Source organism: Camellia sinensis, chromosome 4 (assembly GCF_055761805.1).
Source record: "Camellia sinensis isolate YWXY chromosome 4, ASM5576180v1, whole genome shotgun sequence".
Lineage (NCBI taxonomy): Eukaryota > Viridiplantae > Streptophyta > Magnoliopsida > Ericales > Theaceae > Camellia > Camellia sinensis.
Genome location: NC_138964.1, coordinates 195,143,848 through 195,215,554, shown reverse-complemented (window position 1 = coordinate 195,215,554; position 71,707 = coordinate 195,143,848). Strand labels below are relative to the sequence as shown.

The following is a 71,707-nucleotide window of genomic DNA, read 5'->3' as shown; positions in this document are numbered from 1 at the left end:
TAAAAAGTTGTGGAGTTCAACCATTCTTTACTCTGTTTATGAATTAGGTTTACCGGGATACCTGATTATAAAATATAAAAAAAAAAAAGTTTGTGGAATTCTACCATTGTTTACTCTGTTTATGAATTAAGTTTACATGACATTCGCTGGATTTATTCCTTACCTAAAGTTGTATCTGAGCTTCTGATTTCTATTTAAGAGAAGATTGGATCACAGGGTTGTTATGATTCTTGGCCATGTGACGCTTCATCAAATACCTGATAATTATCCAGTTATCTAGACTTTGATTCGACTTGATCTTATGAATTTTGATACTCTGGTTTAATGTCATGTAGCCTAATTTTTTTATAGTTTGTTTAGTTCCTATAGGAGGTAGATCCATCCATGGAGAATGAAAAGGCTCTTGGCACAGATGGAATGGATGGTTTTTTGTCTGATCTAGCTAATGCAATTCCTGGAATTGACGAGGCTATGAGCTTTGCGGAGATGCTCAAGTAAGTAACCATGTTTCATTTGATTTGGTAGCTCTATAAACAGCAAATCTCTCAGGTCCCAATCATTTGTTTCATATTTAGATCTGGATTGAATGGTATATTAACAATGCATATAAGGTGTTTGAAAAAATGCATGTGAGAGATAGAAATTGGTAGCGGTGGCTATTGGGGTGGTGGGTTTTAATTGGTTTTGGAAGGTGCAATTTGGTCAATTAATTTTTTATTTATTGTTTAAAAGTACTAAAATAAACTTTAAAGGATAAATTTTTTATTTTTATTTAAACTTTGACGACATTATTAATTTTTTTGCATTTATCTAATATTGATTAACATAAGATTGTAAGTTTAAAAAAATCATATTGTCCCTTATCAATGTTTGGATTTTTAGGTGTTTGGACATGGAATTGAAGAGTTACGCTTTGAGATTGATACATGTTTAGGAATCTATTATGTTTTTCCTGTGTATAATACAAATATTACAAATAGCCAAATAATTTTTAGAAATAAAGAAATTAGACCAACCTTATCAACCATGACAGTTGACAGTGATCACTTACCAATCCTCCTTTCCTTCTTTAACTCCAATGACACAAACCAAGTCAAAGAAAACAATCTCAAAAGAAAGAAAATAAAATTGTATGGGAAAATTACACATACCTCACTTGACAATTATCCTTTCACATTTTTTCCTTTGTTGTTTTTTGATTGATTTTGAGAGAAACTGTGTTTTACACTGTGTAATATGTTCTTTTGATCAGTTATTACTAGGGTATGCCCGTGCTTGAAGGCACGATGAAAATATTATTGGAATGAAAATGTAATCGAAATGATTTTATGATTTTAAACAAACAATAAAATGTAAGTCCCACAACACAGAAACATATAATAAAAATCAGATGAAATATGCCAGCCAATGCATATAAGGTGTTTGAAAAAATACATGTGAGAGATAGAAATTGGTAGTAGTGGCTACTGGGGGGGTAGGTCTTAATTGGTTCTGGAAAGTGCAATTTGGTCAATTAATTTTGTATTTATTGTTTAAAAGTACTAAAATAAACTTTGAAGGATAAAATTTTTATTTTGATTTAAACTTTGATGACAATATTAATTTTTTTTTTTACATTTATCTAATATTGATTAACATAAGATTGTAAGTGTACTATAATTAAGCTTTTAGCAAAATTTGTTATAATGTTTTACATCAATCGTCTTTTCTTTCTTTCTTTCTTTTTTTTTAATTATAAGCAGAGGTCCATAAAATATCAAAAAATGGTTCTTTCAATTTGGGACACCATGTGACACATCATAAACCAATCACAAATCATCATGCCTTTTGTTGTCCCTTATCACCGAACAAAAAAATCATGGGTTCTACCTTCTCTACTAAGCCATGCAATAACACGTGGTTGTGCCGTTGAGACACAAGACAACTGTTCTAAAATATCCTTAAATTGTTTTGACTATCTTAATGTGTCATTGAAATGATAATCAATGGTTAGACCTAGGATGAAACCTCTTACCTCACAGGCTATATAAAAAAGAAATTGCATAGTAAAAAAAATTACATGTGTGAATGTTTTTATATACAGGAAAACTTAATAGATTTGTATTATACATAGTTTGTTATCCTTACTATTCAAGATTTTAGCATTCCCATGCGTAAATAGTTTGCGTTGCCTCTTAGCTTTTGTCGCCAATAGTTTGTTTGGATTTTATTGAGTGTTAACTATTTTTTGGTTAGTGCTTTGTCACGACCCAAACCCGTCCCTATGGGTTTAGCACTGTAACCGGTCAGTAATCCGTAATTGCCAAAGGCCTTCTTATCAGTAAGACAGTAATACAGAGTACAGGGGCTGGCGGAAGCCAAATCAGTAATAAAAGATGTCCAATGAGCTGTGACAGTCTGTATGCAAAAAGACTTTTTAAAACATATTCACATTCAGAACAAAAACAGTATATACATACATCATTTACAGGCATTTAGGTTAGGGACCAAATCCCCACCATAAAAGTACAGTACAAATATCGTTCAGTCTATACATAACAGAGACAGATAGGGTGAATCTGAGACACCCCAAAAGCAACCTTAGCTTGAACAGATCTGGAACCTCGAAGTGAGGCACAAATGTTGGTTGACAAAATAAGGGCTTAGCTTGACACTTCTAGCAACGGTCAGGTGCCTGAACACCTACATATATATATGAGCAGTGAGCTAAAGCCCAGTGAATAACATATGCGTAAAGAGGTTAAGAATGAATGTCCTTTCAGTATTGAAAATAGTCATTTATCAGTATATCAGTCATTCAGTTTGTGGCTCATAATTCATTCCATAACAGTCATTCAGAAACGATAATAGTCATATGTGGTACATTCAATAGCAAAACAGTACAGTAGGTCTTAACAGACCGAACAGTCAGTTGATGGCCATCATATCAGTAAACAGTAGTGGTTCCAAACATAGGAACCGATAAAGATCTCTGTGACAGTAGCAGTATAGTACAGTAACAGTAAATTGCTATGGATGCCACGAATACAGTTCACAAATAGGACAAATATTCATTCAGTAAGAAATATCATTTCAGAAAGCGGTACAGTTGCTCATTCAAAAAATATTCATGATTGAACATATCTTTACAACATTGTTACTCACAGAGCACTGGGCTATAAGCAGCTAGAGCATCCTCGGATGCCAACCCTACAGTTACAGAATGAACACACACTAAGCTACACAGTTGGAAAATAATAACTTAATCTCTAATTTGCCTCGGTGTGGTTCTACATCAATATTCTCATTAAGATGCCTTAAACTAGGCCTAAGAATACCTAGGATGGAATGAGAATGCAAAGATGCACTTAAAAACACTTTTAAAAATTTGCTGAAACAGGGGTCCACGCTCGAGCGGACATGCAGAACAAAGGAGCTCCGCTCGAGCGTGGTTTCCCCTGCTCGAGCGGACTGTAAAATCATGCAAAAGTACTGGATGTATGCAATTCACGCTTGACGGACGCTCGATCCCCGCTCGAGTGTGAGACACAAGTCCTCGCTCGAGCGTGAGACACAAGTCCTCACTCGAGCGTGCATTCCCTCGCTCGAGCGGACTCTAAACATGGGCAAAGTACTGGATACACGCATTTTCTGCTCGAGTGTCACTTTCCCCGCTCGAGCGGACTGCATGAACACAGGTTTTACGCTCGAGCGTGGAGTTCCTTGCTCGAGCATGAGTCCAAATTCTGGAAATTCCAGATTGAACCTTCAAGCTCAAAATCAACTTTAAATGTACCAAAATCGATCCTTTTGGGCTAATTTTCTGGAAAACACTTGTAAACTCAGAATATAACATGTTTTGAAGATCAATTTGCAAAATCAAAGTCCAAAGGTAGTTCCATTAAACACCATTTTCAAATAAACTTCAAGAATAAGAGTCAAATGTAACATGCATGAGCTTATATGAATTTAAAGCTTCAAACATAAGATCAAATGAGCCAATCCTTCCAAAAACATGGTGAATTCATGGATTATAACAATAATATGGACATGCATGCAATAATTTCCATGAAAACAACTCTAAAATTCAAGATATGCACATGCATGCATGATTTAAGCCTCAGTTCAAGAATTTAAGCCAATTCTAGACTCAACTCACTAAACTTCTATGAATCATGCAAGATATAACTCAAATGCAAGCTCAAGAAGATGGTTCTCCTACCTTAGACCTTGAATTACAAGTGTAGAAGCTCAAATATGCAAGACTCCTTCAATTTCTCTAAATTTCCAAGCAAAACAAGATGAAATCAAGCTTTTCCTCTCTCTCACTCTCTTTAGTCAGTTTGCTCTAGGAAATAAGGCTGAAGAAATGGTGCTAAACAATGCTAAAGATGAGAGAAGTAGTGGCCTAGCATAACCCACTCAATGGCAATTAGGTAAATAAAGCCAACTTATGTAATTTAGCTTATTTAATCCAATTTAATCATACCAAATCAATTTTCAATTAAATATACCATAAAATCGCATTAATTCTAATTAACACAAAGCATTAATCAATTTCAGATTCGGCCGCCGATAAGGCCTTTAATTTGCAGTTTAAAACACAAAACATGAACAAATCATTTAACGGTCAACAGATAGAAATGCATTTAAACTAATACACTAAATCAATTAGTCAGTTAACATGCTTAATCATAGATTAGCACTAATCAGTGGTGAGGGTTGTCACAGTCTTCCCTCTTTACAAAGAGTTTGGTCCTCCAAACTCGAATTACTTTTATTTTGGAAGAATATTGGATCCAGAGGGAACAGTTCAGGATATCTCTTGATCATATCGTCTTCCCTTTCCCTAGTGGCATACACGCCACCATGGTTTTTCCAGTCAACTTTCACTAACAAAATCTCTTTATTCCTTAACTTCTTGATCCGTCTGTTCACAATCTGAATAGGCCGTTCTTTGTAAGTGTAGTCATCACTTAACACTACACGGGTAGGCTCAATCACATGGAAAGGATCCCAGAGGTAATCCCTCAACATTGAAATATGGAACACGTTATGCATATGCTCCATTTCAGGAGGAAGTGCTACTTGATACGCCACCGGATTAATCTTTTCAATAATCTCATACGGTCCGACATATCTCGGCGCTAGCTTACCCTTGACTCCGAAACGAGTCTGGCCCTTCATTGGTGTCACTTTTACAAAAACATGATAACCTACTTCAGACTCTCTGTCCCGCCTTTGGACATCCGCATAACTTTTCTGTCGGCTTTGTGCGGTTTTCAGTCTCTGTTGGATTAGTTTCACCTTTTCTGTGGTTTCCTGTACAATCTCGGGCCCAAGCAAAGGCCCATCTCCAACTTCTTCCCAACAGATAGGAGATCGATATTTTCTGCCATATAAAGCCTCGAAAGGCGCCATACCAATGCTCGAGTGAAAACTGTTGTTGTAGGCGAATTCAGCCAACGGTAAATGGCTTTCCCAATTTCCTTGGAAATCAAGAACACACATTCTCAGTAAATCCTCCAGGGTCTGGATGGTTCTTTCTGACTGATCATCTGTCTGAGGATGGTATGCACTACTCAATCTCAGTTCAGTACCCAATGCTGTCTGTAAACTTTGCCAAAATCTCGATGTAAACTTTGAGTCCCTATCAGAAACAATGGACACAGGCGCTCTATGTAATCTAACAATCTCATCAATATAGATTACAGTCAATTTGTCCGCATTATAAATTCTTTTGATAGGTAAGAAATGAGCAGATTTAGTCAGTCTATCAACAATAATCCAAATTGAATCTATACCTTTACTGGAGTGAGGTAAACCAACAATGAAATCCATAGTGATATGTTCCCATTTCCACTCCGGTATCGGTAAGGGTTGCAGTAAACCTGCGGGTCGTCGATGTTCGACTTTGACTTGTTGGCAATGAAGACATTTTGACACAAAGTCAGCAATCTCTTTCTTCATTCCTGGTCACTAGAAATTCAGTTTCAAGTCATGGTACATTTTTGTATTTTCTGGATGGATAGACAGTTTTGAATTGTGGCCTTCTTGTAGAATTCTTCTTTTCAGTTCAAAATCACTCGGTACATACAATCTTCCCTGAAATTTCAACATATTATTCTCAAATTTGAAATCTGGCCTCGGTTTAGATTTCCGTTCTTCGATGATCTTCCTCAAGAAGTCATCCTGTTGCTGTTTCTCTTTAATCTCTTCAATCAGTGTCGGTTGAGCAGAAATAGTGGCTATTGTTCCACCTTGTTCACGCAAAACAATCTCAATTTCAAGTCTTTCAAGGTCACATAGCAATTCTTTCTGCCCGGTGAGTAAACAGGTTAAATTTCCAATCGATTTCCGACTCAGTGCATCAGCAATGGTGTTAACTTTTCCTGGATGGTACAAAATTTGCAGGTCATAATCTTTTATCAGTTCTAACCATCTCTGCTGCCTCATGTTCAGTTCTTTCTATGTGAAGAAGTATTTCAAACTCTTGTGGTCTGTATACACCTCACATGTTGCCCCATAAAGGTAGTGACGCCAAATTTTCAGTGCAAACACTACTGCAGCAAGTTCTAAATCATGGGTCGGGTAGTTTTTTTCATGCGGTCTCAGTTGTCAGGAAGCATATGCAATCACTTTATCATTCTGTATTAAAACACATCCCAAACCCTTATAAGAAGCATCACTATATACAGTATAACCATCCGTACCTGAGGGTAAGGTGAGAATCGGTACAGTCACTAGTCGAGTTTTCAACTCTTGAAAAGTTGATTCCTTCTGATCGGTCCAGTCAAATGATATCCCCTTTTGAGTCAGCTGTGTCAGTGGTAGGGCAATTTTAGAGAAATCTTCGACAAACCTTCTGTAATACCCGGCTAGGCCTAGAAAACTTTGGACTTCGGTAACATTTGTCGGTCTAGGCCAGTTCACTACTGCTTCAATTTTCTGTGGGTCAACTGTAATACCATCTTTACTGATCACATGTCCCAAAAACATAACATTGTCAAGCCAAAATTCACATTTAGTCAGTTTAGAATACAGTTTCTGTTCTCTTAGGGTCTATAGGGCAATTCTCAAATGGTGTTCATGTTCCTCCGTGCTTTTGGAATAAATTAAAATGTCATCTATGAATACAACAATAAATTCATCGAGGTATGGTTTGAAAATTCTGTTCATAAGGTCCATAAATGCAGCATGTGCATTGGTAACTCCGAAAGGCATAACAAGAAATTCGTAATGTCCGTACCTCGTTTAAAAGACAGTCTTTACGATGTCCCCTATCTTGACTTTCAACTGGTGATATCCAGATCTAAGATCAAATTTGGAGAACACTTGGGCACCCTGTAACTGGTCAAACAAATCATCAATGCGAGGCAATGGATATTTATTTTTCACTGTTACCTTATTCAGTTCACGGTAGTCAATGTAGAGTCTTAGTGAGCCGTCTTTCTTTTTCACAAATAAGACTGGCGCGCCCCACGGTGAAGTACTGGGCCTGATGAACTTTTTATCTAACAGTTCCTGCAGCTGAACTTTTAACTCTTTCAATTCGGTAGGTGCCATTCTGTACGGAGCTTTAGATACAGGCTGTATACTCGGAATCATATCAATGGTGAACTCAATCTCCCTATCAATCAAATCCCTTGGCAGATCATCTGGAAAAACATCCGGGAATTCTCTGACTATAGGAATACTATCCACATTAGTTTTATCATCAGTAGGTATAGTCAATACAGAACATAGATACCTTTTACACCCATTTCTAATTAGTTTGAAAGCTTTCATGGATGAAATCAGATACGGGGGAGGTACTACTCTAACTCCGTTAAACACAAATTCAGGCAGTCCGGCTAGACGAAAAGCAACTTGTTTTGTTACACAGTCTATGGTAGCATAATATTTTGTTAACCAATCCATTCCCAATATCACATCAAAGTGATCAATATTCAAAGGCAGTAAATCAATATACAAATGAACATCTCCAACAATAATTTCACATGCAGGGTACATATAAGCACAAGTCATGGATCCCCCAACAGGTGAAGATACAACTAACAGATAGTTCATGGGTTCCAATGGTCTATTCAATTTTCGCGAAAAAGCATGCGATACATATGAATGTGTAGACCCTGAATCAATCAAAACATACACATTTTGAGCACAAATTGACAGTATACCTGACACAACGGTCTCGTTATTCTGTACGTCTCCCGGTAGAAGTGCGAACACTCGGCCTTGCCTCATAGGCTATTTTCCAGTTTCTTTGGGGTTGGGTTTCGGTGGAGCAGTTGATGCTGCGGCGCTTGGTGCAGCTTTACTATTAATGTGAGGAGCAGAAGGGTAATCTTTGACCATGTGGCCCACCTTGCCATACCTATAACAAGCACCTGAAATTTTATAGCAAACCCTTTTATGTTTCTTACCACATTCAGAACAGGGCGGTATAGAACCACTTCCCTGACTAGAACTGGTTGTTGACCCTGTATTTTGCTTTTTGTTCGATGAATTATTTCTGCCTTTCTTAAACTTGAAGCCTCGCCTCTTATCACGCCACTCGGTTCCCGGTGTTTCAGTCTGTTTCAGTGCCTCGATGTTCGACTCAGCCATTATTGCTCGGTCAAGAACATCCACATACTTAAGTAGTTTCAAAACATTAATTCTGTCAAGTATTTCCACATTAAGGCCACCTTCAAACTTCCTGGCCTTCTTGTAGTCAGTGTCCACCATGTGTGGTGCATATCGGACAAGTTCAGTAAACTTTGATTCATACTCTGCTACCGACATGATGCCTTGTTTCAGTTGTTCAAATTCAGTCACCTTTCGGTCCTTGACACACTATGGAAAGTATTTCTCAAAGAAGGCTCCCTTAAACTGAGCCCAAGTTATAACAGTGTCGGTGTCACGGACAAGCATCCACCACCTTCTAGCCTCTTCTTGCAAGGTGAAGGTAGCCAGTAGCACTTTGAGTGCTTTAGAACACGGAAAGACTTCAAACAATTTCTCGGTCTCTAGGACCCATGCTTCGGCCTTTAAGGGTTCAAGGCCTCCTTGAAAGGATGGCGGTTTCATCTTGCTAAACTTCTGTGTCAGAGCTATTATATTATCATTAATATTCTGTTCCGGTTGAACTGGAGGAGGTGGGGGCTGTTGGTTCTGTTGTTGTAGCCTCAAGGCCTCCGTCAACATTTCAACTGTTCTTTCTAGCCTTGCCATTCTGGCCTCAGATGATTCAGTTTCATCAGTAGTTCTTGCGTTATCCATTTCACTATAGGCAATTATGACAATAATAAACATAGGCAGTTGCATACTTAAACACATTAACACGTATATTCATGTCATGGCCACACATACTTATCAATGCTCATGCAATGCCCTATTCACTTTTCTAGGACATCCTATAGCTCATTTGGACACGTGTGTGCAGTATTACTCGTGGTTCAATATCGCTCTAATACCACTCTGTCATGATCCAAACCCGCCCCTATGGGTTTGGCACTGTAACCGGCCAGTAATCCGTGATTACCAAAGGCCTGCTTATCAGTAAGACAGTAATACAGAGTACAGGGGCTGGCGAAAGCCAAATCCGTAATAAAAGATGTCTAATGAGCTATGACAGTCTGTATGCAAAAAAACTTTTTAAAACATATTCACATTCAGAACAAAAACAGTATATACATACATCATTTACAGGCATTTAGGTTAGGGACCAAATCCCCACCATAAAAGTACAGTACAAATATCGTTCAGTCTATACATAACAGAGACAGATAGGGTGAATCTGAGACATCCCAAAAGTAGCCTTAGCTTGAACAGATCTGGAACCTCGAAGTGAGGTACAAAGGTTGGCTTGACAAAACAAGGGCTTAGCCTGACGCTTCTAGCAAAGGTCTGGTGCCTGAACACCTACATATATATATGAGCAGTGAGCTAAAGCCCAATGAATAACATATGCGTAAAGAGGTTAAGAATGAATGTCCTTTCAGTATTGAAAATAGTCATTTATCAGTATATCAGTCATTCAGTTTGTGGCTCATAATTCATGCCATAACAGTCATTCAAAAACTATAATAGTCATATGTGGTACATCCAATAGCAAAACAGTACAGTAGGTCTTAACAGACCGAACAGTCAGTTGATGGTCATCATATCAGTAAACAGTAGTGGTTCCAAACATGGGAACCGACAGAGATCTCTGTGACAGTAGCAGTATAGTACAGTAACAGTAAATTGCTATGGATGTCACGAATACAGTTCACAAATAGGACAAATATTCATTCAGTAAGAAATATCATTTCAGAAAGCGGTACAGTTGCTCATTCAGAAAATATTCATGATTGAACATATTTTTACAACATTGTTACTCACAGAGCACTGGGCTATAAGCAGCTAGAGCGTCCTCGGATGCCAACCCTACAGTTACAGAATGAACACACACTAAGCTACACAGTTGGGAAATAATAACTTAATCCCTAATTTGCCTCGGTGTGGTTCTACATCAATATCCTCATTAAGATGCTTTAAACTAGGCTTAAGAATACCTAGGATGGAATGAGGATGCAAAGATGCACTTAAAAACATTTTTCAAAATTTGTTGAAACAGGGGTCCACGCTCGAGCGTGGCTTTCTACGCTCGAGCGGACATGCAGAACAAAGGAGCTCCGCTCGAGCGTGGTTTCCCCCGCTCGAGCGGACTATAAAATCATGCAAAAGTACTAAATGCATGGAATTCACGCTCGACGGTCGCTCGATCCCCGCTCCAGCGTGAGACACAAGTCCTCTCTCGAGCGTGCATTCCCTCGCTCGAGCGGATTGTAAACATGGGCAAAGTACTGGATACACACATTTCCCGCTCGAGCGTCACTTTCCCGGTCGAGTAGACTGCATGAACATAGGTTTTACGCTCGAGCGTGGAGTTCCTCGCTTGAGCGTGAGTCCAAATTCTGGAAATTCCAGATTGAACCTTTAAGCTCAAAATCAACTTTAAATGTACCAAAATTGATTCTTTTGGACTAATTTTCTGGAAAACACTTGTAAACTCATAATATAACATGTTTTGAAGATCAATTTACAAAATGAAAGCCCAAAGGTAGTTCCATTAAACACCATTTTCAAATAAACTTCAAGAACAAGACTCAAATGTAACATGCATGAGCTTATATGAATTTAAAGCTTCAAACACAAGATAAAATGTGCCAATCCTTCCAAAAACATGGTGAATTCATGGATTATAACAATAATATGGACATGCATGCAATAATTTCCATGAAAACAACTCTAAACTTCAAGATATGTACATGAATGCATGATTTAAGCCTCAATTCAACAATTTAAGCCAATTCTAGACTCAACTCACTAAACTTCTACGAATCATGCAAGATATAACTCAAATGCAAGCTCAAGAAGATGGTTTTCCTACGTTAGACCTTGAATTACAAGTGTAGAAGCTCAAATATGCGAGACTCCTTCAATTTCTCTAAATTTCCAAGCAAAACAAGATGAAATCAAGCTTTTCCTCTCTCTCATTCTCTCTAGTCGGTTTGCTCTAGGAAATATGGCTGAAGAAATGGTGCTAAACAATGCTAAAGGTGAGAGAAGTGGTGGCCTAGCATAACCCACTCAATGGCAATTAGGTAAATAAAGCCAACTTATGTAATTTAGTTTATTTAATCCAATTTAATCATACCAAATCAATTTTCAATTAAATATACCATAAAATCACATTAATTCTAATTAACACAAAGCATTAATCAATTTCAGATTCGGCCGCCGATAAGGCCTTCAATTTGCAGTTTAAAACACAAAACATGAACAGATAGAAATGCATTTAAACTAATACACTAAATCAATCAGTTCAGAATTTCAGTCAATCAGTCAGTTAACATGCTTAATCATAGATTAGCACTAATCAGTGGTGAGGGTTGTCACATGCTTTGATTGGTTATTGTTTGGATGCAATATAGGACTGCTCTAAATCATAAAACAAGGTGCCTGATTTGTGCAAATTGGTCATCAGGTCATATTAAATTAGAACATATTTAATAGAAGCTGTGTTTGGATTTTTAGGTGTTTGGACAACTGGACTATGGATTTTATCAATTGCATATGACTAAAAACACCCTTGATTCCAAAACAAGGGTGAAATGATTTTTTTTTTTGGTGCTTGAAACTTGGATTTGTAGAGTGATTTGTGGAGGGAAAAAGAAGTGATTGCAAATATGAATGAAAGCTAAGAGTTTTTTTTTGGCCCTTCCCTTCAATAAAAAATTTTCCTTTAAATATTTAGTTTATACTTGAGACTTCAGCTCATTTCCCTCTTTAGTATGTATGGGATTACAAGATATTCTTTTGTTCCTGTGATTACAAGATATCTTTTCCTTTTTTTTTTCCTCTTGTTTTTATGTGAAGGGCTACCTTTTTTTTTTTTCTTTCTTTTTCCTATTTCTTAATCTCGGAGAATGTTAAGAAGTTGAGATATTCAAAATTGAATTTGAAACTCTCACACTCAGATTTTAGTTGGTTTTCCTGAAGGGAAAGCATTAATTGCTATAATTGAGAAGACCCATAGCAGTAATGAACCCATGCTGATCGGCTTTCCAATTGATACATTTGTTAAGCTTACTTATTTTCGTTGTTATTTTTTTTCTCATTTGACAATGCCATTTTCTATTAAAAAGAGAAACCCCTGTGTGATAGTGTTTGTCCACTATCAATACACCATTACAATAGTTCAATTTTGCAAACAAGTGGAGTGAGATCAACCGAGGACGTTAAGCTAGGATAAGTTCTATGGTAATTTCTACTAATACACCATTGTTGAGGGATTTTAATCTCTACTTTGTTCATTCTATTTCATGTGATATTTGTTATCTCTACTTTGTTCGTTGTTATTTATTTATTTGTTATTTCTTCACAATAGGATGGAGTCACTTGCTTGAAGTCAATTTAATTTTTATTTTTTTTAGATTGCTTAGCACTGGCTGGTGTGCATTGTTTACTATTTATTTTAAATTTAGTTTTTTGGTATTGTAGAGTGATGGCTGGTGTGCATTGTTTGTTATATAGATATTTTGAATTCTATTTTTCTGGATTGCAGAGCACTGGCTGGTGTGCTTCATTTGGTGTTTAATAATTTTTTGGTATTGCAAAGCACTGGTTGGTGTGCATTGTTTATTGTTTATTGTTAATTTTAATTTTTAAATGGCTGGTATTATTTGGTAACGAATGAATAATGAAACAAATATATATACCCGTGCCTAGGGGTTGTTATCTTTAATTGAGCTTTGTAGAGTGTGTGGTACCAACCAAATTGCAGAGTGTGGGTTTTAAAAACAATATTTCTTTATATTTCTCAATGTCTTAAGTTTTTTGTATGTTTTTCAATAAATTACATTTGTATTCAACTATATTTTGATCTCAATATTATTTACATCGTGTCATTGCGCACGAGCATACTTTTTTTTTTTGTACTTTACATACCTCTTATTCTTCCCTTTGTATTTTGTTTATGTACCTGCTTTTCTCATCTTTATTGTAACCCTCTCTTTGAAATGAATTTTTTTATTTTATTATTTGATTTGCTACTAAAACTGTTATAAGTTATTTAAGAAGAACAATATTTCTTTATATATTTTTAGTGTCTTTATCAAAAAATCAAAAAATGATACAAACTCTAAAGTAGGTTGTATGTTATAAGTATGTTAGGAGGTTGTTAATTTTGTGTCGATTAATTTTTTTTATGGCAATTATTAAACCTCATTTTGCCTTCTTACAGTTATCTTTTTCAAATTTACATAACTAGAGGGCTCGTTTGTTTTGAAGGATAACTCATGGGATTGGACTATTAATCTGAAGGGATTAATAGTCCGTTGTTTGGTATGGATTTTTTGGTCCGGATTAATAATCCCCTCAGACTATTAATCCGGGATTCATTGGCTTATTGTATCGGGGGGGGGGGGCTGGGACAGAATTCATGGGACAATCTATCCCATGGGATTAGCCAGGTTTATTACATCTTTGACCTTATCTCTTTCTTTTAGCTTTTCCCATTTTGCTTTCACTGCGGGAGCTTCATTTCACTGCAGGAGCAGGAGCTTCATTTCATCTTGAATCTTCGATCTGTTGAACCTTTGCATCCGATCTTCATTCAGGTATGAAACTCATTCTATTTATTTTTTGCTGAGCTTCATTCTATTTATTTTTAGCAACTTCATGCTATTTATTTTCAGCAGATTTTTTCTACATTTTCCGATCTTCTATTTATTCCAGATTTTTTTTTCCAGATCTGTAACCTTTATCTCTGTTGGTTGATTTCTTTGTTTTATTGATTTATGTATCTTTACCTTGGATCTATGGTAAATGGCAAGTATACAAAAGAGAAATCCATTCAGTTTAGATCTGTAACCTTTCATCTTTTTTTTGCTTTGTTTTTTGTTTATACAAAGAAAATCCATGCTCTGTTTTGAAAAATCCATGCTCTGTTTTTTCCCACATTTGATATACAGCAACACCAACCATTCTTTCCTGCAAATTCTACATGCTAAACAGATCCAGCATGAGTCCAAGTATAGTGAGAATTAGTGGGTTGGGATTGGTTAATTCTTTGCACAAATCTAAGCCTGAGTCCAAGTTTAGCTTAAAGAATTTTTTTTTTAATAATAATTTTTGTTATGGCACGGATTGTCCAAATTTAAATATAAAAAAATTTATATTTGATTTTTATTAGGCTCTTTTTTTTTCCCTAATTTTTTATGGTGAGTAAAAAGTTATGCATTTTGTAGTGAGAAAAGTTATGCCATCTTATAATTAATTTTATGAATTTTTGTAATATAATTATGAAAAAATATATCATTTGCATTTTTTTGGGGTGTGTGATTAGGCTATGCTTGGATGTTGGATTTATCAAATAAAAGGGAAATGTTAGAGAAATGAAATTACTTATACAATTTCAAGATCCAAACACTACATTAGTGCACCCAAAAAAAAATGAGATGATGTACAGAAGTAATGATCTCATGGTGGCAAAATACAAATATTGTTAAAAGGACATGGCAAAATGTAATCCATTCTTCCAATTACATATTTCAAATCCACTAGAAAAAGCTCATCTGAATCACAAAAAGAGAGCTAAAACATAATACCCATTTCTCATTTATAAGATACAACAAAAATTAAATAAAAATAACTTTCCTCTTAGAAAATAATTAAGCCTCTAAGCTGTGGCCTGGGGCAACAAAATCAATCTTCTATGTAGTATTTAATTATCAATAGATTCTCTGCAACCAGGCTTTAAAGGTCCATTTTCAGTGTAACAGCTATCATCCTATTATAGTGGTGGCCAAGAAGTTCATTACCTCCCCAATGTAACTGAGAGGGTAATTTTGGTGAAAATTGGGCCGAGCTATGAGATGGACTTTATGGCCCAAAGTACGAAGGACTGGAAAAAAAGGCCGAAAAGTTACTCCGGCCCAAGAGAGATAAAGTTACTCCGGCCCAAGAATTGTAAAGTTACTTCGGTCCGGAAGCAACTTGGAGTTAGGCCGGTCTCAGAGTTAGTCCGGTCATCACGTATTGAGGTTAGAACGGTCAAAACCTTGCTACTCGGTAGCTCGGTCTAAACATACCATGGTTTGTATATGAAAGAACCGAGATAGGGAGTAGAAAAGAAAGAACCGAACTAAAGATAGTTCGGCCTACTCTGTGGCTCAGCATAGTCAGTATTATTTCGGTCATGTGGTAGTTCGGCCATGGTAAAAACCATCTCACTTGGTTTAAGCAGTGAGGGGGGTGTTGAAGGATAGGCGTTATCTTTCAGGAGTATGAATCCTAGGAGGACTCTGCATGGAGAAGTAGAAGTCCTACTAGGATTGTGCCACACGAAACTTATAAAAGCTCACAAACATCACCTTGGAGGAGGTAACACACAACTTTGCTTTCTGAATACACAGAGCTTTTGTCTATTTGTCAAGCTTACTGACTTAGGCATCGGAGAGGTTTCCGGCACACACCCGCTGGCTAGTTCACGTTTGTGTTTTCAGGTGATAAAGCGACGTCGTACGGAGGAGCACGGACTTGATCAACAGGATTATACGAGAAGGTTTATTTCTTTTCCGTACAATTGGCGCCGTCTATGGAAAGAACAGACAGGACAAAACCTCTTGATTAAGCTCCTCCTCTTCAGAGACAATGGCGCACATTGAAGAATTACCACAGTCCGCCATCGACGGACAAACTCCAGATGGGGGCGCAAGGCGTGAAGGACTACCTTCTATCCCTCCCATGGCAGATTTGGAGCCCCAACAACATAATACCAGGAGGGATACTAGGGGAAGGCGGAATAACAGCCCCCATCGCTCTCGTTCGCAAAGTCTTGACAGGCAAAGACGGAGGATTGATCCTCAAGCTCTAGAAGACCGCGTGAAAGAACAAGATGAATTAATAAAAAAGATGGCGGCGGACATGGAAGCTTTGAAGCGCCAGATGAAGGGAAAAGAAGTGGCGACAGGAGAGGGGCGCAAAAACAAGACGCCCCTTCGCCACTCAAAAAATCGGAGTAGGAATGCCACACCCTCGCAAGGAGAGAGTAGAAGCCTCAGGACAGGCGATACTCAATCCTGGTCTTCCAGAACTCGTCACTCCAGGTCTGAGAGGACGAGATTTGAAAAATCATATATTGAAGGAAGCACGTATTGGCCTTCGCATTCGCACCAAACCAGATCTAGACAGACGAAATTACCCAGATCATCCGACTTACGAACCATGCTCGAAGAGAAAGCACGATGCAAGGAGGATGCCAGGGCGCGGGATCCACACAAAGTTTCTGCGTTACAGCGGTTGGCTCCTCGGACGCATGGAAGCGTCGAGGTTGGAATGCCAATATCGCCTTCTTGAAGCCTTGCTTTTCGGCTCCTTTTGCGCTCTCCTTCAGCTGGGTTATCTCGGTATCTTTCTTCTTTTCGAGCTTCACCAGCTCGCATAGATACTTATCCTTTAGCACAATGGCAGCCTTCTGCTTTTCTGCTTCGGCCGAACTAACCAGTCCGGCCAGTCGGCCGTTCTCAGCCCGTAGCTCGGCCATTTGCTTTCTGGCCTCCTCTAGCTCAGCCGTTTTCGCTTCGACTTCTGCCACGGCTTGCCTTGTTATTTTCCTGAGCTCTAACACTTTCCTGTGAGTGATGTTGTTTTTCTGAATGGTCTGACAAAACAAAGACTTCCCTTGAGCTGAAGTGAAAGTTGGAAAAATTAGACAAAAAAACGGACAGAGCTACTTACCAAGATCATGGATTTTGTTGAAGACCGGATGGCCTTCAGTTCGGTGTTTAGTTGCTTTTGGTGGTGCTCCATATCTTTGGGGAGGCACACACTCTTGGCCAGGTTGAAGGCCAACTGGTGATCCTTGTCAGCAACAACCGAGTCAGAATCTTGGATATCTCGGTTGTTGAAGGTAAGTTTTGGTGCCCAGCTAGTGGTAGTTCGGTCAGAAGGCTCCGGTTGGGGGCTCGGTGGCGGACTCGGTGGAAGGGTAGTCTCGTCTTCATCAACCAAGCGTTGTTCAGTTTCGGTAGTCCGGGCGCGCTTGGTTCGGCGGGATGAGGACAGTTGTTGCGTAGGAAGGGCCACCACCGCTTCTTGGGTTTGACTTGATGGTGGTACTTCGGCCCTGTTGGTCTCAGTCAAGAGGGCCCTGACTCTGTTTCTTTTAGCCATTTCTTCTTCGGCAGTTAGTGGAATTAGTCTGATTTGTGGTAAGGTTGGGTCTGGCTCTGGTGTGTCTTCAAGAAGAAAATCAGTTACTCTGGCTTTTCGGCGACCACTGTATCTGTAGGTCGGCTCGAACTTTAGCAATTTGGCCCAACTACGTTCTGGATACCGTAGTGCGGCGCGCAAAGTAGCTAGGTTTGGGTAGCTATATAAAGAATGAAGGTGGGCAGAATCTGTGAAAGAAGACAACTGTTAGTTCGGCTGAAAGATTGAAAAACCGAAATACAAAAAAGCAAACAAGAAAACCGAAGTAAGTATACCGGGTTCTCCTTTTTTCCAGTTTATACGTCGGCCAGGAATCTGGGCTTGATGATCCTCAAAGTTCCCAGACACCCAGAAAAAGTCATCGTCGTTTAAGTCTTTATCCGGTGTGTATTTTATTATCTTCTCTCGGCGGCGATGTATTCTTAAATAGTAGACCCACCCATCTTCTTTTGAACCAATGGAGTATTGGTGGAAGATTTCGGCCAGGCCAAGGTTTAGACCGGCTTGGCGGTTTAGTTCGGCTATCCCCATTATTATGCGGTATGAATTCGTGGATAGTTGGGTAGGGCATAATCTAGTTTGCCTAAGAAACTCGCAGATTAAAGGTTGGACTGGAAATCGTAGTCCGGTTTCAATAATTGACAAAAGGGTGAAGGGGACAAAGCCTTCATTACCCCAAGGAATAACATCCTTTCCGGCTAAAATCAGGTGAACATCATCAGGTATATGGTAGTCTTTTCTAAATTCGGCTAGGCCGCCCAGAGTGTCTACTAGATACCTATACTTCCCCATTTACTGTATAAATTATTAATAAATTAGTTCGGTCGGAAGAGTGTGCTCGGTAGCTCGGTTGAGCACGCAGAAGAATGCCTGGGCAATCTAAGTCTGCAAAGTGGAAAACAAAGGTATTAAGCACAGATCGCAGACCGTGCTACAAAATCAAAGCAAAGTTAAAAAGTCCTACTTCGGCCTATAGGGATGCTGTATCTCGGTTTAGCAAAGTGCTTGGTAGCTCGGATTGAGCATAAGGTTCACGAGATCGATTTTCGTATGAGGCTGGTTATCTCGGTTTGATCTATGGGTTTAGTTACTTCGGTTGAGCCTCTAGGAGCAGCTTTCTGAGTTTGGTTTAGAAACTAAGAAAGCTGGCTTAGCCCCAAAGGCTTAGCCCGGTTGAATGCCGAGGTTCCTAGTTTACTGAGTTCAAAACTTCGTTCGGTGAGCTTATCTCGGCTAAAGTGAATCAGGATTTGGTAACTTACTGAAACTACTGTTTTTTCTACGAATTCTAGTTCGGTTATTGTCTGAATTGATCTACATATATAGCACAAACAGTCTCCTAGTTCGGTTTGGACAAGATTCTGGATCAAAAGCTAGTTTTCTACAGGATATATCATATACTCATACGTTCTACTATTAAAGTTCTTTCCAGTAAAGTACAGGGCAAAGCAAATGGGAAGAATATGTTTTGCAAAAACACACGAAACAAACTACATGGAAGTAAATAAAAGCAAAGAAAGATAGATAGATTCCAGTTGCTTACCAAACAAAGACGTAGAAACACTGAAGATGGAAAAATGGCAGCAAAGTCACAGTCTCTTCAAATGCAACGGAAGAACAACAAGAAGACAGGGTGGAGAGAGAAGAGATGTAATAGTAGAGTGGTTAATCCAAAGTATAGAGGGTGTTTTATGTAAAAGAAGGGACGAAAGAGAAAAAGCGGGAACTGTTCAAATTTTTCGTAGTACGAGGGCGGCGTGACAGCTGCCTCCAGCCTATCAGAGCCTGCCATGTGTCATTGGATAGGGAAGCGTTACAGTCGCTGTGGTTGAAGAGACGTTTTGACCGGACAAACAGAGCTCGGAGAGAAATAAGCTCGGCCGGAAGGCTAAAGAGTTTTTAGCTCGGCTGGATAGGCTAAAGGGTTTTTTTTTTTTTTTAGCTCGGCTGGAAAGGCTTAGAAATTTCAGCTCGGCTGGTAGACAGGTAATCCCAATCATGCTGTGCAGATGGAATTAAGGGGCAATTGAAAGGGTAATTTTGGTGAAAATTGGGCCGAGCTATGAGATGGACTTTATGGCCCAAAGTACGAAGGACTGGAAAAAAAGGCCGAAAAGTTACTCCGGCCCAAGAGAGATAAAGTTACTCCGGCCCAAGAATTGTAAAGTTACTTTGGTCCGGAAGCAACTTGGGGTTAGGCTGGTCTCAGAGTTAGTCCGGTCATGACGTATTGAGGTTAGAACGGTCAAAACCTTGCTACTCGGTAGCTCGGTCTAAACATACCATGGTTTGTACATGAAAGAACCGAGATAGGGAGTAAAAAAGAAAGAACTGAACTAAGGATAGTTCGGCCTACTCTGTGGCTCAGCATAGTCAGTATTATTTCGGTCATGTGGTAGTTCGGCCATGGTAAAAACCATCTCACTTGGTTTAAGCAGTGAGGGGGGTGTTGAAGGATAGGCGTTATCTTTCAGGAGTATGAATCCTAGGAGGACTCTGCATGGAGAAGTAGAAGTCCTACTAGGATTGTGCCACACGAAACTTATAAAAGCTCACAAACATCACCTTGGAGGAGGTAACACACAACTTTGCTTTCTGAATACACAGAGCTTTTGTCTATTTGTCAAGCTTACTGACTTAGGCATCGGAGAGGTTTCCGGCACACACCCGCTGGCTAGTTCACGTTTGTGTTTTCAGGTGATAAAGCGACGTCGTACGGAGGAGCACGGACTTGATCAACAGGATTATACAAGAAGGTTTATTTCTTTCCCGTACAGTAACCACACAGGCTGCATCAAACCACGAAAAGACCAATAATCTAAAACATTAATTTTGTTTATTTTCCAATAAAATAATCTATTTATTTTCAGCAGCTTCATTCTATTTATTTTCCGATCTTCTATTTATTCTCCGATCTATTTAGTAAATTGTTTATGATTTGCCGTTATGTTTTCTCCTTTACTTAATTTATTTGTAATTTTAAATATTTTCTTCTATATAGAGATGGATCAGAATATCAATGATTTTGATGATGAGAGTAACGATAAGCTTGAATTATACATAGTGTTGCAAGCTGTAATGCAAGAACTACATGCCTTATGCGCCGTAGCTTTTGTTGTCATTGAGGTTGTCTTGAAAAGGTATTTATCTGAGTATCGCTATAACCTTATTAGAGAGCCCAATCGATTGCAAAAACAAATGGACTATATTAACCGTTTAGTGAGAGAAAGTGACATAACATGTGTTAAACAACTCCGTATGGATCGGTGTGCTTTTATGACCTTGTGCAATATGGTTCATACGATAGGTGGGTTAGGGCATTCAAAATATGTCACTTTAGAAGAGAAGGTGGCCTTTTTCCTCTTCATCTTGGCACAACACTTGAAAATACGAAATGTTAAGTTCAATTTCTATAGGTCTGGAGAGACTGTTAGTCGGTATTTCAATGATGTCTTAAAGGTTGTGTTGCGTCTGCAAGCTAATTTACTCGTCACACCAAATCCTACAACTGAAGCAAGCACCGATCCAAGGTGGAATTGCTTCCAGGTAATGGATTTGTAAAAATTTGGTAACACTGCATTACTTTTTTTTTAATTTCTTTTATTAAATCTTTTTTACCAAAAATAAAAATCATAACTATTATAATGCCTATTGAATTGGTTTGTTTAGAATTGTCTTGGAGCACTCGATGGCACCTATATTAAAGTTCGTGTACCTGTGGTTCATCAAGCAAGATATAGGACAAGAAAAGGAGAGATTGCTACTAATGTTTTGGGAGTTTGCTCCCAAGACATGAATTTCATATATGTGTTGCCGGGGTGGGAAGGGTCAGCGGCCGACTCTAGGGTTTTGAGAGATGCAATCAATCGACCCAATGGCTTAAGGATCCCAAATGGCAATACAAAAGTACTTAATTTTTCTTAAATTCATGAATAAAAATTTAATCTAATGCATAACATTCCACGCACAGGTTACTATTACCTAGTGGATGCGGGGTATACGAATGGGAAAGGATTCTTAGCATCTTACCGTGGTCAGCGATACCATTTGTCTGTTTGGAGAGAAGGAGCAATGCCAAATAATTACCAAGAATATTTCAACATGAACCATGCATCAGCCAGGAATATCATAGAAAGGTCTTTTGGAATGTTGAAAATGAGATGGGCTATACTTCGCAGTGCATCATACTATCCCATTAGAACCCAAAATCGAATTATCACAGCATGTTGCTTGTTACACAACTTCATTTGACGAGAGATGGTAGTTGACCCTCTAGAGGATGATCCAGACTTAGCGGATGCCTTAGAAAATCAACCCCCAATGGGAGATGATTTTATTGAGATTGTTGAGACATCTAACGAGTGGACTGAGTGGCGGGATACATTTGCAATGCAATTGTACAACAATTGGTTGGCTAATGGAAGGGCTGGACAAAGATAGCTTTGTGTTTCTACTTTGCTTTGTTGTTAAACCATTTAAATTTGTGATGTGTCATTGCTATGTACGTTTATGAATAATTGACATTGTGGATGTTGAATTATATTTGCAATGGTTGGTATTATGATATATATATTTGTGAGTTATTTATATTTTATGGTAATGCATATGAAATGTTCAATTATTACTGTAGGCATGGATAATGAGGTATCCAGTTCTCGAAAGAAAAAGAATGACAAGGTTGATTCATTAAAACAAAGGCGAGTATGGAGCCCACGTGAAGAGGATTGTCTAATTTCAGCCTTGTTGTTCATTGTGAATTATGGAATGAAAGTTGACAATTCTTTCAAGGCATGCTATCTTATGAAATTGGAGAATAAAATAGCAGAGTTGTTACCCGGGATAGATTTACGTGGCTCTCCCCATATCGAATCAAAGATTAAAATATGGAAGAAGCAATACAATTCCGTGTCTGGTATGCTTGCTACTAGTGGGTTTGGATGGAATGATACTGAAAAAAGAATTGACGTAGAGAGTGATAGTGTATGGGAGGCATATGTTCGGGTAAAGTTATCTCCTTTTGTTATTTACGTACTATTTCATATATGTATTTTAACCTTATGTTAAAGATATTAATTGGGATTAGTTGGTCATTGTAGAGGGACAATGATGCAAAACACCTGAGGAACAAAACTTTCCGACATTTCGATGAATGAATTCAAATATTTGGCAAAGATCGAGCTGCAGGAGAGTTTGCTGAAGACCCTGCTGATGCAGTTGAGGCTATGAATGCTGAGGAAGATGTGTTGTTGCATGGTCTTGCAGATAATAACACTTTTCTGGAACAAATGGGATTAAATAGTCAGACTGGTGAAGCAATGGACTATTCAAACTCAGCAACTCAACGGCCTTCTGATAGTTCTACCAAAAAGAAAGACAAGAAAAGACCTAGAGCCAATGATGAAGTAGTTGAAGGGCTGACCATGTTTGCTGACAAGTTGGTGGATGTCTTGGGAACAACCAATGATAAACTAGAATTCATTGGAAAAAGAATGGGGTATTCACATGATCTTGCATCTAAACGGGCATCACTAAACGATGAACTTACGAAGTTGCCAATTACTGTACATGAAAGGTTAGATGCTTGTGAAATTATATCCCATGATGTCCAAAAGCTTGACATGTTCTTCAGCTTGACACATGATGATAGGCTAAGGTGGGTGATGAGGTTGCTAAGTAAGCATGCTCCATAATAAACTTGTTGCATTTCATTGGAGTATTTTCTTTTTGGCCATAATTTGATATGCATGGTAGGGAATGTTTTTTGTTAAGTCTATTATAAACTTGTTGATAGACTTAATTATTGTTTCTTTTGTGTATAAGCACCCGTATTTTGTTAACTATAATTGGGATGCTTTTTATATATTGTTTTTGTGGTTGGCTTTGTATAGTATCTTTTCTTTAGACTTCGGATCATAATAGAAATTATGAAGTGTCCTTATTAGCTCTTTTCCTTTATGGTGTTTATATTGCCACCTGATTGAATACTTGAATAATTGAAATTGTATATATTGCCTTTCTGTGGTTGGCTTTGTTTTGTGTTTCCAGATTTCTGGTTATGACAAAGCAAAAAAATTCTAATAATAACATGACACAGCAATATATATCACAATTTTTTTTATGTAAGGGTGTTTACAAATTGTGTTTTCAGATTTTTTTGCTTTGAGATTATCATTTGATTTTTTATGATAATAAAATTGTGATTTTTTATATCAAGGGTTGTGATATATATTCTTTTTATACAAAAAATCTAGCTACACTAAAAATCTAGCTAGATGTTTAGTTGAACACTTGAAAAAATTGGCATGACAAGGTAGAATTAGGCATGAAGTCAAAAAAATCTGTGACGCATGAAGTCAAGAACTTTGTCATGTTATTATCACAATTGCTACCTTGTCCTGATCTACTAGAATTAGGCATGAAGTCAAAAAAATTTCATATTTGGTGCATTCATGGTATTAATTATACTTAATAAAGTAAAAAAAAAATAAATTAAAAGTCTCAATTACAAATTAAAATAAATTTATGTAATATTTATTAATATTCTATTTATTTAATATTTTATAAGTTCTAGTAAACAAATTAAATAAAATTTATAATTCAGATTTAATATTCTTATTATTTAGTAAATAATTCAAAAGGGCAAATAGTCTTTTGAACATTTATCATTCTCTATAATATCCCAAACAAATATGGGATTCACTAGAATAGTCCAATCTAGACCTCTAATCCCATGACTAAACAAACATAGGATACAAATCCAATCCGACCAAATAGTCCAGGGACAATGTATCCCAGGACTAACAGTCCGATAGATTACAATCCCCCCTTATCCACTCCGTCCAAACAAACGCACCCTTTCAGGTTGAGACACTCTTGACCTTTAACTTCTAATTATGGACAACATTACTATTTTTGGTTACGTAAGTTGTTTTATTTTTAATTTATTTGAAAAAAAAAATACACTTTTCTTATAAGTCTAAGTCAATTTTCTTTTCTTTTCATTATTTTTTATCTAATTTCCTTATAACAAAATGCTATTTTCTTATATTTTACAGATGGATGGAGGCCTACGTCAAACTATAATATCAACTCCTTTTACTCATTTTCTTACATGCATACATTTTTTAATTTTTTTTGCCTATAATTCTTTTGTATTTATAGGTTCAATTTCTTGAAGAAAGAAATGCTAATGTTGTCATCCGTGATGAGCATGACTTTAATGTCATCCGGGTTTGAGAGGTAGGTCCAATTTAATTATATAGAAATTTTTTTTAAATGCTGTATTTTTTAAACTTTCTAAATATATATATTTTTATTGCGCACACTAGTGTTTAGTCATAGACAACTGTATGAGACCCTATCTAGATGCACATCTTTTGTTCGTACAAGTGTCTTCCTTCCCAACAATGAGCTAGATTCTATTACAAACATTGTTTATCCTAAAATTTTGTTATAGTGTTACTTATGGATCAAATCACTTTTGTCAAAAGGTACAATTTATTTATTGACAAATTTGCTTCTATTGATTACAAATTATTATTTTAAATTTTTTTTGCTATATATGTTGACTTTTGTAGGATTGGGTTAAAAAATATATGGACCTCAAAAAGATAAATACAATTAGATTGCTTCAATGGGGATGTAACAAGGTAATTTCAATTTAAATGTGTTTTGATATTTATATTGATTTTTTTCTACTAATAAACTAGCTTTTTTATTTTCATAAATTACTAGATTGTCGTGCATGCTTCTCATTGGGGATATATAGAAGTTGAAACAAATACTTTTTGGAAAGTGATGAGGCGCTCTTAGGAATTCTAAGAAAGAACAAGTTTGAAGATCATATTTATTTTTGTGAAAAGCGTACATATGATAGTTACGATCTAGATTTTGTAAAGTTTCATATCGATGTAAATTTTAGTTTGTAAAGCCTTTTATCTATGTGCAATTTATAACTAAGTTTAGATGTATGTTTTATAATATTCATTTCAACTATTCACTTGGTGTTATAGTCTTTTTTTTTTCTTTTTTTTCCCAAATATGCTCTTGAATTAGCTTAAAAAAACTTCATATTTTTTTCAGTTGAATTTGATTTTTTGCTTCCATGTATATTTTTATCAGGAAGGGTGTTGCTTTTAATATAGGATTGGATTGTGTACGTATTAATCTTTTAAAATAATTGTTATTTGCACAATTTTTTATAACTTTTTTTTGAATTGCAACGTACGGCTGGTGTGCTTAATTTGTCATTTTTTTTTTCTATTGTGGAGTACTGATTGGCCTGCTTAATTTGTTATTTGTCTTTTTTTTGTATTATAGAATATTGGTTAATGTGCTTAATTTGTTATTTGGCATTTTCTTTATATTGTAGAGCTCTGACGGGGGTATTTCGTTTGATTTTTATTATATGTTTGTGTTGTGGGACTTACATTTTATTGTTTGCTTAAAATCATAAAATCATTCCAATTACATTTTTATTCTAATAATATTTTCACTGTGCCTTCAGGCACGGGCATACCCTAGTATATATATATATATAGGCAATGGCTTTGATCCAGTCCAAGATCGGACTGGACCGTGCTGTTGGGCCCGTGGGGGCCCACCACGGATCCCGTTTTGATAATCCGAACTGTTCAATGTGTAGAACTCGTCGAGTACTATATGCCTGTAAAAAATCATGTTGATTGGATATCGATAGCTATGTGAACAAAACAGTTTTTTATCAACCGTTAAGGTGCCATTTGGTAAAAAATCAGTTTTTTATAACTTACGTTTTTAGTTTTCTGTTTATATTTACAAAAATTTTAAAAACTCAAATAAAAACTTGTTTGGTAAATTTTTGATTTATAAATCAGTGGTCTCAGTTTATAAATTTGGCCAAAAAATGTAAACTCAAAAAATGTGTTTCCATTTTGAGTTTTCAGTTTTTTTTTTTTTACTACCCAACACTAGCCACCACCCGCCACCATTTTCCACCACCGTCTTCCGCCACTACCACCCACCACCACCCACCTACCACCCACCACCCACCACCCACCATCCACCTGCCACCCACTCGCCACCACCACCCACCCCTCGCCACTATTACCACCACCACCACCACCCACCACTCGCTATTACCATCCACCGCCCGCCACCACCACTCACCACTCACCTGCCACCACCATTCACCACCCGCCACCACCAGCCATCTGCCACCCGCCCGCCACCACCACCCACCACCCACCGCCACCACCCACTACTCACCCGCCACCCACTTGCCACCACCACCACCACCCACCACCCACCACCCACCTGTCACCACCACCACCACCCACTCGCTACCACCTGCCACTGTTACCCACCTACCCACCACCGCCATCTGCCACCACCAACCGCCATCACCACCACCACTACCCACTCGCTACCATCCACCACCCGCCACAGTCACCCATCCACCCATCATCACTACCCGCTACCTACTCGCCACCACCACCCACCCACCACCACCCGTCATCTTCCACTCAACTGCCACCACTGCCTACCATCCGCCACTGTTACCCGCCACCGTCACCCACTCACTACCACCACCTGCAATCCGCCACCCACCTGCCACCACCACTACCCACCACCCACCACCACCACCACCACCACCACCCACTCGCTACCACCCACCACCCACCACTGTCACCCACCCACCCACCACCACCACCACCACTCGCTCGCCACCACCCACCGTCACCACTTTCCACCACCGTCTTCTGCTGCCACTTGTCATTTCTCACTCTTTTTTATATTTTTAAATTTTTTTAAACATTTTGTCAATTACCAAATGCGTTTGTAGTTTATGTTTTTCTAAAAATAAACAAAAAATAAATAAAAACCAATTTATAGAATTTTTGCAAATATAAACTGAAAACGTAAACGTTACCAAACAGACCCTAATTGTTTCACCGTACATTTTTTTTTTATACAAAATTGATTTGAGCACATAGCTATTGATATCCGATCAACGTGATTTTTTACAGGCATGTAGTACTCGACGAGTTTTATACATTGAACGATTCGGATTATCAAAACAGGCCTAAAAAATGGACCCCATGGACCGAAATGGACGGGTCCAGTCTTGATCTCAACTTGAGACAAGCTGGACCCATATATATATATATATATATGTATATGAGATAGGTGTTATATACAAGTCTCATATCATGTAGGACCCATTTCATAGGCTCCCCATATAGGTATTCGACATGATGTGATCTACATATAGGACCTATTCTATAGGGTCTTTTGGGAAGCAAAAAAAAAGGTCAGTTTTTAACTTTTTATTCATTTTGAGTCATATCACTTTTCACAATTTTTATCCATAAAAAGACAAAGTAAATTAAAAAAAGTAAAAAAAATTAACTTTTTACCAACTTTTCAAAACACCACTATTTATGTATCTCATTCTATGTGGGTGTTTGGGAAGTGAGTTTTTTTGTAGGTTTTTTTAGTTGTAGGATATTATTGGAGAAATTTTTTTTTGTATTTGAGAAGATAGTTGGGTTTTTTTGTGGTTGGATATGATGTTTGTGAGAGAAAAAGTGAAATGATTATGCGGTTTGATGTGATATTTTGTTTGGATTGATTTTTTTTGATTTTGTAAAACATTTGTCTTATAGTGAAAAAAACCAAAAAAAAAAAAACCCAAAAACCTAGTTGTCAAACACCGTTAGTATTTATGTTCTTGGAATAGACTCATCTCATATCTACCCCATATAATATGAGACTTACATGTAGGATCCCTTCTATATATGTGCCACATTTTTATTTAGGGGTGGTGTAAAATGATTTAAATAAGTGTATTTTTTAACTTTTTATGAAATATGGGCTGTGTATGGGTTGAGTTTGTAGTGATGTGGTAGAGAGGTAATGTGACTTAAATAAGATAATATGACTTAAATAGGATAATGACTTTTTGACTTTTTTAAGTTATGACAAATAAGGCGTTAGTGTCTGTGCTCCTATTATTACTCGGATTAGTGTAATTTTATTTTATTTATTTATTTATTATTATTTTTTTAAATTTTAAGACAGAAGGGTTATTAAATGGAGGAGTAACTGATGTGAATAAGAGTACACACATATGATATGCTTCAAGTTTGAACAAAGAGACACGAAGGAGGGAAAAAGCATAACGACGAAGAAGAGCTTTGGCTTAAACCCGAGAGAGAGAGAGAGAGAGAGAGAGAAATGGCCTGGGCGTATTGAATTGAAGTAGCACAACGATGTCTTCGCTGGTCACCTTACAATTGAGTGTGGAAGGGGTTGCCTGTATTGGAATGCAATTATGGTCTCGATTCCAAAGCACCCAGATTATAAGAATCCCTACCTTCAATCACTTTTCCTTACAAAACCATCTGCACACTGGGTTAGAGAGAGAAACACACACACAGATAGTGTGTGTGTGTGAGAGAGAGAGGCAGAGAGTACTGCAATTGAAGGACAAGAGCTCTTTTTGAATTCTTCTCGCTTCAATTCTATTCTTTCTGGTATAATCTCTTATACCCATTTGTTTTTCTTTATTTTGTGTGAAGCTTTCGGATTATAATCTAGTTTGATTGCTTAATTTCATGTTTTAGTGATCCTTTTCAATTCCTTTGATTTTAAAACCCTTTTATTTTAATTGAAAACTTGTATCTATGGTTGTTGTTTATTCAGTGTTTTTTCATATCTGTGATTGTTCATTTTCAATCAATCTATTTAAATCTTCCTTTTTTTGGGTTTCTGTTTTTTTTCTTACTTGTTGATGTTTTTATTTATTTATTTATTTAATATATTTTTTTTAAAGGTGTTCAGATGGCATGAATTGATTAAAACATGAATCGTAGATGATTTCTTTCTATCTCTAATGGAGAAGTAATTTTGAAATGTTACATTTTCTTTTTTTCTCTTAGCATTTTTCTTGATGATCAGCCATTTTCTGTGGCCATTCTTATATCCAAAATCTGTAAAATATTTATTAAAAAAATAAAACCCAGCTTTTGCCCCCCCTCCCATCCCTCTTAATCATTGCAAACTTGTCTCATGTGCAGACTCCTTGTTTGCTTGACTTAAATCTTCTTTAAAATATATATATATATATATAGAGAGAGAGAGAGAGAGAGAGAGAGATTAATTTATGCATGTGTCAATCTTCAAGCCTATTAATTGAAAATCACACATATACACTTAATTTGATGATTTAGTAGGATGCCTTAATCTTCAAGTTTGGAATTCCAAAGATTAATAATACAAACATTTATGTCTTTGTGGCAGACACATATTTTTCTTTTGTCACATCTTTATTTTCTCTCTTTATTAATCAACCATAGGTAACTAATTTTCGAGTAGGTAAACTGAACATCTCACATGTTTAACCAAGTATGCATCAATTCATTACTTTCCATCTTGTTGAGGGCCTGTGCACCTCTGGAGACTAGTCGGGCTTTGATCCGGACACTCAGTGCCAATTAAAAAAAGAAAAAAAAAAAAAGTTGACTGACAGATTTTTAAAATTTGCTGGATTTTTTCTCTGATGATTTATTCGCCTTGCAAGCATAAGGCGCCCACTTCTCATTTAATTTTTATTTTTCTATATTCAAGATTAGATCATTGAAAATAAAGAGGAAGGCCATGACTTCTTAAAACTTCTACTTTTGTTTGTGTGGTTGGGTGAGTGTACATGCTAATGCATCAAATAATGGTTGATCACTCAATGAATAATTTATGATTGTAGACGTGAACCATTACATGCATCAAGGAATCAATTCCCTTATATTCATATGGCTTTGAGTGTGTCCATGTCCAACAGGTGTTGGACACCAATACATAGGTGACCATGAAGAGGTGTCTGTGCTTCATAGTCGAGAAACAGCATGAGAAACCTAGCCTACAAAAAGAAATACTCTCACAACTCGAGAGGTTAGGTCAAAACTTGCAAAACACAAGACTCACAAAGTAAAGACAACCTCTCACAACTTGAGAGGCTAGGGACATAAACACACAAACCCTGCGTCCTTGTTTTGAGATATATGTTTGCTAGAAAGCTTTTGGCGGCTTTTCTTTGGGTTCAATAGAAAAATTTACCCCCACTTTCTCATGGGAAACTTTTAGGCTATAAATTTTCTCTACAAGCTTCCTTTTATTTTCAATCCCTAGATGTGGAAGTAGTGTGCATATTCTCATGAGCTCCAAGAACTCTCAATGGATTACTCACAATTTCCCCCTCACCAACCTCACTTAGCTTTGGCTCGTATAAGGCATGACAATCCTTCCACTCATCAATTCCTAGAAGGAACACTACACAATCATTCTGTACATCGAAGAAACTAAAGATGAACCTATTATCTCATTATTTACTTCCCTTTTGAAATGGCACCTTAAGAGTACTATTATTAACAATAATAATTAGCATGACCTAACTAGCTTTATATTTATCTTATTTGTTGTTTGTTGTGAAGCCTTTCCCTTATTGTTGTCGTTTATGTTATTCTTTTCTTTTTTATGGCTGTCCTTAAATTTGATTAACAAATGTGTAGTGAATGTGTCAATCTTTAAGTTTGTAACAAGAATTATAGATGCTTAGCCATGCATGTATAAATGATTGGCTGTTTGCATTGGCGTGTCCCTGTATTTGTGCATGCATAATGGGTTAAGTGGCTGATTTTTCAGACTAACTAGGTGACCTTGGTGATCTAGTGAGACTATAACAGTCCATTGGCTTCCGTATAATGTTTCATTTAAAACTTTTAATTTGTTTCATGAATCTTTTCCTTGAAGATTCTAGGATTTGTACAATGGTTTTTATGGTAAAATCTTTGGCATCATTTAGGAAAGACAGTTCTCAATATAGATATTAGATGGTTCATGAGCAATTCTAAATCTATGCATGATGATTGGAGAAAAATTTGAAAGTACTTGGGGGAGCTAAAACTTGTTATTGTATTGTAGTTCAACGGATGAATGATTTTTGACAGTCACGGAGTTGTTCTTCATTTCTCATTTTCCTCGTTCCTTTTATTTTTCTAATCATTTCACATGTGTTCCAATATCGAAGTTTGAGTTTTGTAAATGGTGGATGCTCTCACATCTTTTATTGATAGTTAAAAGGCCATGCACATATATTGTTGCTGGTTGTAAAGCCTTTCAAATTAGATGGTTGATACTAGTATTATATTAAAAGTTTTTCCTTTGATCATAACTGCCTCTCTCTCATTCTCTCCCTTTTTTTTCTGTGTAGATCTTGTTTGTTTTATTTATTTATTTTTTAAAGTTAAATGATGCATGCTGTTCATTGTTATTATATTATTGGTAACTAAAAGATTTTTTTGGAAACTCATAGTTGATTAATATACTTGTTATATATTTTAGTATTTAATTGCTATTATTCTTGCACATTGCTAAACATGTTACATGCTGCAGAAGAAAATTACTATAGATCCATTACTAATTCTGGTGGCTTGATTTAAACTTCAGTGGGAACATAAATTAGCCTTTATGGAACGTAAAAGCCACTCCTCCAATTTTTATTATTCCCTGAACCAGTCTTCAAGGTTAGAAGAAAATATGGAAACCTTCAAAAGAAACACTTGCCAGAGAACTAATCCAGGAGCTGAACAAAACATTCAATTCTCAAGCACGTCTTCCTCTTCGAATGTTGGTAGCACTTCATAGTTCTTCCATACTTCTTATTGGATGTCTTCCAGCTCTGGCAATGCTTCATCTATTCCTCCAATTGGAAGTGATGCACTGTGGCAAGAAGACAACTGGAGATATATTGCTAGAAGCATCTGTGCAGAGTGTGCTAGTTCCTAATCCTAAGATGGGTATTATAAGCCAAAATGTAATGGCTTCAAGTGCCTTTCCTGTATACTACAGTTCTCAGAATGGCTTTGCTGGTGCTATCCGTCTACTACTCCTAGGTTTCCTCCAATGAACTTGGTCAAAGAATATGAAGAGGGGCTGTCAAATTTTCTTCAGCCGGCCATTCTAAGCCCTGTAGATTCGATGATGACAGCAGAAGGACATAATGCTGCTGTCCTTTCAATTGTGCCTGCATTGGAGCAATTCAGTGCTAAGAGAGCTCTATTGGTACTTGAAATTTATTTATTCCCTTCCTTATGGATGATGTTCTTACTATGTTGTTTGAACTTTTGTTGATGCATCTCATAAACCACGATTTTCGTTTCAGTTCATGTATTTCTCTTATTGAATCTTTTATGGGATTATTATAGTTAAAGCATTAATCAATTATTTATCAAGAAGTCTACTTAATGAAAATATTTTGTTTTGAAGTCTGTATAGAAATTTATTTGTAGATTGTAAAAAAAAAAATATTAGTAAAAGTCATTTTTGTCCATATCCTGAGTTTCTCACTAAGTCAAGACAATGCTGCAACTCTCTTCTCTCTTTCTGAGTCTTAGCCCCCTCCATTCTTGTTGATCCAATCACTCCATCATATCACTTATTCAAGGAGCTGTATTTACTAAAGCTAGATCTTGACTAAAATTTTCAGACCTTTATAAGTTAGACCCACTGAATTTGGAAGCTCAATAGTATATTGCTTTTCTTTTCTATATTTATAATATATTGCTTTTCCCTTCTAACAATTTTCACCAGCTCTCTAGTCAGAGCTCTAAATATCTTTGTTTTGCCATAAGCAGGCTACCTGGGAAATCCTACAAGAGGTTGATGGCACGGCCTTGCAATATGAGGTTAGATCTTTTGCTAGGTTTATTTTATACTTCGATTATCAGGCTTGTGCTTGCTTTGGGAAATGGATAGAAACTTGATTAAGTTGCCATGTCCATGTATTCCAAATATAAAAATAATATTTTGTGCTATACACTGGAACAACTATTTTCTACAACATTGTTCAATACTATTGTATATCTTGACTAGTAAAGCGTACACAATAATGTTTCTCACACGTTTTGATTTCATTCATGTATAATATATGGCTTGCTTGGATGGTGGTATGCTAGGATGATGTGACTGTTGGCCCAATGTTTTGAGTCTGATATGCATGGAGATATGCATTTCAATGTGGATAACATATCTTATAAGGTAACACTTTAGGAATTGAAGTAAATGATAATCTAGACTTTTTTGGCATTTTTTTCCTCATTATCATTAAAGATTTCCTAAAGGAAGAACCAAGCTAACATTCAAAGGTAGAGAAATTTTGAGCCCTCTAGTCGTTAGGGTCAGTTAACGGGAACAAGGCATGGAAGCAGGTGGCTGGAGACCAGTGGTACGCAAGCATGGAGGTGTAGGGAACACTCATCAAAGGGGGGATTCAGGCATCCATACGATTTTTGTGGATAATTTACCAGAGTCAATGGACCCAAAAGGGTTGCATACTTTGTTCACTCACTTCGGAGTGGTGCAGGACATTTTTATACCACATAAAAGAAGGAAGATGACGCACTCCAGGTTTGGATTCGTGAGATATTATTACTCAATCACAGCAAACATGGCAGTCCAGAAAGTAACTGGATTGTGGTGTGACAGCAGAGCCTTAACAGTGAAAGTTGCAGAGTTTGTTCGTCGTGTTGAAGCACATAAAAGGCCTTTACAGAGTTCAATCCAAAGAAAGGAAATGGGAGGTACGGGAACGGTGTCTTGGAAGCTAAAAGGTAAAGAATCCTTTGCCCAGGTAGTAAGTGGGAAAGGGTCATTCACTAATGCAACTTTAACTGTAAAAGTTTATGAAGTAGGGAATGGATGGTTGCACACCAGTGCCATTGTGCGATTAAAGCCGTTGTACTGTGGGGCAGATTTCAAAATAGAGTTGAGGTCTAGAGGCATGGAGGATATTGAGGTTCGAGAAGGAGGGAGTAGAGACATAGTTCTATCCTTTCCATCGGTGGAAAACATGCGCAAAAAACTCAAGCTAATGGAGGTTTGGGTTAAGGATTGGGCTGAATCGGTTACAGAATGGAAACAGGGGATGTCCATTGCACAAGAAAGAGATGTCTCCCCTAAACGTTTGGAATAACAACACCTTCTATTCAATAGGCAGATTATGGGGGGAAGTGACTGGTCTTGCTGATGATACATCCAATATGGAAAACCTGATTTGCGGCAAGGTTTGAATAGTCACCAAGTGCATGGAATCCATCAATAAAACAATCAATTTGGATTGCAAAGGGGTACTTTATCCGATAAAAGTTTGCGAAGATCAGATTGTTACTGCGAAGGTGGTGAATAAACACTGTATTTGCCATCATCAACATGGTGTTAGTGTCAATCATAGCTCTTATGGGGATGAGGTTACGCAGAGGGTGGAAGCAGAGAGCAAGCAAGAAAATGGTGATGATGCCGTGGAGGCACTAGTAGGCAATGAGGTGGACAATGATGGAGACGTAGCAATAACGTGTAGTGACCCAAGAAATGATGATTGTAATGGCAGGGAAGGGGAGGCTAGCTGTAAGAGCATGTCTGTGGTGGCTCAAACTGTTCGCGGCATGGAGAAAGCAATTTCTGGGGGCACATGTGGGAGTAGGGAGGTAGCTCTGGTGATGAGCTCAATCAACGTTCAAAATGGGGTGAATAGGCCTGTTGATGGTGATTTTAGTAACCCAGGCCTCTTAAAAAGTCTAAGTGGATCTGATTTATTAAGGCTTGGGCTTAACATTGAGGTTGTTTTGACTAAAGCCCATGAACTAAATGATGTGGAAACCCAAACCCACAAACCACCTGGAACTAAAACAGTGGAGGCCCAAACTGACTTAGAAGACTCTATTCAACCTTGTAGTGTTGAAGAACCAATAGCCCGAAATGGAAGAGACGTCAGAAGCGAGATTTTGGGTTCTTCTGCAGAATCAATTCAGAAGAGGGTAGCCATCTATAGGGTGCAAAATCATGATCTCCCTAACAATTATCATAAGAAAAAAGGTAGTCTCCAAAGGGACAAATCAATGGTGGGAACCTCTCTAAATTTGAAGAAAGGCGCAGTGTTTCGATCGGTGGTAGCAGCCCTCTCACTCTCAGTGGCATCTGAAGCAAACAGTAGGAGATTATTACTCACTAAGGCTGAAGCATCACTCCAAATTGGGCGTACTCTTGGTGTGAACTGTGAAGGGAATGACGATATTGTCCTCAACAAACTAATAGATTTGGAAGTCAATGACAAAGAAAAAATGAGGATTAGGGGTGGGGATGCTTGTTAAGCAGCTGCCCCGGGGGTTTTAGGAGTTGAAAAATGTTCTTTTTATGAAGCTTATCTCTTGGAATGTAAGAGGGTTAGGAAGGCCTGGGAAAATGAGGAAGATTAAACAAGTGTTCTGTGAAAGAAGGGTTGATATGGTTCTACTACAAGAAACTAAGATATCCACAATTGATGAAAAATTTGTTAGATCAATCTGGGGCAGAGATCAAATGGATTTCATGGCAGTTGATTCAGCAGGAGCTGCTGGTGGCTTATTATGCATCTGGAACCCAGAAGTATTTCAACTGGTTGATTGCTGCAGCAACAGGAACTTCATAATTTTATCAGGTACTCTCTATAACAGTTTTGAGTGTGTGATTTTAAATATTTATGGGCTGAATGATATGGGGAGGAGAAAGACGGTGTGGGATAGCTTGGTTCAATTAAAGTTGGTATACGATAAACCTTGGTGCTTGGGAGGGGACTTAAATGAGATCATGAGTATATCAGAAAAGAAAGGGAGTTCTAGGCGAGATAAAGGTATGAGGGAGTTTAATGAGTTAATTGATAATCTTGAAGTGGCCGATTTACCAATGAGGGGAATAAAATTTACTTGGTGCAATTCTCAGGAGGGGGAGAAGTGGAGCCGAATTGACAGGTATTTGCTTAATCCAGAATGGCTACAAATGTTTAATTTTAAGCTTTGGGGGCTGCCCTGGAAGCTCTTAGATCACTGTCCTATTTTGTTGATGGAGGATGAGAGAGATTGGGGTCCAACTCCTTTTCGATTTCTAAATGCTTGGACCCTACATCCAAAGTTCAGATCTTTTGTGGAAAATACGCGGTTAGAAGCCAATGTGGTGGGATGGGCTGGTTTCAAATGTCTTCAGAAGCTCAAAATACTAAAACTGGCTTTGAAACAGTGGGCTAAAGAAGTCTTTGGTGATGTGGAGCATAAACTTAAACAAGTTGAAGAGGAGATTCATGCACTTGATTTAAGTGCTGAAGAAAGACCATTATCAATGGCAGAGCAAGCTAGCAAAAGAGAGGCTAAAGGTGTAGCTTGGAAACTAAGTAAAATGGTGGAATGGACATGGATACAAAAATTCAGAATGAAGTGGTCAACACAAGGGGATAGGAACACAATTTTTTTTCACATTATGGCCAGCTCTAGAAGAATCAGAAACTCTCTGTGCTCAATAGCAGTCAATGGAATTGTTAAGGAGGATCTTGTGGAGGTGAGGGCTGCAGTTCAACAGCATTTTATTAACCAATTTACTGAACCATGGTGCAATAGACCAAGGCTATCTGGGTCTTTCGTATCCATTGGGGATAGAGAAGCTGTTGAGCTCTTGGAAGCTGAGTTTTTGGAAAATGAGATTGTAGCTGCAGTTAAGAGTTGTGAAGGTAACAAAGCACCTGGACCTGATGGGTTTAATCTTATGATGTTTAAAAGTGTTGGAAGGTGATCAAGGTAGATGTGTTGCAATTCATGCAAGAATTCCATCAAAATGCAAAACTGGTCAAATGTATAAATAGTTCTTTTGTTGCTTTGATTGCGAAGAATGAGAACCCCTCTGGTTTGAATGATTACCGACCTATTAGTCTCGTTGGCTCTTCGTATAAAATATTGGCAAAAGTATTAGCTAATAGAATCAAAACTGTGATGCTTAAAATTATTAGTGTTGCACAATCAACATTCATTAGGGGCAGAAACATCTTAGATGGGGTGTTGATAGCCAATGAGATTGTGGATGGCTGGAAGAAGAATCGAAAGAGTGGCATTGTCCTAAAGTTGGACTTTGAAAGAGCTTATGATTCAATCAATTGGAATTTCTTATTTACTATGCTTTCAAATTTTGGTTTTGGGGTTAAATGGATTAGTTGGATGAGGGAGTGTGTCTCAACAGCCAGAGTTTCCATTTTGGTAAATGGTTCTCCAACCTTAGAATTTAGCTCGCAAAGGGGTCTTAGGCAAGGTGACCCTCTAGTCCCCTTCATTTTTAACATTGTGGCTGAGGGCCTGAATATCCTGCTGGAAAGAGCAAAACAGTTGGGGTTGATCAAAGGGGCAACTGTTGGTTCAGGTGCCTTTAGGATCTCTCACCTGCAATTCGCGGACGACACAATTCTATTATGTGAAGCTCATTGGGGGGAGGTCAATAACTTAAAGAGGATTTTGAGATGGTTTGAAGTGTTGTCCGGACTAAAAATTAACTACCACAAGAGTGTCGTGTGTGGTGTTGGGTTAACAGTTGAAGCATCCAAGGAGTTTGCTGATAAGTTCAATTGTCTTCACCAAAGTTTGCCCCTAAAGTACTTAGGACTCCCTCTAGGTGCAAACCCAAGGAGAAAGAGGACTTGGCAGCCAGTGTTAGCCAAATGCAAACAAAGACTTTCCTCTTGGAAGAGAAGATTCCTCTCCTTTGCTGGTAGGGTGACTTTGGTTAAATCTGTGTTGTCTAGCTTACCTATTTATTATTTATCTCTGTTCAAAATGCCAGCAGGGGTTGCTAAGGAATTTGTGTCTATTCAATCCAATTTTCTTTGGGGTGGGGATGGGTTTAGGAGGAAAATATATTTGGTCAAATGGAAGGAGATTTCTAAAGCAAATAGCAGGGGGGTCTAGGGGTTAAAAGGATTAGACTCATGAATGAGTGCCTCTTATTGAAATGGTGGTGGAGGTTTGGGGCTGAACCTAATGCTCTGTGGAAACATGTGATATATAACAAATACAATCAGGTGGGTATAGGGTGGTGTCCAGAACCTGTTGATAACCCTAGTATTTCATGTATATGGGCTGACATCTTGGGTGTTGCTAGAACCAGACCGGAACTGGTGGAATTCTTTAAAGAAAACTCTGCTCCAGTGATGGGGGATAGGAAAAACACTCTGTTCTAGAGAGGTACATGGTGTAATAATGTGTGCTTGATGGAAGTTTTCCCTAGGCTATATTCCTTGTCTTTGGAAAAGTTTGATTCTGTGTATGTGATGCACTCCAGAAGAAATAGTGGGGTGGAGTGGAACCTCAATTTTAGAAGATCACTTTTTTAGTGGGAGGTGGAGGATTTGAATAGATTGAAATTGCTGCTGAGTAATGCTCCAGCCCTTAGGGGAAAGTATGGCTGATGCTTTGCATTGGAAAGCAGAATCATCAGGTAATTTCACTATGTCCTCTGTTTATAAGTGGTGTGATAATTCTTTTGGTACAGTGTGTAAGGTTTCAGATCTGTTATGGAACAATGTTTCTTCACCTAGAGCTCAATTCTTTGGTTGGTTGGCATGGAAAGGAAGGCTAAAGACCTCTAGCTTTTTGCAACGAATTAGAGTGCTCTTTGATGAGGCCAATGTGAGTTGCACTTTCTACAATGAAGAAGTGGAGAGTGTAAATCATGTGCTTCTTCTTTGCCCTTTTGTTTGGAAGGTTTGGGCACATATGCAAAATTGATGGGGTTTGCAGTGGGTACAACCTGGTACTGTGCACTGTCTTTTTGATTGGTGGGTTGGTACAAGGCTGAAAAAACAAGAGAGGGTGATTTGGAAGGCCATGCCTCTGGCTGTGATTTGGTTCATCTGGAAATTAAGAAATGATTGTATCTTTAAGGGCATTCATCCAAATTTTGAGGAGCTGTGTGAGGTCATTAAAGTGCGAGTTGCGATGTGGTGCAAAGATGCTGGCTCTTTCTGCTCAGGTTATTCAGTAACTGATTTTGTGAATAATCTGCAATAAGTAAGGTTCTACAATAGGGGTGTTGGCTGAGTTAGGCATTGGTGCGTGGGCAGCTGGTTTTGCTTAGTGTGAAGCTTGCTGCTGGGAGGGCTGTTGAGATGGGAACTGCTGGGTTGTTGGGAGGTCTGCTTTGGGTCTGTTCTGTTTTGCTCTGCTTAGGTAGTGGCAGTGATTTGCTGGGATTGTTTTTGCTTGGAGCAAGCATCTCTGGACTGCTCTCTTAGCAGGGGATTGTATTTCTACTCTAAGGCATTGGAATTGGTCTACATTGGTGAGGTCTGCTGGGTTTTTTGCTGCTGGGAGGGCTACATCTCTGGAATGTGGTTTGCATTGGTGTGTGGGCAACTGGTTTTGCTCAGTGTGAAGCTTGTTGCTGGGAGGGCTGCTGAGATGGGATCTGCTGGGTTGCTGGGAGGTTTGCTGGGATGGGAGATCTGCTGGGAGGCCTGCTCAGTGTGAGGTTGCTTTGGGCCTGTTCTGTTTTTCTCTGCTTAGGTAGTGGCAGTGATCTGCTGGGATTGTTTTTGCTTGGAACAAGCATCTATGGTCTGCTTTCTTAGCAGAGGATTGTATTTCTACTCTAAGGCATCAGATTGGGTTTGGGAGATGTATGCTTTGGTCAGTGGCCTGCATATTGCTCTGGTTTTGCACTGGGGTGAGGTCTAGGATTTGAGAATGCAATGGACTCTGTTGGAAGCTGTGGGTTCTGTATGCACTGGACTGATGCAGAGGGAGTTTTGTGTGTTGGTTGTGAGAATGGTCTGCTGTTAGGCCAGCTGCTGTGATGGTGTATGTGGGTGGACTATTGTATTATTGCAGTGGGAGCCTGTCTGCAGAGGGGAGTTTGTCTTGGTGGATTGTTTTTGGTTTTTTCTATGTATTCTTGTGGTTGTTTTCTCTTCAACCTTGTGGTGTGCTGGCAAATGATTGGGCTGTCCTCACGGTGCCAACCTAGTTGGGATCGTGAGGTTTGCTTTGATGCCTTTTGCACTGCCTCTTCCTTTTTTGATGTAATTTCATTTTGACAATTTTCATCAATAAAGGGTTTTTTTTGCTGTTCAAAAAAAAAAAAAAATCATTAAAGATTTCCTCATGAATGTTAAACTTGCGCTTATGAATTGTTGGCCTTGGAGGACGAAATGGGAACTGTGAATATTGGATTGAGCGACGTTGCTATTTTGGACGTTTTGAAGCAGCATAGTTATCAGTCAATGAAATTAGGACTTTCAGTGGAGGAGGAACCATGCTGTGTTTGTCGGGTAAAGAGCATTAAAGTTCTTCACCTCCGGGCTTTTATTTTTTTAGTTTCAAGCTTCCTATTAAACTATATGTTTCCATTTGTTGAATCGGATTGCAGGAAGAGTATGTTGATGGAGAGGAGCTCGGGAAGCTGGATTGTGGGCATGAATTTCACTTCAACTGTATCAAACAGTGGCTCATGTAGAGGAATTCCTGTCCCATCTACGTAAGGACTTGCACTGACTATTTGAGAGAGATCATTGGTTTCAAGGCACTCGAATCAAATGTCATATGCCGATTGGTTGATCGTCTAAGCTTCTTTGTATTTGTATTTTGCTTTAAAACTTACGCTGTGTGCTTTCCTCCTCCCTCCATGAGACTGTTCATTTTTGTTAATATGCCACTCTATGAAGCACGGACACGGACACGCGACACGACACAAACACGACACGGACACGCCGACACGCAAATTTTCAAAAAATGGGGGACACGACACGCTGGGGACACGTTCAATATATATAATTAATTTTATTTATTATATGTCATAAAATTATTAAAAAATAATTAAAAAAACATTGAAATAACATAAAATTGCATTCCATCAATACATAACATGTCATTTGAAGCTACCAACCATCATTTGTTACAAAATGCATGAAAATCAAACCACAAAATATAAAATTATCCAATGTACCAATAACTATCATCTATTACAAAATCCATAAATATCAGAAAATGTGAATTTAAGTAGAGGAAACTATTACAACATCTTCACCACCACCTCCATCTTCTCCTTCATCTGTAAATAGGACCGCCTCCATAACCGGTTCATCAAGTGAGAGGTTAGCTATCCCAAGCATTCCAATATCATCAAGTGAGTCAAAGTTATCTCCAGCAATGTCCCACATTTGTCTCTTCTTGCAAGTATTGGGAGCTCCTCCTTGATAAAAGACGAAGATTGCTATGAATGAACACCAAGTCCTCCGCTCTTTGAGGGACCATTTTGTTCCTTCTCACTGAGTGAATAAAGGAGTAAGTACTCCAATTTCTCTCACAACAAGATGAAGAGGCGGGTTGCACAAGTAATCTCAAAGCTAGTTTTTGAAGAGATGGTGCATATGCACCATATGCACACCACCAAGTATAAGGGTCCATGTGCCACCTATTATGAATGGAATCATACTCCGAGAATGCTTCAACATAACCCGAAAATTTTCCAAACTCAGTTATCACCTTGGTTCGCTCTATGATATCTTCAAAATACCTCTTAAAACACTTGTTCCTCTCACGTGTCACCTCTTCATCCCTATGTGGAGGAACTCTATTTTGATCCTCATGGAGCCACTCATCACTATAATATCTACAATACAAAATAGGAAAAAATAATTATTTCAAGAAAGACTAGATAAGTCCATTAAAATGAAATATCTAAAACAAATTTAAATGTGATACTTACTTTGGATTCAATGAATGTGCCATACAATGGAGAGGAGTATTGTTTTTATTCCAACGATCCACGAGAATTTGATGTACCACATTGTAAAATGTAGATTCCTCATCTATTCTTTTCCCTTCATGCCTATATATTGTCATCTTCACCTTCTCTATCATTGTGTCCCACATATCATACACTAAGTGAAGGCAAGGTTTGTCCGTATCACAAGCCCTAAGCATGTCATATATAGGACCCGTGAAGGAAAGAATATAATCAATGTAGTCCCACCACACATCATCCAAAATCTTTTCTTTTACAAATTTGGCCTTCCCAACATCATCCTCTCTATAGCAATTCCACTTGTCACTAATTACCATTGCTTGAAGCCCATGTTTTATAAGCTTCAACCTCTTGAGCATCACAATTGTGGAGGCAAATCGTGTTTCGGCAACCGATAGCAACTTCAATGACACAAATTCATTGTACATAGCCAATCGCATTGAGTGATTAGAGATAAAATTTTTAATCATCAAACCATCTCCGGCAATATCACTAATCCAACTACACTCTTCATATGTGACCTCATTCCTCTCAATATTCTTTGCCGCACAAATATTTTTCAAAACTAGATTTAATGTGTGCACTATACAAGGAGTCCATAGAATATGAGAGAATTGAGCTTCAATGAGTTGTCCAGCTGCCTTACAATTAGGAGCATTATCCGTGATGACTTGAACAACATTACTAGCCCCAACCTCATTAATCACTTCTTTCATCAAATTTGCAATAAAATATTTGTCTTTAGTTTCTCCAGAACAATCAACTGCCTTAATAAACATAGGCCCACTTTCACTCACCGCCATAAAATTAATCAAAGGCCTCCTTTGAGAATCACTCCAACCATCACTAACAATGCTCACCCCTTTTTCCTTCCATGTGCCCCTAATTGGTTGTAACAATCTATCAATATTTGCCCTCTCCTTTTGAAGTAATGTGGTTAGTAACAAATTATAACCGGGAGGCAAATATCCAGGAATATTATGGTTTGCAGCAAATGTGTAAGAGCTAACATAGTAAGGATTTCTTGCAAGATTAAATGGTACCCCCCCTGAGTAGAACATCCTAGCAATTTCAAAATGTAATTGCTCTCTATCCTTCATGTTGAATGCTTTCTCAATAGCACTCCCACTCCCAGGCGCACTTCCACTCCCACTCTCACTCCCACTCCCACTTGCACATGTCCTCCTTTTCTTTGATTCATACGCATAACTACTACCAATTGATACACTAGAAGGGGGTAGTGGTACATTTTTGGGATGAACATTTTTAATTCTCAATTCAGCAGCATCATTCTCATTTTGCAATTGTGAAATTTTTTGATTTGTAATTTTCTTACAACCACCAATTCCCTTTCCTGGAAGTTTTAATAGATGTGCCCTTGCTCTTGTATATGAACCTTTGAAAGTATTATTACAAAAATTACATTGTAATTGGCAATTTCCTCCTCCTTCCCCAGGTTTTGCTAATTTAGTTACATACTTCCACAATAGTTTGTTCTCATCAAAATAATCATCAGGCATATCATTAGAACTACCACCCGCAGTAGCCATTGTTTCAGAATTACAAATTTGTTCCTATAATAAAATTAATAAACACACATTATTATTAAAATTAACAAAATTAATAAAATATATATATATTAACAAAACTAATAATATATATATATATATATTCTGAAAAAGAAATATTAACAAAACTAATTAATATATATATATTCTGAAAAAAGAAATATTAACAAAACTAATTAATAAATATATATATATATATATTCTGAAATAAATACATATTATAAAAAAAAGACTTATTTCAACTTATTAACAAAACTAATTAATAAATAAATATATACATATATATATATATATATATATTCTGAAGTAATAGAAAAAAAAAAGAAAAAAGAAGACCGAAGTTGTTTATATATATATATATTTCTGAAATAATAGAAAAAAAAAAAGAAGACCGAAGTCGAAGACGGAGGAGAAGACCAGAAGGAGAGAGAGAGAGAGAGAGAGAGAGAGGAGACCTCGACAGACACAGAGAGAGAGAAAGGTGTACCTTATGACAACGAGCGACGGCCGGGGAGCGACGACGACCGACGAGCGATGACGAGCGACGGACGAGCGACTGACGAGCGACCAGGTTGTCTTTCTCCTCTGTTATCTGCCTTCTCTCTTTCTCTTTTTGTTCTCACTAACCTCTTAGATCGATTTAGGGCTTTTGATTTAGGGCAAACAGAATTTTTTTTGCTTTTTTACAGATTGACCCCAAAAATATTTTATAAATTCTGAAATTGACCCTAAAAATGTTTTCTAAATTCTGAAATTGGCCCCGTGCGTGTCCGAAAGTGTCCATAACGTGTCCTGGACGTGTCCGGCTTCAGAAAAAATAAAAAAAAGTTGGACACTCTCTAGTGCGTGTCGGACACATGTCCACCGCGTGTCCGACGCGTGTCCGTGTCCGACACGTGTCCGACACTGGTACGGAGCCCTCGGAGAGGTGTCCGTGCTTCATAGATGCCACTTGTACCCGTTGGCCGTGGACTATGGCCAACGAATTGAGATTTTGGTTCACTTTTTAATTTTTTTTTTTGGTTACAGTCAAAGATTAAAATAATATTAATAAGTTTGGGCTGTTGGTTTAAATATTTAAATCAACTTTATCCTTGTATCTCTGGGTTGGTTTGGTATCAACTTTTTTATTTTTATTTATTTTTAGGTTAAAGTTATTACTTAAAAAATGGATATGCATGGCAAATATTAAAAAATGGAATTTTAACACTAAATTTTTTTAGTTAACTGATATCTTTTTTATAAAAAACTTTACTTTATTGATCTGTGGAGGGCCTAATTTTTATTTATTTTTTAACACAAATTATGCATATTTTTTTAACACTTGTCAAATAGAAAAGAATCTTATTAAAAAATATAAATTATTTTTTCCTGTAATTTGTTAGTTAATTAAGCTAAATGTAGATGGACAAAATTATTTTTGCTTAATACAGTGAATATGAATATTTATCACGAGTAGGGTGTGTAAAAAAATTCTCAATTAGCATCGGCTGAAATTAACTTATGCGGTTTGACAAGGTAAGTAGCTTGGGTTGAGCAGTACGTGCCATAAAAATTAGCGGTTAGGTTTGGTTTACATGTTAAAGGTTGTCAACTTTTCTAAAACTTTTTGAAATTTTTTTAAAGTTCAATAATAATAATAAAAAAACTAACAAAAAAGCAAACACAAAAACACTCACAAAATATGGGAGATTACCACGTGAACTTGCTGCGCACATTATCCTTTTAAAATATATTTAAATTTAATTTTTTTATATAACCAATTAATTTGTATAAAACATGATTCGAGTTTGATTTGTTTGGTTAGCACACATCACTCCCATGAGTAAAATGTTCTTTTACTTTGAAGTTTTTAACTTTTTAATGAGATGAGAAAAAAAGTTAATATTTTTTTTAAATAATTTTGAATGAAAAAAATATCATTTAATATGAATAATATAATATTTTAAATTTTTTTTATAATTTTTAAAAATATTTTTAGCTATAAAAATCACAAACCAAACATCAAATCGTGAAAATCCTAAGAGTAATTTGTTAAAAAAAAAAAAAAACCAAAATTGAAAAAGAAAAAGACAAAAAAAAGAAGCTAGGTGTGATGTGATGTGAGTGGTGCTTCGAAGAGATTAGCTCATGAGCCGCCACCACCCACCCCCACCACCACCGCCGCCACGACGAACCACCGCGAATCCCCCTTCGTCTCTCCCCTCTCTCTCGTTTTGCCCTCCCTCCCTCGCTCTCTCGATTTGCCATCTATCTCTCTCTCTCTCTCTCTCTCTCTCTCCCTAACCCTAACCACTGCGGCGAGCCATAGCGGGGAAAGGGTTGGGATGGTCGTGGACGATGGAGGAGGGTTTGGGGTGGTCGGGGGAACATGTAGAAGGGGTGACGGGCGTAGGAGAGGGCGGGGGAAAGGTTGGGGCGGTTGGAGGAGGAAGAGGAGGAGGGCAGGTGGTGGTTGAAATTTAGAGAATTAGGATTTGAATGAGGAAGATGAGAGCATTTTGGTAATTTTATCGTAAGATGATTATAATAACAAAAATTCATTCACTTTGCTTGATTTCCATTTTTTAAAAATAGTTTTTAGAAAATTCTACATTCTTATTTTTTATATTTTTTTATTTTTACTGAATTTTTTAAATATTTTATGCAAATTTTTTTACTTTTTAGACACACCTAACATAAATACACCTAAAAAGTAAAAAAATTTAAAAAAAATCTTTTAAAAATTCACTAAATACTAAAAATACAAGAATTTAGTACATTTTTTGTATTTTTATGTATTTCTTAATTTTTTAAAATATTTTTTTTTACTTTTTAGACACATCTAAGTAAGGTGTATCTAAAAAAGTAAAAAAAATATTTAAAATTTTAAAAATATTCACTAAAAACAAAAAAATACGAAAATCAAAAAACTTAGTTTTCAAAAAATTTAATTCAAAAAACTCAAACCAAACAAAGTGATTGATTTTTCTTTTTTCCTCCCTTTTATTTTAAATTGGTGGTTCATTTTCAATCAATCTATTTAAATTTGCTCTCTTTTGGTTTTCTAATTTTTTTGTTTGTTGTGATTAGAGTGTTAATGTGTTGTTGGCAACATTCTTCATAAACATGAATTGATTAATGCATGAATTGTGGATGGTTTGCTTCTATCTGTAATGGAGCAGCAATTTTGTATTGTTATATTTTTTCTCTTAGCATTTTGCTTGATGAAAAAAACGTTTTTCCCCCTCCCCTCCCCTCCTCCCTAGTTACTGCAAACTTGTATCACGGACAGACTCGAATCTTTTCTGTTTTTCTTTCTTTCTTTGTGTATGTGTCGATCTTCAAGCTTATTAATTGAAAATCACATATATACACTTGATTTGACGATTTAGTGTTTGTGTACTTATGTAGTCTCGTGTTCCTCGATGTGTCGGTCTTAGGGCTGCATCTTTAAACTCCTAAGGAGATTGAGGTGATCTTGTGGTCTATTGGCCATATATATTCCAAGGCCCCCCCAACCTAATTTGTAGTTCTTTTTTTTAAATCTCTTTGTCAGCGGATCTGAGTTTTAAGGACAAATCATTTATTCAAGTAGCTCTTTGGCTATTGTGTAGCCTTTTCATATTTATTTATTCTCAGTATGGAGTGTGGGGGTGAGGTTTAGGATCGGTTTTGTCCACTTTTTCCTTTGTAGGACATCCTTGTTTGCTCTCTTTATTAATCAACCACATTTATGGGTAACTCATTTTCAGGTTGTTAAACTGAAAATTTCGTATGTTTAATCAACATCCAAAACAAAAAAACCTAGAGCAAACATATAATAACGAATGTGAAATTGTAACCAAGTGTAGTTGTTGCTTTGAATCCACTGATTTCTGCTGCTTCCGTTATTGCTGCTGGATTGGCCATAGGACTTGCTTCTGTTGGACCTGGAGTTGGTCAAGGTACTGCGGTGCGACAAGCTGTAGAAGGTATTGCAAGACAGCCTGAGGTGGAGGGGAAAATATGAGGTAATTTATTGCTTAGTTTGGCTTTTATGGAATCTTTAACAATTTATGGGCAGATTGTTGCATTAGAACTTTTATTTGCAAATCATTTTGTTTAATCCTAGAAATATGAAAAATACATGTTTTTTTATATTCTATCTATGCATGTATAAAAGTTGAGAGATGATTTTTGAAATTTGTGGTGGCATTTTATTTAATGAATTCACATTGATGATTTAGTTGCCTTGCATGCATAATGCACCCATTTTCCCATTAAAATTTTTATTGTTCTATATTTAAGGTTAGACCATTGAAAATAATGAGGAAGGAAATCACTTCTTCAAAAATTGCTAATTTTATTTATGTGGTTGGGTGGGTGTACATGCTAATCCATTAAAGCAAAGGTTGATCATTCAATCATGTTATCGATGATTATTGATGTGAACCTTTGATGCATCAAGGAATCAACTCCCTCATATTCATATGGATTTGAGTCATTGATGCATCAGTATTTTATGATTATGTCCTTAAAATTCATCAAATGCTTAATGGAGGTGTGTGGGTGAAAATCTGACCACACTGCCTGCTTAGTGATCAACTGGAGAGCACAGGCAGAATAGATGGCTTTAGCAACCTGAAACAGAAAGAAAAGGCTCTGGCGGTGGTTCTTCCACCCGGGGGCACTCCGACGATCAAGTCAGTATATCTCTCAAAGATAATCAAGTGCAAAACTTAATACTCAAAACATAAATTGCATACCTTAGACCCACAGGGGTGCCTCTCTTTTATAATATACTCAATCTAAGTCCTACTAGAAGTATGACTTCTACGAACTCCAATTTAGTGCTTACTCTGGACTCTTTAAGAGATAAAGATAAACTCCCTAAGAGCTTTATCCTTATCTTGGTTAAGTCCCCTCTTCGTCTTAGGACTCTTGTCCTTTATTCGCTTTATCTCGGATTCCGATATCTTCGGAGATAACCTCGGCCTTGTCGAGATCACCTCGGCGTTACGACCAGGACACGTGGAACCTCGGCTGACACGTCGGCGTTACCTTACCACGTGTTGGTACTCAGAAAATATATCCCCACAACTGCCCCCTAGGTTCTATTACCTCGGCATTCTGAGGTGATGGAACCTATATCAATATTTCGACGTTTCTTTTCTGACTAATGGCTCAAAAACTGTTAAGCCGAGATAATCCACTTCCAGCCGACGTGTTCTCTTCGGAGAACAAGGTTTCGAACGTACTTTCCCACGCGCATGAGCTGTCATGCATATCTAACCGTTCCTTTCACGTGTTTTGTCTTCATTGGAGCGTGTCTGTGACGCGCCTTAAGGCTGTCTTTTCATCCGTCTGCGCCGTCTAACGCGTGCGTTGCTCTAGGCGTAATAAATGCCCTGTTTTGCCGCCGTTTTAAGTTTTTAACAAAAAACTTTTCTTTGCCCCTTTCTTTCTTCACTTTTTCATCCTGATTTTTTGCTCTTTCTTTCTTCGAAAGCCCTTTTCTCTTCGAATCTGCCATTGCTTCAATCTTTCTTCTGCAACTGTCTTCCATTTTTGCGAAGCTTTCTTTGCCGTCACAACCGATTTCTGAGCTCGGCGACTATTGCCCCGGCTTCATTTGTTCTGGTAAGATTCTTCCCTTTCATTCTTAATTCCCTTTATGTGCTTTTACCATTACTGCTTTGTTGCTCGATTTCTCCTATATTTTGAACATTTGCACTGTTTCAACATTTTTCTTGCCATAATTCTTGACCTTTATCCCTTTGTATTCTTCGTGTTTCTGATAGTCCATCTTTGTTCTTGAATCTGAAGCTTCGTCTTTGTTTTCTCTTTTTTGTATCTGTCCCAGATCTGTGCCTTCGATCTTGATCTTTATAGTTCTTAGGTTTGGGATTTGTGCGTAGAACCTTCAAATTTTTAGGAAAAACCAAAACAAGCCTTATCAGTCCTTTCCTAGGCCTTTGGCGAGGTTTTTGCAATCCTTCTAAAACGCCCATCTTTTGAAACACACTCCTTTTTGTTTAGACTGACGTAATAGGTATGTGGAGGCATAGGGTAAATACCCCAACAAAACTCGAATACTTTAGGCAGGAATTCTCTATCCCAGCCGATGTTCATTTTAAGCTAGCTGGGGATAATGATACCTTTATGCCCACAGACCATACGATGCCCTTTCCTATAGTAGCTTTCACCGAATGTGGACTTCGGCTTCCACTTGATCCCTTGTTTCGCGAAGTTCTTCATTTCTACAGGCTGAACCCCATGCAACTTACTATCAACTCCTACAGAGTGATTAACGGTATTATAGCTTTAGCTAGGCAGGAAAATCTTAGGATCACCCTGGCCGACCTTCAGTACTGTTACACAATGTGCCCCCTTAACCTGAAAGATAGGGGCTTCGTTTATTACCTTAAGCCGAGGTCTACTGAGTTTAAGATTGTAGCCGACCTCCCAGACTCCAACAAGGGGGCTGGGGATGACTTTCTTATTGCTTCGGGAAACTGGAAATTTGGCTCAGATGAAGATGTCCACCTCTACCCTCTTCCTCGAACAATTAGAGAGGGCAAGGGTAAGAGCCCAGTGCCAATGCTTAGTTGTTTTTATTTAAGTCTTTAAAATTTGTCTGTTTCTAATGTCTGTTTGCTTGTCCTGCAGATCTTCATCAACCACCAAAGAACTTCCGTCAATCCTTCTTCCCTGGTCAAGATTTAAAGAAGCTTCTTGGTCTTCCAATCCATAAGCGTAAGGCTCCCCTGTTGCTGAACTTCATTCCAACATATAAATCCACTTTACCCGACGTCCCGAGAAGGAAGAAAAAGAGTCTTTCCCCTCCTACTGCCACAACTGTAACTGCGTCTTCATCCCGAACAGATCAAGGATCCACCTCTGACCCAGCCGATCTTCCATCCACTTCGGCCCCCTACTTAATACCTATTCCAGAACGTAAACGTCAACGAAGACTTGTAAAGACTGCCGAGATGGTCCGTCCAAGGCCTGTCATTCAAGATCTTCTTGCCGACCTTCCAACCGACGCTGATGCTGAACCATCGCATGCGATGCTCCCACAAAAGCCAAAGAGAGTAAAAAAGGCTCAGCCCAAGCCCAAGGCTACTGACGCCGAGGTTGAGGATGCTTTGCCTATCTCCCAGCTGGAAGAAAGCAAAAAATCAACCTCTGCTTCCACCAAGAGGTCTGCTGGAACCCAACCCTCAGGGTCCACACAATCAAAGAGGCCAAGGTCATCGTCTGCGACGACCTCAGCATCCAAGAAGCCCGACGTTCCATGGGCCCCTGATCTAACCCTGGAGGATAGGCCTATTATGGCTAGTGAAAGTGCCGACGATATTAACGTTGGTGTCGCCCTCAGCACTGCTTTTCTCCTTCCGAATGATTTGGAGCGAAATGCTAAGCTTAGCGAGTATGAGAATTACGCTCTCATGCTCCAACACTCCGTTCAAGTAAGTGTTCCTGTTTGCACTTGCGATTTTTCCTTCTGTTTCCTACTGAGAATATTTTCTAACACTTCTGTTTTTCCTTAGGCCATTTAGCATGCCCATTCATTTTCAATGCAATCTTTTGAAAACCGGCAAAGATTGGTTGATATGAAGAGGGAAGCATCTTCCATGAAGAAGGAGATCAAATCTCTTGAATCAAGGATGAAAAAATTGGAAGATCAGGCCGAGGCGGCTACTAAGGCCCAAACTTTAGCTCTTGAGAAGGCCGAATCCGCTGAGGCCGTTAAAAAAGTTGCTGAGGTCGAGAAAAGAGAGGCTGAGGCTAAGAAGGCCCAAGCGGAGAAAGAACTTCAGCAAGCTCTGGCCACCAAGGAGGCCGAAGTCAAATAGGCCGACGTTAAGGCCTATGCCCAGGGTATGGCCGACGTCGCAGAGGATTATAAACTTCAAGTCAGGCAGGCATGCAACAGGGGATTTTCTCTTGGTTGGATGTCCCTGATAAAGAAGCTTGATCTTCCTGCTGACTCGCCATTGCGCCAGGCCGACGCTATTCCTTTACCATTTCCTCCACCTCCACCTGAAGGCGAATCAGAGTCTGAGGCTGATGCCGAGGATGAAGATAAGCAGATCAATGAAGAAGCCTTGGTGAGAAAACCCAAGGATGCCGTCGAAGCCAAGTCCCTTCCTCCACCTGAGCAAGTTACGGACTTAACCTTGGCTGAGGAGGGTGATGAGGTTGAGGAGGCAGCCAAGGAAATTGTTGTTGAGCAGCTATCGTCCGATCTTCTCTTGGTAGAAAGAACTGTTGAGAAAACATTAGCAGAGATTGATGCCGAGATACAAGCGGAAAAAGTGGCCGAGGAGGTTCTTCCAGAATCGTCCGAGGTCCCAATCCCTGCAGCTGCTAGTACTGAGGAGTCTTGATAACGTCTTTTGTATTTTTTTCTTTTTTTTTTCTGCACTTTGTACTTTGTACTTTCTTTTAATTTCTAGACAATGTAAAACTCTTTTTTATGGCCGACGTAGCCTTTTCAATATGTAACTGTAACTGTGCTTTTTACAGATGTTTTTAATCTTGTGATGTTCTGTTGATTGCTTCTGTCATGGTTCTATATTTAGAAATTTTCCTTTGTGCAATCTTCTCGGGGTTACATACCTCGGGTATAACTGTAAAATTTTTACTTTGGCAAGATACTGACCTGCAAACCTTGCATAAATTTTAACAAGTATAAAACATATACAACTCAATGTAAACTTTGCAGGCTTCTTCTCAAGTTTCAACAAGTATTAAACAGGGACTTCGGTCTGACTTACTTGTAAATTGCTACAAATTTCAACAAGTGTTAACATATACTGTAAGCTTTTCTAAGTGTTAAATAAATTTCAACAAGTGTTTAAACAATATACTTAGCCTTTACTTCAACTTGTAAGTTTCTGTATACCTCGGCTGGTGACCATATGTCGGCATAGCATAAACTTGTAAATTGCTACGAATTTCAACAAGTGTTAAGCATCTTCCTTTGGGTTTAAACAACCCATATATTGCTATGAGAACTTAAGCAATAACCTCGGCTTAACATCAACTTGTAAATTGCTACAAATTTCAACAAGTGAAGATAAGGAATCAGCTTAATTTCAACTTGTAAATTGCTACAAATTTCAACAAGTGAATTAAGGAATAATCTCGGCTTAACTTCAACTTGTAAATTGCTACAAATTTCAACAAGTGAAGATAAGGAATCAGCTTAATTCCAACTTGTAAATTGCTACAAATTTCAACAAGTGAATTAAGGAATAATCTCGGCTTAACTTCAACTTGTAAATTGCTACAAATTTCAACAAGTGAAGATAAGGAATCAGCTTAATTCCAACTTGTAAATTGCTACAAATTTCAACAAGTGAATTAAGGAATAATCTCTGCCTTTTCTTTGCTCCCAATGTGAACCTGAGTTTGACTTGGGTTCACATTAATTATGTCTTCAATAAACATCAATGCATAACTTTCTCAATCATATGTGTTGAAAGAATTCTGAAAAGACTTTATTGATGATATCGGCCAAAATATGATGTACATCTAATGATAGAAAAATTTCAAATTACAAGTATTCCAAGGTCTGGGCAATGCTTTGCCCTCATTGTCCTCAAGCCGATAAGCTCCATTGCCTAGTACTGAAGTAATTCTGTAGGGTCCTTCCCAGTTTGGGCCAAGCTTGCCTTCCCTGGGATCCTTCTTGTTCCCGACGACTTTTCTCAGGACTAGGTCGCCGACTTGAAAATCTCTTGGATTGACCTTCTTGTTGTAAGCTCTGGCAAGCTGTTGCTGGTATACTGCAAGCTGAATTGCAGTTTTCTCTCTTCGTTCTTCCAACAAATCTAGATCTCGGGCTAAAAGTACGTCATTGGTGCCATTCTCTACTCCCTGGGTTCTGATCCCTGGGATGCCGATCTCCAATGGGATGACTGCTTCTGTGCCATAAGCCATGGCAAAGGGGGATTCTCCTGTCGATCTTCTCGGCATAGTCCGATATGCCCAAAGTACGTTGGGCAACTCGTCTACCCACTTTCCTTTTGCTGCCTGTAGCCTCTTCTTTATTCCATCTAGTATTACTTTGTTGGATGCCTCTGCTTGCCCATTGCTTTGAGGAAAACTTGGCGTTGAGAAATAATTCTTGATTTTGAATTTTGCACAAAAGTTCTTGATGAGTTTGCTGTCAAACTGTGTTCCGTTGTCGGCAATTATTGCTCTTGGAATCCCAAATCTGGTGATAATGTTTCTCCATATAAAATTCTTGACGTCCACATCTCGGATTTTGGCAAGAGGTTCTGCCTCTATCCATTTTGTAAAGTAGTCTGTTGCTACTAGCAAGTATTTTCTCTGTCCAGTTGCCTGGGGAAGTTGTCCAACCAGATCCATGCCCCATTGGGCAAACGGCCAACGGCTGGATACTGGGTTCAGGTCAGCAGCTGGCTGATGTATCAAAGGTGCAAACCTTTGGCATTGTTCACACTTCTTCACATAGGCTTCGGCATCCTTTTGCATGTAGGGCCACCAATACCCCTGGGTAATGGCCCTGTGGGCTAATGATCTGCCCCCAGCATGGCTTCCACAAATTCCTTCATGAATTTCGTAAAGAAAATCTTCAACCTGCAAAGGGTGTACGCACCTTAAAAGCGGCCCAGTGAAGGACCTTCTGTGAGATGGCCTTCTGCTGTTAGACTGAATCTGGCCGACTTCAGCCTAATTTTATGTGCTTCCTTATGGTTTTCTGGCAGCTTCCCCTCTTTTAGGAATGCAATGATTGCATCCATCCAGCTTGGTCCCAAGTCTACGCACATTGCTTCTTGTTCGGTGCTCTGTTTATCTATGCTCGGGGCCGACATGTAGTCGATCATAATTGTCCTTGTTCTTCCAGTTTGAATTGAACTGGCCAGGTTAGCCAACGCGTCGGCGTGGGTATTGTCATCTCGGCTAACTTGGAGTAATCTGCAGTTCTGAAATAGGGCTGCCAGTCTGATGACTTCCTTTGCATATGCCGACATTCTTTCGTCTCTGGCTACAAATTCTCCTGTTGACTGGTTAACAATGAGTTGTGAATCACAAAAAACAATTACCTCGTCTGCTTCTGCTGCTGCTGCCAGTTTTAGCCCTGCAATTAATGCTTCGTATTCTGCTTCATTGTTGGAGGCTTTGAACCCCAAACGGATGGACTGTTCTACTATTTCTCCATCTGGAGATATCAGCAGTACTCCTGCCCCTGCTCCCTGGCGGTTTGAACTTCCATCGATGAATAGTCTGAATGAATCGCCGATGTAGATGCTGCAGGGTCTGAGCTTCTCTTTCTCTTGCTTTTTTGTCTTTGGCTGGGATTCTTTTTGCTTGTTGGGACAATGCTCATCTTAGTTCGACGGAGATTGATGTGCGATGGCTTCAGGTGTGAGTTCTGCGACGAAATCGGCCAAAACTTGGCCCTTTATTGCTGTTCTCGGCCTAAACTCCAGGTCAAACTGGCCCAGGGTTACTGCCCATTTTGCTATCCTTCCTGTTAAGTCTCCTTGTTGCAACAAGGACTTCAGTGGGTGCTCTGTTAGGACCACAATCTTGTGTGCCTGAAAGTAATGGCTCAATTTCTTTGAAGCCATTACTAAGGCCAGCATTAATTTTTTCAGTGGTAGGTATCTTGTTTCTGTGTCGGCCAAAGTTTTACTTACATAATAAACAACCTTTTGTTCTCCTTTTTCCTCTCGGATTAGCACTGCACTGACTGCGTGTTCTGAGACTGCTAAGTACAAAAACAGTTCCTCCCCTGGTACTAGGTTGGAAAGAACTGGAGTTGTGGTCAAGTACTTTTTTAGGTCGGTTAAGGCGGCTTCACATTCTTCTATCCATAGGAAGTCCGTGGCTTTTTTCACTAGGTTAAAGAAGGGTCTGCACTTATCTGAGCTTCTGCTGATGAATCTGTTTAGGGCTGCGGCCCTTCCAGTAAGCACTTGAACTTGCTTTGCCGATGTCGGACTCTGTAAGTCCAGGATGGCCTTGATTTGGTCTGGGCTGGCCTCAATGCCCTTTCTTGTCACCAGATATCCTAAAAATTTACCTGATCCAACTCCAAAGGCGCACTTTGAGGCGTTGAGTCGGAGCCGATATCTTTTGAGTATGTCAAAGACCTCTTTTAGGTCGGCAAGATGACCCTTTGATTCCTTGGTCTTCACGACCATGTCGTCGATGTAGACTTCTACTGTTTTGCCAATCAGGTGCTTAAACATCTTTGTTACTAACCTCTGATAGGTTGCTCCTGCGTTTTTCAACCCAAAAGGCATTACCTTGTAACAGTACAGGCCTTTAGGGGTGATGAACGCGGTCTTCTCCTCGTCTGGAGGGTACATGGCAATCTGGTGGTACCCTCTGTACGCATCCAAAAAACTCATCCTTTCATGTCCTGAAGTGGCGTCTACCAGTTGGTCGATTTTGGGCAGAGGAAAGCTGTCTTTGGGGCAAGCTTTGTTGAGGCTGGTAAAGTCTACACAAACCCTCCACTTGCCATTCTCCTTTTTTACTACTACTGTGTTGGACAGCCATGTTGGGTACTGAACTTCTCGGATGGCCCTGGCCTCCAGGAGTCTGTCTACCTCTTCTTCTACTGCTTCGACGTGTATCAACATCGGTCTTCTGGCTCGTTGAATCACAGGTTTTGCCGATCTGTCGACATTCAGTTTGTGGCAAGTGACCTCGGGGTCAATGCCTGGCATTTCATAAGGTGTCCAGGCGAACACCTCTATGTTTGCCCTTAAAAAATCTTCCAGTTCTTTCTCTTCTTCTCTAGCTAAGCCTGAGCCGAGAAGAAAGAAACGCTCTTCGTCGTCCTCTTAGATGAAAACTTTTTTTAGCGCCTCTTCGCTCTTTTCGGCTGGTTCCTTCCCGACGTCTTCTAGGACCTCCATGTCCTCATTTTCAACTTCTGCTTTCCTTGGCTCCCGTATACTACAGGTGGATTTCATTGCTGTCATGGAGCAATTTTTTGCTTGCAGTTGATCCCCTCTGACTTCTTCAATCCCATGCTCTGTTAGGAACCGCAGTAGTTGATGCAACGTTGAGGGAACTGCCCCCATTGCGTGCAACCACGGCCTTCCCAAGATGATGTTGTATGGTGAGGGCGTGTCAATTACCAGAAATTTCGTCTGGATCTTCTTAGTGCCGGCTTGTACCTCCAAGCTTGTTGCGCCCAGTGGCCATGTCGGTGTTCCATTAAAGCCGACCATCGGGCCGCTGGATTGTTCTAAGTCATCAGGGTGAAGGCCCAGCTCCTTGTAACATCTGACATACATGATGTCACAGGAGCTGCCTTGATCTATTAGGATGCGTTTCACTTGGCACTCCCCAACCTGGAGGGATACTACCAAGGCATCATTATGCGGATGTTGGACCAATTCCAGGTCGGCTTCAGTAAAAGCTATCATCGGCCCTTGGCATTCTTCTGGCCGATGTCTCTTCTCCCCGACTTGGTAGATATGCTGTAAATGTCTTACCCTCTGGGTCTCTCCTCTGACTTCGCTTTCGTTAACCCTTGAGTGGATCACATTAACTACCCTCGGTCCTCCTGCTTGTGGTAGTTGTGCTGGGGGAGGCGGTGCTGCTGGTGCTTGAGGCAACCTTGCCTGTTCTTCCCTTGTCCTGGCCTCATCGACCAGGTCCCTCAGAAGGCCTTGTCTTACCAGGTCCTCCAAGTGTGCTTTCAAGGCTCTGCAACCTTGAGTTGGGTGCCCTTCTTCATTGTGGTAGGCACAACGTCTACCAACGTTCCTTCCCATGAATTCCCCTGGTGCTCTTGCCGGAGCCCTGAAATAAGGTTGATTTCGAATCTGATCTAAGACTTTATGGATTGGGATTCGGAATACCGTCGTTACCGCCTGTTTATTTCTCAACTCTGTTTCTTGTTTGGTCAGCCCATTGTTGCCTCGGCTTCGCTTCGGCGAGCCGTTTCCCTTTTCTTGCTTTATCTCTTTGTTTCCCGATGTATCTTCTTCGGCTCTGGCATACTTCTCAATTCTTGCCATGAGTTCTTCCATGCTTTTTGGCAATGTTTTTGCCAAAGATTTCCGTAGCGGGCAGTCATCTTTCAGGCCGTTCTTGAAAGACACGACCGCTACCTCTTGGTTGCATTCGGGTATTCGGTTGAACACCTCATAGTACCTCTTCGCATAGGCCCTAAGGCCTTCTTCCTTGGTGATTCTTAGAGCCATCAAAGCATCAACCCTCAGGGGTTGCAGCTTGTTGGTCACGAACCTGGCCACAAACATCTCGGCCAGGCCTTCCCATGTCTTTATGCTTCCCTTTGGTAATTTATGGAACCAATCAGATGCAATTTCCCCAAAGGATGAGGGGAATACTTTGCAGAGCAACGGCTCGTTCCCGCTATATAACGCCATTGAATTCAGGTATAGTCCAACATGAAAGTTTGGGTCTGACTTACCATCATAAATTTGAAACCTCGGCATACTGAATCTCTTTGGTGGTTCGAATTTGTCCAGTTCCATCGAGAAGGCTGTCTTCGGTTTTACTGGGGAGTTTACCTCGGCTTTAACATTCTGCTGCCTCCTTTTTAGGTAGTCCCTCAGGTCTTCTTTACTCCTCCCTAGAGCTCGGCTGTCTATGGATTTTAGTCTTTTTGGTACGCTGCTTTCGGCCTCATGGTGGGCCCGTTTGGATCTTTCTCCATGGGTTGTGTCAAAGTAGAGTGCTTGCCTTTGAACATGCCGATGTTCTTTGGGCTCTGGATTCTTCATGTGGTGCGTCCTTCGGGACTCCTCTTGCCTCGGTTCTTCTCGTCCGACTTCCCTGGAAGGCCGGTGAGAATGCCTTCCGCTCCTGGTATGCTGAGGGACGTCGGGAATTGTTTTTCTTCCGCCCTTCTGGGCGTTGGTTGCTGGCATCGGCGTATCTTGTAGCGGGTATGGTGGCTGCATAACATTATTCTGCATCATGAAGTTGACGACTGACTGAAGGTCTGCCAACTTGTTTGCCAATTCTTTTACTTCCTCATCCCTCCGTAGGCATCTGTCCCTCCATACCTGGAGGTTATCTTCATTGTAGTACTTTCCTTGGTCTGTCCTTTTTGACGTGTCGCCTTCCGGGATGACGTCTTTCTCTCTGTGACCCTGGTCACGGGCTTCTGTATTGTGGTTGTTTCCTTCAATGTCAAGGTTAATTGGTCTGCCACTCCCAGCGGGAGCGTCATCCCCAATATTTTCTTGCTCTCCGTTACTGGCCATCTATTCTTCCTTCGTTCCCACAGACGGCGCCAAATTGTGTGGGTGAAAATCTGACCACACTGCCTGCTTAGTGATCAACTGGAGAGCACAGGAAGAATAGATGGCTTTAGCAACCTGAAACAGAAAGAAAAGGCTCCGGCGGTGGTTCTTCCACCCGGGGGCACTCCGACGATCAAGTCAGTATATCTCTCAAAGATAATCAAGTGCAAAACTTAATACTCAAAACATAAATTGCATACCTTAGACCCACGGGGGTGCCTCTCTTTTATAATATACTCAATTTAAGTCCTACTAGAAGTATGACTTCTACGAACTCCAATTTAGTGCTTACTTTGGACTCTTTAAGAGATAAAGATAAACTCCCTAAGAGCTTTATCCTTATCTTGGTTAAGTCCCCTCTTCGTCTTAGGACTCTTGCCCTTTATTCGCTTTATCTCGGATTCCGATATCTTTGGAGATAACCTCGGCCTTGTCGAGATCACCTCGGCGTTACGACCAGGACACGTGGCACCTCGGCTGACACGTCGGCGTCACCTTGCCACGTGTTGATACTCAGAAAATATATCCCCATAGGAGGAGATTAGAAAACACTAAATGGAGGAGATTAGAACATGAGCAAGTGTACACTTCAGTGCACATTTTTAGTTGTCGTTTCTATTGTTTGTTTTTGGGTTTTTTTTAACGATGCATGTTGTAATATATTTATAATTTTAAGCGTAAATTATATTAGTTTTTGTAGATTAAGCGAAAGGTCACTTTAATTCTCGTAATTTTAATTTGAACAATTTGAATTGCATATCTTTAGTTTTGTTGCAAAAAGGTTCTTTTGCCGCTTGCTGTTAGAATTTTGAATGAAAAAAGACCACATGCGACTCATGTGGGAAATTTAGCTATTTCCACAAAGAAAAAAAAGAAGATAAAACTACACTGGTGGTCCCTATCAGTGTGTTTGGTTTCAATTTTCTGAATTCAATTTTTTGAAAATTAAGTTTTTTTATTTTTTTTATTTTTATTTGTTTTTAGTGAATTTTTTTTAAAAAATTTAAGCAATTTTTAGTAATTTTTTTACTTTTTTAGATGCACCTTACTTAGATGTATCTAAAAAGTAAAATATTTGTAAAAAAATATTTTAAAAAATAAATAAATACACAAGAATACAAAAAATGTATTAAATTTTTGTTTTTGTTTTTATTTTTTGTATTTTTGATATTTAGTGAATTTTCTAAAGATTTTTTTCACAAATATTATACTTTTTAAGTGTATTTATGTTAGGTACATCTAAAAATTAAAAAAATTGCTTAGAATATTAAAAAAAATAGTAAAAATAAAAAAAATACGGAAAACAAAAAAAAAATTAATTTTTTAAAAAGTGAATTATGAAAATCTAAACCAAACAAGCTGTATAATTTTTTTTTTTTGAAATTCCAGTTTGATTCTTTTAGTTTTGCATGTGTTTTTCTATCCAAAACGTCTAGTTTACAAGAATCACTGTCGACTTTAGCTTCCTTGGCCCCACTCATTTCCCTTCACAAAACTCTCTATAGTGGGTTAGAAAGAAACAGATAGAGAGAGAGGCAGAGAGAGTTGGAGGACGAGAGGTGCTTTGTGAAGTTTTTGATTCTATTGTTTCTGCTACGCATCTATTTATCTTGAATTTGTGTGAAGCTTTTGGATAATAATCTAGTGTCCACGCCCTTTTTTTTTTTTTTAATAATGATTTCAAGCCTTTTTTGTTAGAAGTCTATATACATGAGATCGTTTGATTGATAAATTGCTCCATCTCTTCTATTCGAATTGGTGGTTCATTTTTAATCAATCTATTTAAATTTGCTTGATTTTGGTTGTCTATTTTTTTTTCTTTCTAGTTGATGATTAGTGTCAATGTGTTGGCATCTTCAGTGCAATTTATTCATTGTTTTTTCCTTTGTGAAAATTGCTTAAAATTCTACGTGCGTTCCACGGGGTCTTTTCTGTTCAAAATTGCAACGAAAAGTGTTAGAAGGACCACATTGCAACAAAATTGAAAAAATAAAGGCTTCAAGACACGAAGTGGAATAAAAATATTTTTAGTTTTTGGGATAAACTATACTATTAGTCTTTGTAGATAAGTGAGGTGTTTAATCCTTGTAATTTCAATTTGAACCACATACATTTTGCAACTTAGGTGGGATTTTTGGCAATTCCCCACATAAAAAATGAATAAATTGGAAATGTGAACACTGGACTGAGTGAGGATGCCATTTTGGAGGTTGTGAAGGAGCTTAGGTATCAGTTGATGAAATTAGGACTTCCGGTCAAGGAGGAACTGAGTTGTGTTTGTCAGGTAAAGAAATATGAAATTCTTCTATTTGTCTTAACTTTCATGCTTCCTCTTCAAATATAAGTTTCCATTTGTTAAATTGGATTGCTAGAAGATTATGTTGATGGAGAAGAGATCTGGAAAGCTGGATTGTGCGCATGAGTTTCACTTCGACTGCATCAAACAATGGCTCATGCAAAAGAATTCTTGTCCTATCTGCAAAAAGGCTGCACTAGCTATTTGAGCGAGATCATCAGTTTTAGGGCACTATTCTCTCAAAGCAGATATCATTTGTCCGATTGATTGATCCCTCTTAGCTTCTCTGTTTTGCATTGCAACACAATTGAGAAATAAAGGCTTCAAGACACCTAGTGGAATAAATATATTTTTAAGGGTAAATTATACTATTAATCTCTGTAAATCAAGCAAGGTTTCACTTTTATCCTCCTAATTTCAATTTCAGCAATTTTAACCATGTACTTTCATTTTTGTTGCAATGTGGTCCGATTCGTCACTTACCTTTAGAATTTTAAATGGAAAATGACCATGTGCAAGTCACATGGAATTTTTATCAATTTTCACACAAGCAAAAAATACATTGGTAATCCCTATATTTTCCTATTGAATTCCACTACGATCTCCACAATTTTGCATGTGTTGTTTTTCTATCCAAGAACATCCATATTGCGAACATCGCAATCAGCTATATCTTGCCTGCCCCACTCACTTCCACTTCGCAAAACTCTAGAGAGAGAGAAGTGAGAGGGTTGAGCATTTTGAATTGAAGTAGCCACGACGATGCTTTCGTTGACTCAACATACAATAGGTTGTTGAGGTAGAGAGAACTGGGACTGGAGGACTAGAGGTCTTTGTGAATTCTTGTCGCTTTGATTCTATTGTTTCCGGTATAATCTCTCATACCCATCTGTTTTATCTTTATTTTGTGAGAATTTTTTGGATTAATGATCTAGTTTACATGCCTAATTTTTTTTTCCAGTTATCCTTTTCAATTTGTTTGATTTTAACCCATTTGTTTTAATTGAAAACTTGTATATGTGATTGATTATTCAGTTTTTATTTTATTTTATTTTTTTGTATCTATGATTGTTCATTTTCAATCAAGTTATTTAAATCTGCCCCTTTTTGGGTTCCTATTTTTTGCTTGTTGATGATTTGCATGTTAAGGTGTTCGCATCTAACCGTGTTATTGGCATTAATTTGATTAAAACATGAAATGTGGATAATTTATTTCTATTTCTAATAGAGAAGCAATTTTGTGATGTTACATTTTTTTTTCTCTGATCATTTTTGTTGATGATTAATCATTATATGTGGGCATTCTTATCAAGTTTGATTGAGATGGTTTGATTTGTGTGTCAATGTGTTTTCTATCTCGATTTTGGTTTTCTATTATTTTTTTGCTTGATGATTTGTGTCAATGTGTTGGCATCGTCAGTGCAATTTATCATTGTTTTTTCCTTTGTGAAAATTGCTTAGAATTCTACGTGTGTTCCACATGATCTTCCATTCAAAATTCCAATGTAAGTGTTATTGGAATACATAATATTATATATTTAAGAAATCTCGTGATTTCTATAAATTACAGTTATTTAGGGATTTGATGTAATTATTTAATTCATTTTTCCTGTGTATCTTATATTGATTATAAATAGACACGGTCTCACCCAAATTAGGGTAAGCCAATATTGTATGACTCTTTTCTTGGTATCAGAGCTAAAGAAACCCTAGCCGCACCTACCCATCACCACTGCCAGCCTCTCCTCCCTTTCCTAGTAGCCGACTCACCTACCCAACCCCCTTCAACCACCTTACACCACCCGAAACCCTTTCTTTCTCCTTCGGCAGTCCTTTCTAGTCACTGTCGGGGTTCCTACAGCAGCCAACCAGGCTCTGTCCTGGTTCTGTGCAGTTCGGCTTTCTTCTAGGATGGTCCGGGCTGGTTTTTAACCGTTTTAGGGTTGTGTGTTGCTGATGTGGTAAGCAACCTGTGTATGTTCCTTATTACTTGGGCTATCGATTTATTTGGTAGCATCTCTTTTGTGTGACGCCGCTACTTCGGCTTCGTGGTGCTTCAGAATGTCTGACTTTATTACACAAACCCAGAGTATTATGCCTCATTCAGATGTTTCCCTTGCCTCCCATGTTCCGGTTCAGTGGATTACTAGTGTGTTGCTTAATGGTCACAACTTTGCTGCTTGGAGTCAGTCTATACTTCTCTACCTTGGGCGTAGAGGCAAATCTAGATGGCTTCTGAAAACCAAGACGCAACCTCCCGCTGATGATCCTAAGCGGGTTCGATGGGATATTGACAATTGCACCTTACTTGGTTGGATATTCAACTCTATGGAAGAACGCATCTACAACATGTTCATGTACTGTGATACAGTTCCTCGGTTGTGGAGTGCTCTTACCCAGATGTACGCACATGCCCACAATGATGTTAGGATTTTCGAACTCTATCAAGATATTTCTCATGCCTCTCAGGAAGCTTTAGGTTTTACCGTTGTCGAATTTTTTGGGTACCTTCAGTCTTGCTGGGAAGAGTTAGCACAGTATGAGCCATTGAGTGATTTTCCAGCTGTTGTCGCTTCTATTGTCTGCTCGTCTTGCTCGCCAGCACACCTATCAATTTCTGATAGGTTTAAAACCTGAATTTGAGTCTCTTCGTATTCAGATTTTGAACACATCACCTATGCTATCCTTATATGAGGCTTTTGCTACTATTGACAGCGAGGAGCGTCGTCGTCGATTGATTTAACCAGTGGCTCCACTTCCTTCTTCCGTTCCTGCCTCATCTTCAGTTTCAGATCAGATAGCTCTTGCTGTCAAGTTTAGTTCTCATACTTCTAGTAGTAAGGTTATTTGCCACCATTGTGGCGCAACTGGTCATGTCCAAGCACGGTGCTTCAAGTTCCATCCTGAGTTGAAGCAACGCTTTACAAGGATACGCCCTTCAAGCTCTCCTCATACTGCTGTTATTGCTGACACATCTAGTACTCCTCAGCCGACTCATTCTGTTGATCTTCATCAGCTTCAATCTCAAATTGGTTGCCTTCAAGAGCAACTCGGTTCATTCACTACCATGTTTCCAAGTGTTCCTTCCACTGCCACACTTGCTACAGGTACTCTTATAGCCTTTAATGTTCGCATTGTACCTACTTGGGTATTGGATTTTGGGGCCAATGATCATATGACCGGTGAGTTTTCTTGTTTATCCTCTCTTGTCTTTACTACCGCTCAGACTGTATGTCTTGCTGATGGGTCTATTTCACATGTCGAACATAAGGGTAATGTGTCCTTGTTGTCTGATATTACACTTACTTCTATCTTACATGTGCCCCGTTTTGCTTATAATCTTCTCTCTGTTAGTCGCCTTGCTAAAAACCTTCATTGTGCTGTTATTTTCTTACCTACTCATTACTTATTGCAGGATGTGACTTCGAAGAAGATTTTTGGCAAGGGGTTTGAGCGCGACGGGCTATACTACTACGGGGACCCAAAACCTTTCCATCTTACCACTTCTGGCCTACAAGTAGCTGTGTTACCTGAGTCGTCTTTCTATGTGTTTTCTTTTCAGACTTTAGCCTTGTGGCATGCTCATTTAGGACATGGAAACTTTAATTATTTATGTTTACTTTTTTTGTCACTTAATAAAGCTTGCAAGGATCATCAGTTTCATTGTGTTGTTTTTGAACTGTCTAAACTTACTCCTACTTCTTATATTCCTCACATGTATCGCGCCTCATGTATGTTTGACCTTATTCACTCTGATATCTGGGGTCCTTCTCCTCTTTTGGCTTTTTCTGGGCATCGCTATTATGTGACTTTCATAAATGACCATTCTAGGTGTACTTGGGTTTATTTGCTTAAAAAGAAGTTTGATATGCCTTCACTTTTTATTCAATTTCTACAAATGGTCAAAACCCAATTCCACACCGTTTTATGCAATATTCGTTTTGATAATGGGAGTGAGTACATCTTTGATGCATTTTGCTCCTAACTTAATTAGCAGGGAATTTTGCAGCAACGCACTTGTGCTTGCACCCCTGAACAAAATGGGATTGCTGAACGTAAAAACTGTCATATTATGTCTGTTGTCTGGTGTCTTGTTTGTGGGATGAATGTCCCTAAATCCTACTGGCATATGGCTGTGCTTACTGTTGTTTACCTTATTAATCGGACACCTAGTCAGATTCTTCACGGGTTGGCCCCTTTTCAATTACTTCATCCAGATACCGTGTTATTTCCTCTTGTGCCTCGTGTGTTTGGTTGTACTTGTTTTGTTCAGGATCGTAGTCCTACTCGGACCAAGTAAGATAACAAGTCTCTTAAATGCATCTTCTTAGGCTATTCAGCTCTCTCTAAAGGCTATAGGTGCTATGATCCGTTGTCTTGTCGTTTTTATCATTTTATGGATGTCACATTTTGCGAAGATATGTCATTTTTTGGTTCTAACCCTGTGTTTCAGGATTCCACCTCGAGTGCACCGCCTCCTGCTGTGTCGCTAAGTGCTCGCCATGTTCTTATCATTGATTCATATGCTCTTTCATCATTGCCTGTATCTGCACCAGCTAGTTTTTCGCCATTACAAATATACTCTCGTCGCCCTCGTGCTCCGCCCCCTCCGGCATCTTCTTTGCCCTCAGGCCCAAGTACTCCCTTTACTATTCACTCCCCAGCTCCTTCCTGTTATCCAACTCGTGAACACCATCCCCTAATCAGTTTGGTTGGTTTATTAGTACTAATCACCTTATTTCCCAGTTTTTATGTTATGATGCCCTTTCAGCTTCTCATCAGTCTTTTCTTGGCAAGCTTGAGTCAATCTCTATCCCGCGGTTTGTGTCTGAGGCTCTCCAGAATCCCCAATGGGTTATAGCTCTGCAAACTGAAAGGGTTGCTTTGCAGTATAATCACACTTGGGATCTTGGCTCTTTACCTTCTGGTGAGACGACTGTTGGGTGCAAGTGGATTTTTACAGTCAAATACTTGGCTGATGGTATAGTGGACCGATATAAGGCTCATCTTGTTGCTAAGGGCTTTACCCAGGTTCTTGGCAAGGATTTTAGGGCTACGTTTGCACCGGTTGCTAAATTGACCACTGTTTGTTTTCTTATTTCCTTGGCTGCCTCTTCTTCTTGGCCTCTTTATCAACTTGATGTCAAGAATGCTTTTCTATATGGGGACTTACTTGAGAAGATCTACATGGATCCTCCACCCGGGTTTTGGGCTGAGGGGGAGTATGCTGGCAAGGTCTGTCGTCTGCATAAGTCTCTTTATGGCTTGAAACAATCTCCTCATGCATGGTTCCACCGTTTCAACTCTGTTATCCTATCTATGGATTTTATTCAGTGTCACTCCGACCATATATGCTTCATTCGTCGTCAGCCCAATGGTCGATGTATTATTTTGTTGGTCTATGTGGATGATATCATCCTTACAGGAGATGACTCCATTGGTATTGCTAAGGTAAAATAGGAGCTTAGTCGAGTATTTGACATCAAGGACTTGGGTCCTCTCAAATATTTCTTGGGGATTGAAGTAGCTCGTTCTCGTAGTGGGATATCTTTGTCCCAGCAGAAGTATACTTTAGATCTTTTTTGGGACACCAGTATGATGGGGTGCAAGCCTGCATCTACTCCTATGGATCCAAATCTGAAACTTTCGGCTGAGTCTAGTGAGTTGCTTTTTGATCTATCTCGCTACCAGAGATTGGTAGGACGTTTGATCTATTTGACTAATACACGACCAAATTTGACATTTGCTGTGAGTGTGGTTAGTTAATTTATGCATTCACCTCGTACTGCTCACCTTGATGCTGTTCACCACATCTTGAGATATCTCAAGTCATGTCCAGGTTTGGGTTTATTCTTCAATGGTGGGATTCAAATAGAATTGTCTTGTTTTATGCAGGTTCGTTGACTGATAGACGTTCTACTTTTGGGGTATGTACTTTCCTTGGTACCCATCTTTTGTCATGGAAAAGCAAAAAATAAGCGGTGTTTCTCAATCATTTGCTGAAGCTGAGTACCGAGCCATGGCTCATGGGACATGTGAGTTACTATAGCTTTGATCCATTCTGGCCTCGTTTGGGAACAGACTAATTTAGTAACTTTTTGGCTATTTGGCTAAAATATGAGCTAAAAAAAACTAGTATGTTTGGGATGACTTTTTGGCTTTTTACGAAAAGATGTGCAAAAAGTAGAGAGAAAAGAGAATCTTTGACTTTTTGTTATGGGTTGTTGGCTTTTTGGCTTTTTTAGTAACTTATTGGCTAAACCAGCCTGTTGCCAAACGAGGGAGTTAGGCTTTGAGGAGAATAATTCCTCCAAGCTATTTTGTGACAATAAGTCTGCCATCTTATTTGCCTCTGACTCTGTGCTTCATGAGAGTACTAAGCATATTGAAGTTCATATTCATTTCATTCGAGAAAAGGTTCGAGCTGGCATTGTATGTCCCTCGTTTGTTCCATCTTCTGTTCAGACTACCGACATCTTCACCAAATCTGTCGGACCATCCCTATTTCGATCTTCCATTGACAAGTTGGGTTTGGTTGACATCTTTGATCCAGCTTGAGGGGGAGTGCTGGAATACAGAATATTGTATATTTAGGAGATCCCGTGAATTCTATAAATTATGATTATTTAGAGATTTGATGTAATTATTTAATTCATTTTTCCTGTGTATCTTATATTGATTATAAATAGACATGATCTCACCCAAATTAGGGTAAGCCAATATTGTACAACTCTCTTCTAGTGTTGGAAAGACCACATTGCAACAAAATTGAAAAATAAAGGCTTCAAGACACGAAGTGGAATAAATATATTTTTAGTTTTAGGGATAATTTCAATTTGAACCACGTACATTTAGGTTTGTTGCATTGTGGTCTCTCCGCCACTTATCGTTAGAATTTTGAATGGAAAAAACCACATGCAGCTCACATGGGATTTTTAGCAATTTGTTTTCATTTGTCGAATCGGATTGCAGGAAGATTATGTTGATGGGTGAGAGATCTGGAAGTTGGATTGTGGGCATGAGTTTCACTTTGATTGCATCAAACAGTGGCTCATGGAGAAGAATTCTTGTCCCATCTGCAAAAAGACTGCACTGGCTATTTGAGAGAGATCATCGGTTTCAGGGCACTATTCTCTTAAAGCAGATGTCATTAGGCCGATTGGTTGATCCCTCTTAGCTTCTTTGTTTTGCATTGCAACACAATTGAGCAATAAAGGCTTCAAAGACACCTAGTGGAATAAATATATTTATAGTTTTGAGGGTAAGTTATACTATTAGTCTTTGTAGATCAAGCGAGGTTTCACTTTAATCCTCCTAATTTCAATTTCAGCAATTTTAACACAATACTTTCATTTTTGTTGCCATGTGGTTCCTTCGTCACTTACCTTTAGAATTTTGAACAGAAAAATACCACGTGCAAGTCACGTGCGATTTTATCAATTTTCACACAAGGAAGAAAAATTTACACCCTACCCCACTCATTTTCACATCGCGAAACTCTAGAGAGAGAGAGAGAAGAGAGAGGGTTAAGCGTTTTGAATTAAAGTAGCCACAACAATGCTTTCGCTGACTCAACAAACAATTGGTTGTCTAGGCAGAGAGAACTTGAACTGGAGGACCAGAGGTCTTTGTGAATTCTTCTTGCTTCAATTCTGTTGTTTCTGGTATAATCTCTTATACCCATCTGTTTTATCTTGATTTGTGGGAATTTTTCAAATTAATAATCTAGTTTACACGCCTTTTTTTTTTTCTTCAGCGATCCTTTTTTATTTATTTGATTTTTAACCCATTTATTTTAATTGGAAACTTGTATATGTGATTGATTATTCAGTGTTTTTTGGTTTTTGTTTTAGTATCTGTGATTGTTCATTTTCAATCAACCTATTTAAATCTACCCCTTTTTGGGTTTCTATTTTTTGCTTGTTGATGATTTGCATGTGATTGATTATTTATTTATTTATTTATTTATTTTTTTTTGGGGTATCTGTGATTGTTCATTTGCAATCAATCTATTTAAATTTACCCCTTTTTGGGTTTCTATTTTTTGCTTGTTGATGATTTGCATGTTAAGGTGTTGGCATCTAACAGTGCTATTGGCATGAATTGATTAAAACATGAATTGTGGATGATTTATTTCTATCTATAGTAGAAAATTTTATGATGTTACATTTTTTTTTCTCTTATCATTTTTCTTGATGATCAACCATTATCTGTGGACATTCTTATCAAGTTTGATTGTGATCGTTTGATTTGTGTGTCAAATGTGTTTTTTTATCTCGATTTTGGTTTTTTATTTTTTTTGCTTGATGATTTGTGTCTCAATGTGTTCGGCGTCTTTAGTGTGGCCCTAAAAATGCATACTTGAGTATGGCCGGGAGTGGCTTTAACTCAAGTGTAGGTGGTGTGACTAAGGATGGTATGACAGGCTTTCTAGACAGAGGAGGAAGGAACTTAAACCGGGCTTTCCACGGAGGAAAATTGGGTGTAGAAGAAGAATTAAGTAAGGCATTCACCTCCTCAACTGACCCGTCAATATCAAAATCCTCGAACCTAAAATGAGCTAGACAAGCCTCTAGAGGGTCTTCTATAAGAATGGAGGGTAAAGCCTCCTCCACAACATCCACAAATAAACACTCATCTCTTTCATGGGGTTGTTGGGATGCTTAGAAAACGTTGAGTTTCACTTACATATTCCCAAATGAAACTTCTATAACCCCAGTACAACAATTAATACATGCATTAGCCGTAGCCAAGAAAAGTCGACCTAAGATTACCGGGATTGGTTTCCTAGAGCTTGCTACCGGTTCCATATCTAAAACCATAAAATCAACAGGAAAATAAAACTTATCGACCTTTACTAGCACATCCTCAATCATGCCACGTGGCACTTTGAGGGACCGGTCAGCCAACTGGAGTGTGACAATAGCGGGCTTCAACTCGCCAAGCCCAAATTCTTCGTACACAGAGTATGGCAACAAATTGACATTAGTCCTTAAATCTAACAAGGCCCTATCAATGAAATGATCCCTTATAATGCATGCAATGGTTGGGGCACCCGGGTCATCAAGCTTAGGGGGTGTATCATTCAATAAAATGGAGCTTACTTGCTCCGTGAATATGACCTGTTAGAACATGTGTGTCCTAGATTTACGCTTTTGTGCACAAAGGTCTTTCAAAAATTTAGCATAGGAGGGTACTTGCTTAATTGCCTCCAACAGGGGGAGGTTGATTTTAACTTGTTTAAAAACTTCTATCATCGCTTCCATGGATGCCGCCTTCTTATTGAAAGGGGACGGTGTCTCAAGGCATTGGGGAAAGGGTGCCTTAGGCACATATGGTGCCTTAGGCTCATGTGAAGTGCTAGGGGCTAAGTCATCCCCCTTTGGTGTTTCTCCCTCACCCTTGCTCTCTTTGGGTTGACCACCGTGATCACCCTTCTTAGCCTTAGTTGCATCAGACGCACCTGGCCGAGGCTCTAACTCCCTCCCACTTCTCAAGGTAATCACCGCTTGCACTTGCTCATGGTGCTTTCTATTCCCATTCGACCCCTCTGCCCCTTATTGACCCTTAGGGTTGGCCACAGTCTGACTCGGTAATTTTCCCTCCTCTCTCCTATTCATGTTATTGGCCATTTGACCCAATTGGGCCTCTAGCTTGGCAATGGAGTGAGTATGAGAGTGAACTATTGGTGCTAACCTCTTAAGTTTTGAGAGAACTTCTTACACCTGAGTTTCAAAGGTCGAGTTGCCTTGAGGAACAGGTGGGGGTTGTGGTTGTCGGTAAGGTTGTGGTGGTCGGTAAGAAGATTGGTTGGCAAAATTATTAAAATTCTGCCTTCATGGAGAACTCATCACAAGGCACTTCTTACAATCCTCCACCACCAAGGCAGAATTTTAATTAATTTGCCAATCAATCTTCTTACTGACCACCACAGCCTTACTAACAGCCACAACCCCGCCTGTTCCTCAAGGCAACTCGACCTTTGAGACTCAGGTGTTAGAAGTTCTCTCAGAACTTAAGGAGTGAGCACCAGTTGTTCACTCCTATACTTACTCCATTGCCAAGCTAGAGGCCCAATTGGATCAAATGGCTAATAACATGAATAGGAGAGAGGAGGGAAAATTACCAAGTCAGATTGAGGCCAACTCTAAGGGTCAATATTGGGCAGAGGGGTCGGATGGGAATAGAAAGCACCATGAGTAAGTGCAAGCGGTGATTACCTTGAGAAGTGGGAGGGAGTTAGAGCCTCGGCCAGTTGCGTT

General features: G+C 38.7%; 4 protein-coding genes across 10 annotated transcripts; 3 read left to right on the top strand and 1 right to left on the bottom strand.

Annotated features, from left to right (window-relative positions):
• The first annotated feature begins 13,662 nt into the window (after positions 1 to 13,662).
• LOC114260479 (putative E3 ubiquitin-protein ligase HIP1) lies at positions 13,663 to 41,255 on the top strand. Of its 7 annotated transcripts, none has more exons than XR_014328181.1 (9): positions 13,663 to 14,129; positions 22,355 to 22,725; positions 22,821 to 23,377; positions 24,886 to 24,963; positions 25,302 to 25,373; positions 32,206 to 32,820; positions 33,393 to 33,443; positions 40,745 to 40,870; positions 40,969 to 41,255. XR_014328181.1 is itself a non-coding variant. In XM_082867259.1 (9 exons), exons 6-9 carry the CDS (start codon positions 32,662 to 32,664, stop codon positions 41,053 to 41,055), a joined length of 423 nt encoding a protein of 140 aa, XP_082723385.1. In that variant the 5' UTR covers positions 13,686 to 14,129; positions 22,355 to 22,725; positions 22,821 to 23,377; positions 24,886 to 24,963; positions 25,302 to 25,373; positions 32,206 to 32,661; the 3' UTR covers positions 41,056 to 41,251. The 7 variants fall into 7 exon arrangements, 4 of the variants coding, with proteins under 4 accessions (XP_082723385.1, XP_082723387.1, XP_082723386.1 ...); XM_082867259.1 differs by having other exon boundaries at positions 13,686 to 14,129; positions 40,969 to 41,251; XR_014328182.1 differs by lacking the exon at positions 40,745 to 40,870.
• Positions 22,357 to 22,877, top strand: LOC145824341 (uncharacterized). The gene is made up of 2 exons (XM_082923984.1): positions 22,357 to 22,725; positions 22,821 to 22,877. Exons 1-2 carry the CDS (start codon positions 22,357 to 22,359, stop codon positions 22,875 to 22,877), a joined length of 426 nt encoding a protein of 141 aa, XP_082780110.1.
• A 170-nt stretch (positions 41,256 to 41,425) lies between the features above and the next one.
• LOC145824340 (uncharacterized) lies at positions 41,426 to 43,895 on the bottom strand. Its single transcript, XM_082923983.1, has 2 exons — positions 42,307 to 43,895; positions 41,426 to 42,210 (listed from the first exon to the last, which is right to left on the bottom strand). Exons 1-2 carry the CDS (start codon positions 43,893 to 43,895, stop codon positions 41,736 to 41,738), a joined length of 2,064 nt encoding a protein of 687 aa, XP_082780109.1. The 3' UTR covers positions 41,426 to 41,735.
• A 19,644-nt stretch (positions 43,896 to 63,539) lies between these two features.
• LOC145824339 (uncharacterized) lies at positions 63,540 to 68,622 on the top strand. The gene is made up of 11 exons (XM_082923982.1): positions 63,540 to 63,996; positions 64,232 to 64,674; positions 64,861 to 64,962; positions 65,443 to 65,589; positions 65,899 to 66,082; positions 66,217 to 66,680; positions 66,780 to 66,896; positions 67,005 to 67,202; positions 67,357 to 67,480; positions 67,711 to 67,969; positions 68,418 to 68,622. Exons 1-11 carry the CDS (start codon positions 63,540 to 63,542, stop codon positions 68,620 to 68,622), a joined length of 2,700 nt encoding a protein of 899 aa, XP_082780108.1.
• Positions 68,623 to 71,707: the final 3,085 nt, after the last annotated feature.

Coding starts and splice junctions, on each gene's coding strand:
- LOC114260479 (XM_082867261.1), top strand. CDS start 32,662: ATGAACTTGGTCAAAGAATATGAAGAGGGGCTGTCAAATTTTCTTCAG. Junction 33,444..40,744: donor GCACGGCCTTGCAATATGAG/GTTAGATCTTTT, acceptor TTGGCCTTGGAG/GACGAAATGGGAACTGTGAA. Junction 40,871..40,968: donor AACCATGCTGTGTTTGTCGG/GTAAAGAGCATT, acceptor ATCGGATTGCAG/GAAGAGTATGTTGATGGAGA.
- LOC145824339 (XM_082923982.1), top strand. CDS start 63,540: ATGCCTCATTCAGATGTTTCCCTTGCCTCCCATGTTCCGGTTCAGTGG. Junction 66,681..66,779: donor AGGGGGAGTATGCTGGCAAG/GTCTGTCGTCTG, acceptor GATTTTATTCAG/TGTCACTCCGACCATATATG. Junction 67,481..67,710: donor AGCCATGGCTCATGGGACAT/GTGAGTTACTAT, acceptor TGGCTAAACCAG/CCTGTTGCCAAACGAGGGAG.
- LOC145824341 (XM_082923984.1), top strand. CDS start 22,357: ATGGATAATGAGGTATCCAGTTCTCGAAAGAAAAAGAATGACAAGGTT. Junction 22,726..22,820: donor TATGGGAGGCATATGTTCGG/GTAAAGTTATCT, acceptor TGGTCATTGTAG/AGGGACAATGATGCAAAACA.
- LOC145824340 (XM_082923983.1), bottom strand. CDS start 43,895: ATGGCTACTGCGGGTGGTAGTTCTAATGATATGCCTGATGATTATTTT. Junction 42,211..42,306: donor GCACATTCATTGAATCCAAA/GTAAGTATCACA, acceptor TTTGTATTGTAG/ATATTATAGTGATGAGTGGC.